Here is a 72,089-nt window from a genome sequence, read left to right as displayed (position 1 = left end):
TATTCACATGAGGAGACAGTGCGTAAGACCAGATTTGGGTCTGTCTGGCAAGAGCATGTGGTTATGTCGGACGTATGTCTCAAACGCAGTTTTTCAGACTACTTATCCCAGTTTCCTTTTTTATGTTTGGTCTCCTCTATAGAGTGGTTCTGGGTGGAAGTCTTCTGCTTCCGTTTTAAAAGAGTGACTAATCAGTCGGGACTCGTGTTACTCATTTCACTCAATATTTGTAATCTCATGGTAAGATTAAAAAAAAGCTGTGTAGGCAGAAGACATTCAGGACCTATTTAATATTCTGTTTTAAAGATGGGTCATTGTAAGAGTATGGGCATAGTCTCCCTACATTCACCTTATAAGTGAAACAGTAGAGAACGTAAATAAGGAAAGCAGGAGATGTAGTCATGTTATTTATATCTAAAGCTACAGAAAAGGAAACAGGGAAGAAAAAAATTCACTTTTCTGGTTGTAATTATCTAAGGAGCAATAAAGTAAAAGCAGAAAACACATTTGAAAAGGTGCCCCCCAAAGGAAAGGTAAAAATACATTGTGAACTGTCATGCAGGGTCAGTCTGTCTGAAGCTGCCAAAAATCTATGTGCATTGGCTATTCAAACTCTTTACAAATCTCTTAGAAAAATCCAGTCAAACCCAGGCCAAGTACCTTTGACAGCTTCATAAAACTTACCAATTCAGATCCACATGAGGCTGGACTAATAACCTTCTGAGTTCAGCTTTCCTGTCCCAGGCTGGACATAGTTAAACTGCCCTGTAACACTATCTTTTAGCTTGGGGCTATGTGAAATGCAGAAATTCTAACAATCTGATAATAAAACTCAAAATTAGTCTCTTAGTCTTCACTCACATGAAATTGTGCTCAGGTTTATTTTACATCTTCTCCTTAACAAGCTTTTTTTTTTTTTTTTTTGATCCTGGTTGTTCTAGTACCTACAGCATATTTACTAAATCCCATACAAATTCTTTTCTTCTGACTTCTGTTCTTGACGCTTAGCTTATCAGTGGCCAAAACAGGTGTAAGTACTTTCTACTTTTTCATTCATGGATATGAATGATTACATGTTCTGCCTTCCTTGCAATGATTTGCAAGAACTAGGGCTGTGACTCCATTCCCTCACTATGCCCCAGACTGAAGGCAGGAAGAAAGGTTTCTACCTGGTTTGCAGAAGAGGTGTTCAATGCTTGTAAAAGGCAGAGCATAGCACTGGAGCCTTCCAGTGTCTAAAGCAGATAGAAATAGGACAAAACCTTTTACTGTACTGACCAAGAAAGGCAAATTGAGACTCTCTAAGTTAGAAAAAAACTGATTTCTTTTTAAGCTACTAATAAAGCTTATATTAGCTTATAACTTAAAAAAATATCTCCCCTTTAAGTGAATAAAGTCACAGCCCATGTTCACACCCTACTACTCTAAATTTTTCTTGAATATAACATTACTGTTCTGTCTGTCAAACATCTATTTACAATAACAAGGTTGGCAGGTTTGTTTTTTTCTGCTATTAAGAGAATGAATTATTTTTGTGAATGCTCAGGAAAAGACTGCTGGATTATTAAGATCACACGTATAGCCTCTGGAAGGTTTATTTTACAATCTCAGTAGGGACAACAGAAATTAAACTGAGCAAGAAACAACTATTCCTTTCCTCACTTTACAGGTGTCAAAAAAGATAAATGGTTCAATTCAGTTGCCCAGTCATACTGATATAATGCCACCAGACATCCCCTTATGTATCACCTGATCTTCATTCATCATCACCTCCGAAGACCACAGAGCTCCCACAGGTCCTGTGTCATATTTGCCAGTGCTGCCTAGACTTTCCAGATACCCTGCTATATCTCATATGGGTGTAGACACCTATGCCCAGGCAACTGATGTGAACCCAGAAAGACTACGTTTTGCTCTAACTCACATAAAAAATCCATGGCAGGCCCAGAAATTATACCCAGTTCACTTAAGTGTCATCCCATAACCACAGGACCCTTGATACGGCTGTCCATAAACATATTCAAATAGATCACCACTTTTTGGTGGTGGGAAACTCTTTTTTTTATACACCCTTCAACACCATAAAAACTCCTGCTCTATCTTCCAATCACTCTGACATGATTTGTCAGCTATTTTTGACCCTAACATTTGATCTACTTCCTTCTCCTGTTTATGTCATGTACTGTTCTCACTGCTGTAGCAGTAAATACTGCTGATACAGGACCAACATACAGATTAAGATCCACTGAAACACTAAGCTGCATATCAGCCAATCTGATATTCTAGTGTCATACATGCAGTGTGCTCTTTGGAAGTGAAATTATGACTAGCTGATACAATGACACTTTATCTATAGCACAATACTTATGAACCAAATAAAAACAGAAAAAATGTATTTGAATTCAAAATATACAAATTGGAATTCCTCTAATTGTTTTTGAGGTGACAAGCTGATCTGCTTTCCTCTTTCATGTCACCATAAGGCTGTATTTTCACCAGTTCCAAATGTCTTTAATCTGCTTTGATATTTAGTCAGGTGCATGGTTGCATCCAGTGAACTGATAGGAGATTGAACTGAACAGGTTGCAGAATACTACTGATTGGTGTCTTTAAGTCAAAGGAGAAGGAACAGAAAGTGCAGACAACTCTGTGACAAAGCAAAAAAAAAAAAGGCAGAAATATAAAGGAGGAATAAAACTCACATGTCAGAGAGCACATTACCAGATTGTGGAGGCTTTCTAATGGTAAAAAGTGCCAGTTATGATTCAAACCACATCTTACAAAGGCCAAGTAACACTTCTGCTCAAAACTGGAACTAGACAAATATATGATGGTGTGTTGCAAAGGTTGGCAAGCATTTATCTGTAGAGGTTTCTATAAATAGGCTCATGTCATTTTCCTTTAATTATGTTAATACTAAATGTTAAATAATTCCCAAACAGTCAATAAAGTTTAGGGCTACACAGAGCATTTGACAAAATCTCTATGAAAACAGGATAGGATCTCAGATGATATTGAAGTCTCATGTGTGACAGTGGGACCCACAAAGCCTAGCCAATTTGAGACTACTACTATATGTACAATCTACGACCCTGTTTGTGCAAGAATCTCCACTTTTGGATACTTGTTTCTTCATAAAACTTCAAAGATATTGTGATTTAGGGAGAAACTTGATCAAAAATCAACTGATTTTAACTTTTGCAAGTCCAAGGCCCAAAGAATATAGCATCATCTAGCATTTTGTTGTAGGTTTGGGTTTGGTTTTTGGTTTTTTTTTTTAGTTTTGGTGGGTTTTTTAAGCCTGTAGCAGTCACACTAGGAGTGTCCCATGTTATCACATCAACAGTTGTTCCAGGAATTCAACTACCTTTTTGCATTGCAAATGTAGCCTGGTATATGTTGGGACTTAAGATCACTATGACCCAGAACATAATGCCCCAGACTCTTTGCTATGATTGCCTTAATATTTCACTTAAGTTCTACTCAAGAATATAAGAGATGTTTATTCTCTCTCTTTCAGTTATGTAATACACACATCTATATAAATCATTGTTAACAGCTAACCAGAACTCTATGTTAAATAAAATACATGAATTGCTTATGGCTATCCAGCACTTACTGCCCCTCCTCCAGTTCTCTAGTGCTCAAACTAACTCCTGTTATTCCCAGACCTTAAGGACCCAGGACCTTGGAAAGAAGAAAGAAATCACACCTTTACTTATGTAAGTGTGCTAACAGCAGTAACTACCACTATACCTGATAGTACTGAGTCAAAGCCTGTGTCCCAGGTTTTATGACAACAGAGGCAGCCAAACTGAGCAAATTTACCTCTGCTCTCACAGATGTTTGCAACTTCCTCATGCTCATGCTTTGAGCTAAAACAACATGACCATATCAGTATAGCAATGAACTGAACAAAAAAGCACGTCATCTCTGCACTCATTCTGACTTCTGAAATTCTTTACTGTCTGCAAGTACTTAGTGATCTTATCCTCTGTAATCAGGAAAGCTTATTAATGTAGTGGGTCTCAAAGGGTGTTGTTCTACCTTTTCTGTGCAAAACAGCTTCCAAGTACTTTCACATTCTACTCAAGGACAAACCTGCTATTATTTGGTGTTCCTTGTGGGGGTGTCTGCATGGCCACCCTTGGCATAGCATGTTAAAAGAAGAATGTTTGCATGGTATTTGTTCAAAATTGATCATGAGAGAAAAACAACCATTAGCCAGGATCAGCAGTAACTAGGGAATTACAAAGAGACTTTTGAAACAAAGGAGTCATCCTGAAAAAAAAGCATGAAAATTTGTTACTGGGAGGAAAGAGACCTCCGAGTGTAAACAGCAGCAATCAAAACCTGGTTGACACTGACATCACTCCACTGACACCATGATGTCTGCCACAAGACCAGACAGATCCTCCCTGTTGGTGTCACAAGCAGCCTGCACCCAGCTGTGGCAGTGACAGTGCAGGGTGAAGCAGCAGGGACCCACACCTGGCTGTCTTATGTGACCTTATTAGTTTTCTCACTAGCACATAGAGGTGAAGCTGGAGCACCCAAAACTCCAACAACAGCTGTGTGCAAATAGGGAAACCCACATCTTAGAAGGGGGATGTGTGCTTGTAATTCACAAGTGTGTGTTGTTAAGTGAATAAAAATTTCAAAAATTTTAAAAAAGAAGACAAGAAAGACTTTTCCCAGAACAACTGATAGGAAACACAGCTAGGTAATTGAAAACATCAAGCAGAGAAGGGGCATGAGGATGAACGTTGCAGGTCTATGGTGAGCCTGATGTGAGAGTCCATTGACTGAGCTGGATCTTGGATAACAAACCAGAAGTTTTATCTCAACTTAAAAATTATGTTGACTTTTCTCATTAAATAGGTGCAATTCTATAAAGTATTGGATTTTAATTAGAATTTTCTAATTAAAATCTACACTGAAAAATTTCAAGTCTGTCTATTAAGAATGATGAATAAGCTTCCTAATGCAACTCTAGCAGTGCCACTGATTTCTTAGAGACAAATGACTTCCTTTTATCTGCTTCTGAAATAAGATCAGTGCTTCTCAGTGTCAAGATGAGCTCTTACTTGTCACTAATTTGTATTTATAGAGCATCCTCCAGTTCTCTGAATGCTGCATAAAACTTCCTTGTCTGCCCCCTGCCAAAACCATTCTGCAATAAGCTGTCCACACAGCAGAGATCCTAAAGGCAGTTGGGCTTATGTAGAAGGAAGTAGAGAAGGGAATGTGAATCAGCGAGATACTGCTATGCAGATGGCTCTGTATAAGTGACAGATTTTCAAGTTTATTCCAAAGAATCATGGCTTTGGGTTTGTCCTAAATCTCAGGTATGACCCCCCAGAACATCTTGTTGGTTATTGTAACTGAAAGGAAATCAGTTGTCTTTTGAAAAAGGCTGATAAACATTGCATAGACAGCGGAAAACCACTCATTCTGAAGTGGTTTCCTTTTGCCAACCCCTAGGGATAGCAGCTGCAGATACAGTGGTGGCCACAACAGCTTTGGGTGTTTTTGAGAGTCAAGCATCATGGTTCATATCACATGGAAAAGGAGAGAGGAATGCCTTACAGCTTTGGTATTAACTCTACAACAAATAGGTCTGCGCAGACTGGGTTTTCTGTATCACTCCTGGAGCCAATGTATAGTAACAAGTAGATCTCACTACCACCCTCAAAAAACGCATAAGTTTAAAACCGAGCCATTTCTTTCTAAGGGACACTATTGATCTTTCTTTGGTATTTTAATGGAAAACTTCTGTGAATGTGAGGAAATTTCAAACTTAACTCTGCTGCCAAATTTAGGGAGAAAATGACTATAACAGCGTCTTCCTCATCTCACTAAAGTCTATTGACCTGAGAAAGTATGGGGTTTGGACTCATTCCACAGCACAGCTGCAGGTTGTAGGGGAAAAGTACCCTCTCATTCTTTTATTCCTTTATTTTTTCTTTCTTACCAGCTCCTTTGTTTCAGTGACCTATTACCATTTTCTCACCCACAGCCCTTCTGTATCCTGCCATTTTCTTGATGTTCAGATGCAGTAATAACATGATCGAAAGGCTGATCTGAATGGTCTCTCTAGCACTGACAGAGGTGCTTCATAGACAGAAGAAGATGAAAAGCAAGAGTTGATGAACACAGGGGAAGATATACCCAGATAAACTATAGGTCCAGGGTGACACATACATAAAAAAAATATTTTTTAGGAACTTTATTTTCTTCTTTGTCTTAGCATTAGCCCTCACTTCGTTTCTTGAAAATGCAAGAAACATAATCAGTACTGAGTTAAGTCTTGTGGTTGTGTGTCTTCAGAGAAGAAATCCCTAAAGAGATTCTTTTAGATTGCAAGTACTCTTACTTCTTTATGAATAAAAGATATAACAAAAGTTAGGCAAAAAGGAAACAGGTGTGAGTATGAGCCAGTGAAAGCAAGAAAGTAAAATTCACAGAAATTACATTTGTAGAAATAGTAGAATAGTCTGAAAACCTGTCTGGTTTTGAACTGAGCCTATCAACTGATAATAGATCAGATAAACAGCAACCTCATTCAATAATACAACCATAAGCTTTGTAAACTACATATTCTATGTGTTGTAATGTTTTGAGGTCTGTGATAGTCTCTTGAGTTGAGAGATCACATTTTTCCAACTGTTTTGCTCTGTGACTGGAAACCACATGGAGCCTTGGTTGCTGTTATACTGCAGCTCCCTAATATTTGGAATGTTCCATAGCAACACACAGTGACAATAAACCAAATGACAAGTGAAAGCAGTGCTGGCTATTCAATGAACATAAGAGGAATCAAAAAGAAAGAGGTCAGCTTGTAAAAAACAAATCTCAATACAATAGGAGACAAAAGCTAGTTAAAAAAAAAAAAAGAGAACAATATGCAAACACTATTCTGAACTTCAAATGACGCAAGTAAATGCTGTTAGGTCTCTCTCCTTTTTTTTTTTGACCTGACTTTAGAGGTTGATTTACATGAAATATGAGAATACGGTAAGGATGTATTAAATACTCATCAAGGTTCATTGTAGCTGTTCAGTATATTCTGCTCATACCATCCTTGATAGCCAAAGTTAGGGTGGCCATGTCAAGCAGGATGTTATTTTACACTTCTTTCCCACCAGTAGTAATAAGACATCCTTATTTTGTCATTTTCAAAGCAGAAATATTTGTTTATGTGAGGGAGAACCTGCCACATTGAAGATCCTTAGCAAAATGTAATCGAGCAAAATCATTACAATGGGAAAATTTTCCCATGGGAAAGAAGCCATAAAAAAATTATTCATAGCCAGAATCATCTGAAAAATAAGTGGCATGACATGGCAATTCATTCGAAGAAGACAAGCATAAAGTAGGAAAAATCCTGCCATTTTCCAGTAGTAGAGAAATTTTATCAATAATCTTCTGCTATTTATCCATGTCCCTCTGGTGCAGGTGAAGAGTGTTACTTATTATTCTGCTCAGAAGTTACCTTTCTTATTTGCTGAATTGTTGTCTTTACTTATTTTGGTCCTAGGTGCCAGTCTTTATATTAAAAAGCCCAGGATGCCTTTGTTCTACAGTCTTTTGCCTTTTATGAGAGGAAAAAAAATCTCCATTGTAAATTTGTTATTGAGTTTCCCCCTTCTGAACAACAGTAATGGGAGGAAGAAAGTGACAACTAAAAAGAAAGAAAAAGCTTCCAAGCTGAGGGAAGTGTCTCTTGCCATTACAATTAAAGAGGAGGCTTTTGCATGAATCAGTCTAGCTCCACTGACTTTAATTCAAACTGCATTATTACCTGGCTTGATTTTTTCATTAAGAGTAAATAGTTGGGGGGGGGGCTATTCTGCAGTTTTCAGAAAAACAAATACAAGTATTAGCATTTGAAAGGCATTAACAAACATGAGAAAGTCATACCTGAAATTCTAATTCTTCTTCACTTATTGTGGATATTCCTACATTAACTGGGTTTATGATAAAACTGAAGGGTATAACCGGATTCTAAATAGTTCTAAGAAAATCACACCTGTGCTTCTACACAGAATAATAATCTATTACATTACTATTTTATTTTCTATTTGTAACACCAACATTAGGTTTGTTGCTTCTGTATATCAGTGAAAAAAGCATGTTCCAATACCTTGCTTGCATGTTAAACATGACAGCCAAGGTTTAAATGAAAACCAAGAATAAACTGTGTTTGAGAGCACTTGGAAGTTGCAAAGCTGCTTTTAAGTAATGCTAATAATAAAATACATGTAAAGGTCTACAAATGTTTCCTGACAGCTATGTTTTCATTAGATCTGGTGCAAACATTCTGATGTTATATATAATGTATGGAAAGAAAAGAGCCATTCTACAATTACATTTAAAGGGATAGTAGAGATAATGTAAAGTTATATAAACACATACGTGTCCCCACATACATGTTTTTACAAGTATCTTACACTTTTAAGGCAGAAAAGCTTAAAAATAAGTATTTTATGCTTCCTTTCAGCAATTGCCTAGGCAGTGCCAACAATAGAAAAGCTATCTTTGTAAAGGAGTTGTTATCCTGTGGTTTCCAGGCCCCATTTCTCAGGCTGAGAAACATATAGAAGAACCTATATCAGGCTTTGATGACTGCTTTCAGAGTAACTCAGAGCAGCATAAAAAAGCTCAGCAGTTAATAGAAAAACTATTATTGTCATGAAACTCAGCGGGTTCCGTTTCCTGCTGCTCATATGAAACCTTCCCTCCAGATTTGGTTATCTTGGTTTGCACACTGAATTTTCCCGTGTTCATCTTCAAATTCATTTCAAAATTAAAGGGAAATGGTCTTATATATATTAAAACTCACCTGGTTTACAGAACTGCAGTACTGACATGTACAGCGTATAGTCAATGGGGAATTCCAGACCTATCAGTGTATTGCCCACATTGCAGAAATGGCAGTTTTAATCATCTATGGAAGTCACAGAAACAAGGCTGAAATAATTAGTTTTCACCACTGGTGGGGAACTGGTGGGACATGGTAGTTACTTTGTGTTTTAATAATGACATATATTAGGAAAACCATTCTGAGGGTGTGATAACTACTCTTTTCAACAAATAATATATTCAGTACTCATATCAGCCAAGGTCAGTAGGCTTCCAGATACATAATTAGTGAGGAACTGTACAGTGGTTTTGAATGACAAGGGCCCATCTATGTCCTGGAATTTAGATGTGGACTAATTTCCCACACACTTTAGAGAGGAGACAGATACTTGGGGACCCAAAGAGGCAGATACACATTTTAGTAAAACCATGGGCACCTACATAAACTCTGTTCCTAACTCTGCAAGGAGAAGGTATGTGAAGGATTAGGCCGTTCTTAATCAAACTCATACACCAAAGACTTTGCTAAGCATTCAGACTGGCCCCATGAATGATGCATGCCTGAAACAGGGGCCAAGCACAAACACTGGTGACGTGGGTGAATATATTCAGGAATATTTGTCTTGTCAAACATAAAACCACTTGTTTGTTACAAATAACTTGTTTTAACAAAAAAGTATATGATCAAAGAAGAGTTCAGTTTTCAAAGAAATATAGTAGTCTTGCATTGTAATAATGCCTTTGCTGATATTCTTCCCAGGAATGATATGCTAAACAGTGGTAGCTGTATTTCCCCAAATGCACACAGATGCCAGCAGTTCACAAGTAGCAGTCGCTCTAGGAAAAACATTTCATAGAATCATAAAATGATTTGGGTTGGAAGGGACCTTTAAAGGTCATCTAGTCCAACCCTCCTGCAATGAGCAGGGACATCTTCCAGTAGACCAGGTTGCTCAAAGCCCCGTCCAACCTGGCCTTGAACACTGCCAGGGAGGGGGCAGCCACAGCTTCTCTGGGCAAACAGTTTGAGTGCCTCACCATCCTTATCATAGAAAATTTCCTCCTTATGTCTAGTCTGAATCTACCCTCTTTCAGTTTAAAACCATTATCCTTTGTCCTATTGCTACAGGCCCTACTAAATAGTCTGTCCCCATCTTTCTTATAAGCCCCCTTTAAGTACTGGAAAGCTGCTATAAGGTCTCCCCAGAGCCTTCTCTCTAGGCTAAACAACCCCAACTCTCTCAGCCTGTCCTCACAGGGGAGGTGATCCAGCCCCTGATTGTCCTCGTGGCCTCCTCTGGACCCACTTGAGCAGGTCCATGTCCTTCTGATATTGGGGGCCCCAGAGCTGGATGCAGGACTGCAGGGGGGTTCTCATGAGAGCAGAGTAGAGGGGGAGAATCCCCTCCCTCAACTTGCTGGACACAGTCCTCCTGATGCAGCCCAGGATATGACTGGCTTTCTGGGCTACGAGTGCACATTTGCTGGCTCATGTCCAGCATTTCATCCACCAGTACCCCCAACTCCTTCTCTGAGGGGCTGCTCTCAATCCTTTCATGCCCCAGCCTGTAATGATACCAGGGGTTGCCCTAACCCATGTGCAGCACCTTGCACTTGGCCTTGTTGAACCTCATGAGCTTCATGTGGGCTCAATTCTCAGGCTTGTCCAAGTCCCTCTGGATGGCCTCCCTTCCCTCCAATGTGTCAACTGCACTACTCAGATTGGTATCATCTGCAAACTTTTTGAGGATGCACTCAATCCCATCATCTATGTTGCTGATGAAGATATTAAATAGTACTGGTCCCAGCACAGAGCCCTGTGGGAGACCATTCATCATTGATCTCTATCTGAACATTGAGCCATTCCCGTGCAATTTATTACAGGCTGCTTCTTCATTCAACTAAACTGACACTAATTGCCCTGCTAGCAAGTCAAAACGCTTCCCCAGACTAAATTAGAACTTCCTAGCATTTTCATTGCCCAGGGTTAGCTTCATCTTCCTCAAGCATCAGGAGACTCTCCGAATCCTCAGATCCCTCTCCTTCTTATTTCATCCTTCTCCCTTTCAGAGCTTCCTTTGCAGCTCCTATGCATGCAGGAGCAACTCTTCAAATGCTAGTAGCATATCAGCTCCTTCCTAGCCAGCCCAAGCTCTGCAGGCTAGAGTGAGCAAACTCATAAGGCACTGCAGTAGCTTTTGTTTCACTATGCGATTAGCAGCAGGACTGTCTTTGCCTCAGAGCTCAAATTGATTGAGGAAGGCAGCATGGTTGGCAGGAAACAACCTTCTTGAGCATCTGAGAAATTCAGCTGTACTACCAGGATATGTCAGGTGCAAGTCATATGGAAGGACAGGGAGGTAGACTAACAGGATGGATGGGGTCTGTCCCTGTGGTACAGCTTGTAAAGTGCCAAATTCACATATAAAACAGTAAGTATGAGAAAAATCGAGTCTTTCTGTTGCACACATTCTAATACTTCATCATTCAAAGTAGACAGTAGGTGAGATTCAAAGTAAATGACAGGAAATGGAACTAAACTCTCTTTCCTTGGTTCATCACAAGCAGAGCTGGTTCTAAGAGAACATCACAGAAAACATCTAGCTTTTTTTATATTTTTAAATTGAGACTACATAGCTATCTTTAATTTTCCCATTTCTCGAAGTAACTTTCTGCTACTTCACCTATATACTAGGCAAGTATTTTCAGAGGAAGATAGAGGAAATCCTAATTTGAATGATGCACTTTAGGTATGGAGTTCTCATTCAAAAAAAAAATCAAGTTGGAAGCCTGTATTAATTTCCACAATTACCATTCTTTCCTGAGTAGGACTCTTCTAACTGGATTAGACTTCTATAGTGTGACTTTCATTCATTAGTCAGAAATAAGATCTGAGGACAAATCAGGTTGTAAAGGAACTGAGGAGGTTTCTATTTCAACCCCCTGCTCTAAGCAGGATCAGCTATCAGTTTAGACGAGGCTGCTCAGGGCTTTATACAGTCTGGTCTGGAAAATATTCAAGGATGGAGATGACCCAGCCCCTCAGGCAGTCTGCTCCACTGTCTGATTGCCCTTAAGAGGGAAAAAGATCCATAAACTGCTCTTGCGACAACTTGCACCCATTGTCTCTCATCATTCTACCACACACTGTTGTGAGAGCCTGGTTTCATATTCTTGGTAACTCCCCTATAAGGATGCTTTCCAGCAGCATCCCTACACACCTGGATGTTTCTAAATGACTCCTTTATAGCCTGTCCTTCCACCCCCTGTATGCTGCTTTTTTGAATCTGAGCTCTGTTGTGAGTTCCCTGCTTAGGCAAGATAGTATTCTGATACATCTGCTTGTCTTCCCAAGTGTCAGGACAGACTCTTCTTGTGTCTGGAGTGGTTTCCAGTAACAAGGCAATTTTTGGATGAACTAATCCCTGTGAGAATTCTTTTGGTCAAAGTAAAAGCTGTCTCTGAACCTGCACTGATGTGATAATTCAGCTAGGAAATTTATAACACCACATATAAAATAGAGACTTGAAACTGTTTGTAATTCTCCAGAAAAGTCTTTATCAGCATAACTGACTTAATGCTTCAGTAATATTTTTCCTGTTTAAAAGTGCCTAAAAACATTTTTAAAATGAAAACCAAGAGTTTTAGCTTGCTCTCTGTGTTCAATCAACCTGTTTGTTATCTTGAAAGTGAAGGATACAGAATTTTACTATACTGGTAAGAAAGAAAAATCATCTGATTTTTCTCGATCAAGATTCAGGTGAAGCTGAAGCCTGCAAATTTCAAAAGCTATACTTGTATTGTGCTCACATATCACTTTTTCATACTGGCAGCGAAAACACTCAGCAAACTGTGCTTCACACCCCACTACCTCAGACCCTGTTCTCATACTTTTTTGCTTAATAACACACAAGAAACAATTCACTGGTTCAGTGCATCAGTGTGCTACTGCATAAAAATGTGATTAGGTAATCAGAAACGTGTGCGTTTCCCAGATGGTGCGTGATGAACACATTTCCTGCACTACCAAACATCAGACACAGGAAGCATCACCATCAGCACCCAAAAGTCACTGTACTGCATTTTTTTCTTTTTTTTTTTTAATAAATCCAGGTGTCAGTATGGCTGAGAACCAAAAGTCCCCATATTTCACAGAAATAAAACAGTTAATTTATTTCAGATGGAAAGCCCCAGAATGAAAAGGATCTGATTTCTGATAAACCGTATAAACTTACTACACTCTAATTAAGAAATGATCATAAGAGAAAGGGGAGTTACTGACTATGCTGTCTCAGACTGAAATGTGCTTCAGTATTAAGAGGAAATATACATAATAATCCCTTGCACTGACTCTATGCTATAAACATGATTGTTAATGCTAACAACATTTATCATAAAATATTGTTAATATTTTCCTGTAAAGTTAAATCATAAATGTTTGAAAAGATGCCATAGAGAAAATAGTAACTGTAATAACAACTCAGCAATGTTTTTTATTGGAGAATTCCAAGAGCTAACAGTGTTTTACAACAGCCACATGAAGTAGCCAGAGAAGCTAGTAACATGACTAAAGCCACACAAGCTGGGAGCTCAGGGCAAGAGGTTGAGACATACAAAGGAAAAACCTGTCTTAATCTATTTACAGAGCTAGTTGGCATACCAGAATGGATGTAGGGAATGGACCATATTTTAATCTTCACATGATCCATAAAAACAGGGTCCACTTCACTTGCAGGCTCTCCACAGCAACTTCAAGAGCTCCTGCCAGGTCTCCCCTTGACTGTCATTATAAAAAAACTCCACAAAGTCCTCTACAGAAGCTAGGGGAACCCCTAAAAAAATCCCCTAAAAGTATTCTGCAGATACTTCAGAAGTAGACAGGGCAATTTTGGACACAACTGGCAGTTTGCAGGAGTGTTTCTGTGAATCCATTTTACACTGAGGAAGTGAAAGACCTAAAACAGAATTCAGGAAAGCTCTGGTCACTTCTTGTCCTGAGTGTCTGGCTCTGTCGATGCATCAGCTGAAACACTGAGCTAAGTATGTTCCTTACTCATTTTATGCTGCCCACAGAACAAATGCAACCAGACTTTTTCAAGGGTTAGATGATGACCCAGAGTTTAACTTGTAGCATTCCTTGCTCTAGGTTGGCATCAGACTTTAGATATTTTTCAAATATAAAAGTTCTCTTGCATTTTGAGAAGTTTGATGCTGTTCAGCCCCGGTCATGCCTTACTGGTTGCAAAAATAAAACTACCATTGAATGAATTAGGAATAAAACCTAACATTGGGAACATCTGAAAGCTCAAATCAAAGAAATATCTCTCAAAAAAAGCCAATTCTCAATCAGATCAGTCCAACGCCAAGAATGAGACCGCTAAAACCAGTAGCAAGATTTTAACCTCAGTGGCTTCAGGATTTAATTCCAGAAAATATTTGCTTGTAACAGAAATTAGATCTAAAAGAAAATTAACAATGGATACCATCGTTCCAGACCAACTACATGATATTAGAGAAAATTTTAGGGTTTAAAAATATTATCCTTGCAGCTCAAAAGCACCCCTCCTTTTTTTTGGTAAAATGAACACTGTTTCCTCTCACATAGAAACTAGTTTCTATTTCCTTTAAGTGTCTCTTTTGCTTGACAGATGGATTATCAGTAGTTTACCTCTTTAGGTCATGTAAAAGACAGAAGTATTTCAGAGAAATCACTTGTTTTCATCATTAAGTTAAAGCTCAGCTGTGTGACCAGCAAGTGAATATTCTGCAATGGGGCATCATTTCTTGACAGCACTCGAGCTCAGCCTTCCAGCCCAGCACAAATTTGGCCAGCTAACTCCAGAGAAGTGTATGAATAACAATATGAGTACAGTAAAGCTAAAAATTGGCCATACATGTAAGCTAACATCTTGCCTAAGCCAAACCATAACATTCAGAAACAAAACTGGACTGAAATGGAGACTGAACGAGGGTAAGGCCAGTCAAGAGCAACCAGAAAGAAACCTAAAAGCAGAAGTCTGAAGGAGAGCCTGGAAATCATTTACACCAGCAAGTGGGACTTAGAGAGTTCATGGCACTTCTTACCCTCTTCGCTTTAACTAAACTTGCCCAGTGTTGTAATTTTGGAAATTCTCTCACATTTCTTCTCTCTTGCACTCTACCAAGGAGTCACCGGAAGAATGGAAAACAGTGCATGGAAACATGTTGAATATTAGCAAGCATTTGCAAGTTTCTTCTGTGCCCATTAAGAAGTTAGATGAATTACTCATCACAAACCTACAAGAGGTCTGGAAAACAGTAAAAACCAGCTGGTGACAGACAGCCGTGCTACTGTTGCTGCAAAAAAATGCTCCTCTGTCCTTTAATTGGACAGAGTCAAATGAGGTGATGCCAACGTCAGGACAGAGAGTTCTGTGTCAAATGATGGGGTTATTGTAATAAGCCCTAAAACTTTAAGGCTCAAAATATACTTTTTGCAATTTCCTGTAATAATAATAGAAGAAAATGAGACTAATTATTAAACAAGAAAGTATTTCAAGCAGCAATTAGCCATCATGCTCTGCATGAAATAGAGTGAAGTAAGTAAACAAAGTAAACAAGTAAACTAAGTAAACTAAGTAAACTAAGTAAACTAAGTAACTAAGTAACTAAGTAAACTAAGTAAAGTTTACAAGTAAACTAAGACAGTCGGTGATGAAAGAGACAGGTCTGTTGCCAACCATTTCATGATGAAACTGAAGAAAACTCCAACAAATTAGGAGGACAGAAGTTATGTGAAAAGCTTTCTACTGGGTCAGGACATAACTATTCTTCATGGTACCATGTTATATCCCACCAGAGTCTGGACTACACTTCTGTCCACAGGAAACAAGGATAGTGAACCTGAATATGGATGCATGAGTAAGATTTTTAAGCATTATATTTTTAAAGTTATGTTAAGAATAAGTAGCACTTTTGACACTACAAATGTCAAGTTGGCATATTCAGAACAATAAAGTCATGCAAGCTGGTTGGGGACCAACATCTAGTCCACCTGTGGGATCTAGTCTGACTCCTGCTCAAAGCAGGATCTTCTACAATAACCATATTCATAGTTAGCAAAATATTTTTCATTTAGATGTTTTCCTGTGGTCTACAGAAACAGAAGATAAGTAACAAAAAAATTATTGTCAGACATATTAATTCTTATAGTTTCTCTTTTTCCTCTCATTTCAGTTGTACACATACCTAAGTCTTGTACTTTTCCCATTCATGAAATCAGATAACTTGCATTGGGCTCAAAAAATAAAATCTTAAAGATGAGTAGGCTTGCACAGAAAGAATGAATCAGAGTCAGTGAAATATTCCATCAAGAGAAAAAAGGATGCCTTGAAGATCAGAGGAAGAAAGTAATTGTCCACAGTGGAAAAATAAAGAGTGAATAATGATCAAACTCCCATGTTGAGATATCTGCTACTGAGTGCAGTAGGCTTTGGTTTGCAGAGTTTGAGCAAGGCTTACAGGAGAATACGAGGATACTTGTTGCTTTACATTGTCCTTACAATCCCTATGACCCTAAAATAGAAGTTTAGGTGCCACACTTCTTCCTACATACACATCATCCATCACTTCTCCAAATCAGATACTCATAACTCCAAGACTTCTTTCTATGTTTGCCAGTCTTAGATGAATCTTTACACAAGTTGACAAATAGACCTGACTTAGAGAGAAACAGAGAGGCAGCACTGATTTTCTTTGCATGGGGATAAAGAGCTGCAGCAGTGGTCCAGAGACTGGGGCTTACTGATTTGGAAAACTGGAGAAGACTCTCAGATTATACCTTAAAAGGTCAGGACATAACATTAGTAAACTAAGAGCATTATGAATTCAGAATATGAGAACAGCAGAAAATCAGCTAATGCCAGGTGGTCTGCTTGGTAACCACAACTTTTTATTCCTTTACAGTACAGTACTCCACCAATTCCTCCTTCCCTTTTGACTGCCTTCAAGTTCAGCATCACCAGGACCCTAAAAAGCAAAGGCTGCTACCTACCCCAGAGACCAGTGGTGTAATACCTTCCAAGGGGCTACATATAATCTTTCCACAAGCAGGCATTTTTCTTAACTGTACTTTACCTCCCACCTATTTTAAACTTCCTCCAACCTATAGCAAATGCAGCCAAAAAACCCTCTTGCATTTGCTCCTGTTAGTATGTGTTACCATCAAAATATTCTTGAGAGCATTCAGTGCAACATTATCAAGAAAAGTAATATTGTCTCTTATTGATCTCCCAAAAATGAATGTCAAAACTAGAATAGGCTGTACAGAGATGAAGTTGGAAAAGACTTCAGACTTACAGAATTTTGTCAGATATAAGCCAATTAATGCAATGTGCCAGAAACAAGCTTGTGGCCTTTGCAGAGGCCTCATTTCAGAATCCTTTAAAGACAGCAAGGCCAAAACTCATAGTGAAATAATTTTATTTCACCCGACATACTACACTGTTATTGAATACTAACATAACTTCTCTCCTCTATCAAATAAAATACCTGGAAAAAAATTCAAATATTGTGCAACGGCAGCATTACCTTGATGTAAGTGACAAGAATACTATTTTATTACTCAGGAGAATATTTATTGAAAGAAGGTGAAATACAAAGTCCATGCTGTAGCATGTGATAATTCCTTCCTAGCAGAATGTCTGAAAGAACACTTGTAACGTGCATTGGTATGTTTAATAAATCACAAAGGTAAAGATAATAACTTCATTTTAAATGGAGAACAGACTTTCCTTGTCTGGTCCTGCATTGATAATACGCACAAACAAGCAAAGAATCCTGTTCTTCAGGGGACCAACTCTATCTAGTCCCTCTTAGACTCACAGAACCTATCTGGTGGCCTACTTATACCTGCTTGCAATTATAAGTTCAAGACATTGCCCCCACCTTTTAGCCTGAGGATACAAAGTACAGAGAGATATGACAGGGAATAGGGATTTTCCCTTGGTGTAACTTTTATCTGTTGCCTATCACACTTTTATTGCACCCTTCTGAGAAGAGTTTGGATGCAGCATCTCTGTAACCTTCCCAGTAATTCACTTAAGACAGCTACTAACTGAAGAAACACAATGAGACACTGAGGAGGTTGATCATAAAAAACCAGCATGCTAGGTATGAAAGCAAATATGGTATTGATAACATCTCTTCCTTCCTTTCTAGCCTTTTTAGGGGGGTTTAGAGCAGTTAGTAAATACCTCTGCGTTAGAGGTCAGTGTTTACCTGATAGCATGGAGATAAATGTTTTCTGCAGTACAACCTATGCAGACATATTTATGTCACTGCTAATATTCAGAGGATCAGTAGCCTCCTGTGGTTAAAACCACCCTGATGCAAACTGTCCTTGTGTGCACATCTGTCTGCAGTCAGCTTTCAGTCTCCCCGAGTCCTTTGTACCACACTCCACTACAAAACTGTATATATGTGAGCAAGTGCAGCACTGTACAAATAATTCGTGAGCTATTTATAAGTAATCAAAGTTGCATGCAGTATTTAATAAAACAAAATCTTTGAAACTTCCCCGAAAAAAACCTCACCAACAAATAAGCAGAAACTGGCATGTTCAGTGACCAGATTAAGTACTCAAACCTCTAAATCATCAACTCGGATAATTAAAAGGTAATGCTTAACTCTTCATCTTGCTTTGTATCCATGGTTTCTTCTTTGCAGTGGAACTCAAGTATGTACAAAGAACGCACACCTCCTTCAAGCACATTGTAATGTTCACATTGTCTTTACAAACAACAGCTTTTTAACATTAATCAATCTTCATACATGCCAAATCACTTAAAATTATGGAGGCATTCCTGAAAAACGGCAGTGTGCTTCCAAATAATCTGTCTTGGAAAAACTAAACCAAATTAAATAAGTTTTTGCTGCTTCAAACCCCTTTCCTATGAAAATCACTTTTAAACATTTTCACAGCACATGCATCTGAAGAAATTAGATGTCTCTAATATAGTATTCTAGTTTGAAGAGCAACTGGTGACTTGCACATAGCTTGTTTCATATGCAACTTTAATACTGGCATATCTTAAAGTACTTTTTTCTAATACTCCATTGAGCCCATCTGTCAATTGAAATTTCAGAACACAGGCATGTAGCAGGTGAATTTTGTCAAGATAAAACTGAAGTATTTGTAGCCCATTTGATAAAACCAGTAAGTATTTCTGATTTGAAAATACCAGTCAGAAAGGGACAAGAATTCAAAGTTCTAGAGGGGATTTTTTTTTTTTTTGGTAACACAGACATACACAGACACACAAAACAAACCCAAAGTAATTCAGTCTCATCCGGTTTAACCTCAACCACGAGACACCGCTGTCTGTTTTCTTTCTCAAAAGACTCACGTCACTGTGCACTGAAAAAAGGGAACTTCCACAGTTTGTGGTGAGGATACATGATAAACAGATCTGTTCACACCAACTAGCAGGGCTGCCTGCGTCAATAAAAGGCAGTAGCAGAGTCGGTGAACTGACATTTGGTGCTTGGAGGATTATAGCTGCAAAAGTCGCTTCACGTTAAAGTTAACTAAAATGCCAGGATTTTTTTTCCCCCACAACAACATGGCTGAATTAAATGGAAAAGAAGACTGCAAGCTTGCAGAAGGCAAAATCCATAAAAAGAAGCAAAAGGCTTTGTAAGTATATACATTAGAGTTTATACTAAGATGTATTAGAAGTGAAAACAGCACTAGAATCTTGGAGATTAAGAATTAGCACAATGTTTCAGCCCAAACGACTGCAAAGCCTGCTCAAAGCCCAGGACTATAGCATCATTAAAAATGGCTTGAGCTGATGCATACCAATTAATTGATTCCCTTAAGTAATCAGGAGTAGATTTTGGATACAATGGGAGTCTTTTCAAATAAATTACTTGGATATAACTTCCCAGACTTCAGTCATAGGATGGAGATATCTGCCTCTGTTTAAAAGTTTTAAGAAATTTAAGTAGAATTGAAATGAAACTGCAATTTTAATGGATTACAAAAATGTCTGTTCATTGGTTTCAGTGGTGCAGATCTGAAAAATTATTTGAAGTGCATGGTACCACATATCGAATCTGGGATCAAGACTTCTACCTCCAGAAATGTCCTGTAAGTACAGAGATACCCTATAACAAAATATAACTATAGCTAGATTACTATATAGTAAAATTCTATTAATTTCTAAACAACAAATTTTATAATAAGGCCTAGAATTTGCAAATACAAAAGAGGTGAACATTAGGAAGTAGAAACTATTCCTGGAGTTAAGGCTTTTTTCTTACTGATGTGCTATGTTTGCATCAGTGAGGGAGAAGGCACATCAGTTAAATCTGTTTTCTTCAGAGGGACACTGTATCCACTCTCTAAAGATTTGCAAGACATGATGCTTCACACTTAAGTGAAGAGCAGGGTATTACCGTTCTTATTTCAGGAATATGGAAACAGAAGCACAGATACAAAATTATTTGATCAGAGCTACAGTAAAAACTTATCTTTCTGGGAACAGAATTCAGTATAACATCATAGTTCTTTAGTTTCCTATCTCTCTGATTATTTTTCTCAGTGTGGGCTTGCCTCCAGAGTCTCAGATTATAAGGAAGCCATAAATTTAATACATACCTGGTACATAGTCCTAGAATAGAATAGTACGTTATCAAATTTGTCTCCTTTAAACATGCAAACAAATATTTCTTATTCTTGTCTTAGGCTTTCTGCAGAGGAAGTAATACAGTGGTCCCATTCTTTGGAAAAGCTCTTGGCCAGCCAAAGTAAGTCTATTACTTCAGTATTATTTTGTTCTTATTCTGAGGACAAAATTTTTCTTATCTCACCAAACAGGCAAAGCTGTAGCATTCTGCAAACACTAACAGAGAATGACCAGTTGGATTTCAGTTATCTACAGTTCCCATGTAACGTGGCTACTGTACAGCTTTGCTTCCAAGTTTGGTTCCTTCCATTTCCTACGCCCAGTATAGCAAATAAACCCCAAATAGCTCAATTCAGTGCTTTTTGATTGGGCTTCTGTCCTTGCATAACACATCAGTTTAATCTGGAATTTTCTCTGTACCCTGTGACAATCCATTTAGGGAGGACTAGAATTGATGTATTTTGGTACACAGGGTCTAGATCCAAAACCACTGAATGTAATTAGGAAGACTATCACCCTTAATATTAAAAGTATCTGTAGTAAGCTGAAGAAGGGAAGAACAGTGTATTTTGGCAAGATTTTATAACAGAGATTTGAATACAACTCCTGCTATTTATTTTATCCTCCCTGGTCACAAATATCATACTATAAATGATGACTGTGTTGGCTTTAGGTGGTCAAGGTATCTTTCGGGAGTTCCTGAAGTCAGAGTTCAGCGAGGAAAACATTGAGTTCTGGTTGGCTTGTGAAGATTACAAGAAAACCAAGTCTGATCACTTACATGGCAAAGCAGAGAGGATTTATGAGGAGTTTGTTCAGTCAGATGCTATTAAACAGGTATGTACAAAGTTAATCTGTGTGGTGTTACAGTACAAGGATTCTGGAAAATCAGATGATAGAAGTGTAGCTTCACCAAGATGCACATACATTCATTTACTGATATAGGATGAAGACACAGACACATGTTTTTAAGAGTGTACTTGCATCATTACTGTCTTCAGCCATGAGATTATCAGATCTCACCAGTAGTCACATGATACAGGCCAGTACTTGGGAGCACCACATAGCAGAGCAGCTCAGCAGAGGCACCAGTATCTCAGCACATGATGCTGTTCTCTGAGTCAGCCCAGTTTGAATTACTGCTGGTGTTTGGAGTCAGATACTTAGAGAGCACTTTGCTAGTACAAGAGCCATGAAGTATTTCCTGTCTTTTAAAATATGTGGATATTCAGAGTAATTAAAAGTGGTGTATGTTAATCATATTTCAAACTGGAGACTCTCATTCTGTGCAAGATTTCTCCTATTGTTTTAATTGGAGGTTTAATTGGAGGTTGTTCTACTTAGTCCATTGTTGAGTTGTATTACTTCTGACTCCATAAGAAACTGCATTTCTATAATGAGTAGCATTTTTTGTGCATAACTGGGATATAAGCATTAAAATTCCCTCATTTTACAGTTCTGACATTGAACTGAATTCTAAGGCTGTGAATTTATTGACAAAACAAAGTGATAGATATAGAAAGACAGTACATTTCTAAGATGTCAATGGCATTTGTTTTTCACTTTCCAGATCAATATTGACTATCAGATGAGGGAAGCAACAGCCAAAAAGGCTCAAGATCCAACTCACACAAGTTTTGATGAGGCCCAGAAAACTGTGTACATCCTCATGGAAAGAGATTCATATCCCAGATTTTTGAAATCCAAAGCCTACTTGAACCTTTTGAACCAGCTTCAAACCAGCACTTCAAAATGAAGTGTTTGAGGCAGTGAAGAACCAAGTAGAGTCTGTGGCAAATATGCTGTGGAGAGATCCTTCAGAGTGGCTGGATCTTCGCAAGGAGAACCCCTGCCTTGGGAGGAGGGGTACAAGGGAGATGCAAATACAACCAAGAGAACGCAGGATAAAAGTAGGCAAGACTGTTACAAGGGTGAAAGCAGTGCAAGAAGAAAATCCTCTCCTCCCATACACCATGGAGTCAAGACAGGATATGGATACTATTTATTGTTTGAACTACACTGTGAACATTGAACCAAGTCTTAGATCCCAAAGAAATGCTGATTATTAAGAAGTGCAAGACTAGCAAGCTGAGTGTTGGGAAAAGATTGTCCAGTTCAGAAGAAAAATAAAGATGACTGACAGTTTTGTGCATAACAAAAAAATGCCCAGACAAGACTGATTAATGGCTTTTTTTTTTCATGTGAAGTGTTAATTAGTGTGAGTGCAGATCAGCTTCATGATGCTATTGTGCTATGTAAATATATTATAAATTGACATGTCTTAAAATTGATATATTTTAAATTATATAAGATTTATATAAGCTGTACTTTTTACTAAGTTTGTATTCGACAGGCAGGTATGTAGCACCTTTTCTGTTTAATTTATTGCAAAATAATAAGCAACTCTTCAATCAAATCTACTTAAAAATAAAGTTTTATGGTCATTTTACATCTTATTTTAAGTGATTTTTTTCATCGTAATTACCAAAATACTGATACACATGGTTCCCTTCTGTCCCACTATGCCATGACTTTTTCCCAATACCACCTTTTCTCTTTTTTTATCCATTTTACACAACCATAACCTTAGTTATCTGGACTAGGTGATCCTGATCTACACAGACACATCTTCACAATCCCCAAGGAGAAAAGACGACAAAAAAAAAAAAAAAAAAAAAAAAAAATTATGCTCCCTCAGCTACCAGCACTCGTTAAATCTCAAATATAGAAAAGATTTAATCACTGATCCCACAGTTCAATCTACTTCAATACTGAGGATGTGTTGAGCGCAGGCTATCACCCACACATGCATATGTAGAGAGAAGAGGCAGTAACTGGTGAGATTGACTAGCAGTCACATTCCTTATTATATTAGTACTAGTCAATCTAACCTTGGCAAGATCCAGACTCTAATTTACAATACCAACAATAGCATCAAAGGTCATTTAATTTCATGGCAAATGTTGTGTTAAATTTTCTCTCAAATATGCAGTGAGTAGCCTATACCACAGTGGGTAGTGACGAGAACTAGAGTAATAGAGGAAAAATTGCATAATTATGAACTGTGTAACTACGAACACAGGCACTACCAAATCTGAAGTGTTTAAGACCTTGTGACATTAGAGTTCATAATGAAAATAAAGGGTGCCCTGGTCTTAATGAGTTACGATCATGAGACGCAGCTATCACACGGGTGGCAAGACAAGATTTTATCTCACCCTTGCAGATTTTCCAGTTTCCAAAATAACATGATCTTAGTCAGGCGTACTCCATTATTCCGTACCAAATGGAGAAGCTGTAAACCCACAGACGTCACCTCATGGGGATAGCAGACCATGTGCATACTGCCACCCTTTGGGGACCTTGGGACCTCCAAGAGAGGACAAAATCTTCAGCATTTACAAGCAAAACTCTGCTGTCATGAACACAGCTAAGTGGCAGTTGCTGCCAACTTCCTCCATCACCTACTGCTGTAGCTGGAAGCCACCGCAAATCACATCTTCCTACTTTCAAAGCCAGTAAACACAGAACAAAAGAATCTGGTCTTGCAGTATGATTTTCGTTCTGTTAAATGTGTATACCTGAGGGAGTCGCTGATTGCAAAACCTGACTGCTTCTGAAACAATGTCGTCTCCAGTTGGCTCCTACATGAATTAATTTTCCAGGATCAGTAGGAATTAATCTAATTCCTGTGAAGTAGGAATAATAACTATGCCTCCCAAACCAGGGGCATACTCAGGACACAGTTAATATAGACTAAACGTCACTGTTTGCATAGCTTCAACCTCACAGAAGACAGAAGAACTTCAAAATATATCAGCTACCCTCTAAACAGACTCTACCTTCAAGTAACATTATTCTTTTGACTGTAAATCCCTTAAATTAGTATGGTCCCAGTCTTCATTTACTCCCCCTGCAGTTTCACAATTTGTCCATGATTTAGCCAAACACCTGTAAGAAATTTCTGACTAAAATCATATTCATACTATGGCTAGTTAGGATTTTATTTTTTTTTTTAATGGCTTGTTGCTGCCAGGGAAGACTGTTCATCAGAAGCAATTTTGTCTACTGTTGGGGAGACTGCTGGTTAGGGTAGTGGGTGGACATGTGTTTCCAACTCAACGTAGGTCTCAGAGTCACGTATAATGAAAATGAGAAGGAAGACTCTGGAGTCTTGCCATGGTTTTGGGTGCTGCAGCAGCCACTGCTCACTTCAAGAGCTGGCCATTATCACTGCCTGTGCCCACTGCCCTGGGATTTTGCATGGGCCAGAGTCAAACTTTTCCCTAAAGGCACCACAGCTGCTCAGATATTCACAGACGCTGTCTGGCACCCTGCACCCTGACCTCCTGCAAAGAGTCACTGGGTCCACCCTAACAGGAGAGGGTGAAAATAGTGACACTATAGCATGCTGGTTAGAGCCCTATAAAAATAAGCTAAACCTATACAAAGAAGAGACTAATACAGCTCTCAGGGAGCACACCAACCACTTGTATTACGTGGAGTTAGTACAGACCAGAATATCTGAGGAGGGAAGGAGGGACTTTTCACTCTTTTCAATAAGTATCTCTCCCTGGTTCATGATTTGGTACAGTGTGAGAATGAGAAAAAAAGAAACTTTTCCGCTCCTTACACCCCAACCTTGGTACATTTCTAAATCTTTCACCTTATTTCCAGTAGGAACCTGAAAACAACTACAAAGGTCAATCACCCAGGTTGTTAATTTCAGAGATATTCCAGCCCGCTCCAGTGTCCCTGGCAACATGAGCGTGTTTCAACAAGCAATAAACAGCATAGCAGAAGTTTAGAGCTGTCTCTGGGATGCTGTTGTAATCCTAGCATTATAGATCTGTTGCTATAGCAGGGCTATACAAAACTGCTTGTTTAAACAAGGTCCAGATCTGGAAGTATTTTATGGCAATTTATAGTGCCATCCATATTAATCTATTTTATAAAAGGAAGAAGCTATAAGTAATAGTTCAATGGTAAAACTGAAATAATTTTAATAGTATTTTAAGACACTTAACAATATTTATTTACATGCTTTAACATATTCCAAAGAGAGGCATTCTTACTATTTCTTCAACATCTATTTCAAAATACAGTATACAATGCTTATTTTGGAGTGGTTTTTTTTTTTTAATATTGCATAAATGGAGGTTCTCTGGACTCAAGAAATCACTAGAACATACAGGGTTAAGGACTCAGTATTTTCTGTGGCTCTTGGTTCATTTACAAGGTACATGCACCATATGAAGTTCATTTGTGATTCCCTACTCATCCTCTCCCCCACCCATGCACAGAAATAGCCTCAGTATTGCAAACTGGTTTCACAGCTGTGGGTTGTGCCCTGCCCTGCATGGCAGACTTTTCCAAAACAGGACATGTTACACATCAAATGCAGAAAGCGTGCCTCCCTGGAAACTTCCCATACTCAAAGGAGAAACTTGTGAATGCAAGCTCTATATACTATCTTGTAAGTGAATTAGTAGGCAATTGGGGGTAACTGTCCTTTTTGAATATATGCTAGACTGAGTTAATTATTGTTTAACTGCTAAAGCTTTCCAGAGCAATCATGCTGATTGTGATCCAACACTTATTAAAATATTAATTTTATATGTCAAACAGCTTCATTTTTTTAAAAACTAGATTTAGTTTTCTGTTTTTGGAAAAAATATACTGTAAGAGAATGGAAATTTGCTGTTCCATCCACGGTCTCTAAGAAAAACGGTCAAATCAGACTGGTCATCACCTACATATCAGTATAGGAAAACAGGATGCAGTACATGAAGAAGCTTTAAGATTTGACAGTAGTGACTCAGTCTTTTCTTTAGGTGTTCTACCTTACCCCTGAAAAAAAGATTTTCAGTGTTTGTGTTTCAGTATAAAAATCAATCATTGTACCATTTCCAGGTATACTTTTGACGTGAATTAACTTCTCCCTGCTGTAGAGAGGTTTTTTTATAGGAAGACTCAAGAGTTCATCAGATCCTGAAAGTGAATTTAGAAGACTAACTTTAACCTCTCCAATTTGGAAAACCTCTAAAGGTATTCCCTGAAATAGATAATTTTAATATTATCCCAAATAGAACTAAAAATATGGTATAACATGGTATCATTCTCTCCGATACATTGAAAAGGCCATCCATGGAAGGCTGTTAGTAGAGACATCCTATCATTATGCACAGTGAAGCAGGAAGGAAATTAAAGCTGAGATGGTGACAAATATTGCAGATACATCACCTTAGACCCCTAAATGCCACCCATCCCTGCCCACACTCTGAAGTAACAGGCTTTCCAGATGTCATCTCCCTTATAGTTGTGAAATGAGTTGGAAAACAAAAATAGATGACAATAGATGGAAAAAGTAGATGCTCTCATCTTCCATTCAGAGACATGGGTTGATTGTATCAGAGAGTGTACTGTCTAGAAGTGAAGCTTTTGAAAATAAGTCTTTAGTCATTAAACCTGGCCAGAAATTGCAAAACAAGTTCTTGCTTAATCTTCATTGAATGATTTAAATTTATTGTGGATGCTCAGAAGCAAAGTCAGAGAGGAGTTAAAGTTATCCCCTGGCTTTGTTTGGATAAATATAGCCTCAAAGGTTCTAGTCATAAAACAGAGATTTACATCAACCGAGAACTGATTTATTTATTTTGGAAATAAACTCATTCCCCCTCATTTCTCAAAACAGCCCTAGAAAATACTCTCTTGAAAGACCCTAAAGATCATCAACATTTAAATTCTACTGAGTACTTCCCGTCAATTTCTTCAAACAGCCTAAGCACCACACAACCTTAAAGCACTTCTCTAAACTACTTCAGTGACCAGATTTCACATGGTCCCTTTACTAATAAAATTAAAAATAGCTTGAGTAAAAAATGAAATGCAGAAATGTAAACCTTTCAGGATCACTTTAGACTCATGTGTGGAGAGAAACAGAGCAGAGTAGCAGTGCTTCTGTTCAGTTTGTTATGCAGCCAAAGCACTAAAGTAACAGTACAACTGCCTACAAACTTGACATCACTTGAGTCACAGGGGGTTTCGGGTTTTTTTCAAGTTACTGTGGTCAGAGGACTTCTGCTATTAGAAGACAACCTTTAAAAATAAAACAAACACTTCTTGCATAATAGCAGTAATTTAGTAACCCATTAATTTCATACTACTTAATGAAAGTCTGTATTATATTTACTGTAGCAAATGATTTGTCAATGATGAAGGTCAAGAAACCTGCTTTAAAGATAGAGACTTGCTGTTGAGCAGAATTTGACCAGCCACAAGTTTGAGCAAGACAACATGCTTGTTCATGCCAGTCTGAGGAAATAGTGAACATACTCAGGGCGTTCAAACAAATTCCGAAGTTTAACCAGGGACTGTTCATGTGCTGGAACAAACATCTGGAGGATTGGGGTCCCTAGACTAACATGGTCAAATATGCTGACCAACTTGGACCAAACTGTAATCAAAACCTTTACACTAAACAAACTACTGCAAGATGAACAACTGGCACCTTCAAAATGAGTACACTTGCAGGAAGTGTAAGTAAGTAGCCTTGTTTACTGCTGAGCTTTTCTGCAAGTGTGTATGCAGAATCTGACAGAGAGCTAAGGGCACACAGTACTTCATACCCAAACCACAGTACCCACCTCTCTGAAGCCTGATTAAATGGAAGGGTTGAAAGTTCATGTAAAAACTAGTCTAAGCTTCCAGTCACATGATTTCCTTTTCTACTTCAATGGTTGCAGAATATCAGGCTCACACAATGACATCACAGCTTTTAGGAAGAAAAAGGGAAGAGAAAGGTCATCACGTACACCTGAGGTAAGGTTTTCAGAAGTGCTATCTAGACTTCAGTCTGTTTTCACTGAGCAGATGATTGTTTGCAGAGACCAGTCACAATGTAAAATTTGTCCAACCTTACCAATAAAACGTGAAGCCATGAATATAGAAACCATTCAAGTTCTTCAAGTCGGTGACTACTAGCAGGCCATGCCTACTTCTACCCAGAAACAGAAACCTTCATCATCTGTATAGCTGCAGTTTCTTGCCTGTTGCAGCCTACATTAAGGAGCTGAACCTGTGAACACCGTTCATTGTTGCCCTGTGAGAAGATCTTTGCTGCACACCTAACCTAACTTTTCTTGAGGCTATTTTCAATTATATAGTAAGAAAGTTCCCAATAGAACCTGATCAAAGCCACCAAGTAAGATGCATCCAGAGAAACAGGACTGTCTCTGGAAGCATCAATGGCTGTACTAAGTGAAAAGCAAGAATGTTGATCCATTATTTCTATACTACACCCACTCAAACAGCAGTGATGATAAGAAGCACCTAGACCAGAGTATTCACTTTGTTAACAAAGGTCTCTTCAGATTTCACTGTTTTTCCTGTGCTTGGCCCTAGATCTCCAGGCACATTCTCAGTGCTCCTGTTTAACATGCCCTTGTAAGACACTGCAATAGGAATGTGAGTACCAGGCAAGCCCCAGCAAGCAGCGTTCCTACATTCATGAACACCAGTATGTGGGTGTGTAGTGCAGGAGAAAGGGTAGCAGTGTGCAAGCAAGGGAGTATGTGGGTAGATGGAAAGAATGGGTACAACACAAAGAATAAGACAGACAGTACCTCCATGTTCACTAGTGTGAAACAGATGTAGGTGGGTGAGATGTTTATTGAGCATTAAAATAGAAACACAAATAGGAAAGAACAAATATAAGGGCAAGATAAAAAACAAAGTTAAGGCATGAGAATTAACAAAGATGCTACTAGGTAAGTGGACACATGAAAACAAAAGTAAATACAAGATACTGAGCAAGAACTCATCTGAGAGCATTAGCCTCACTGATAAAAAACTGTTGCAATCAAGGCAGTCAACATATATTACCTAAACTAGCTGGCAATTGATAATTAATCCCTAGAAAAAGAATAGGCCAGAACAACTGACAAATTCAGCTGCTCTGATATGATATAGCCATATTCTCCATTTTGATACTTTGGCTTTTCAATTTTCCTCATAATTTTCTTTCTGGAAAAACACATCCAGCTCAACTGCTGAATGAACCAAGCAATAATTGACTCCTACATAGCACATGCCCTCATGACACTGAAGTTTTTCTGTGTCCATATGCTCGGCAGCACAAGGAATTCAAAGTAACAAGGCCATATCAGAAACCATGTTAACCAGCCCATCCAACATATGCCTCAGTTACCTGCTTGTCTCAGTATGACCTCACCTCTCTGGGCAAGGAGTCTCTTTCAGGCTAGGTAAGATCCTTGATTACAATGAAACTGCAGAGTTTCCCCAGAGCCCACATTCCCCCTCATGGGACCACAGTTTGAGCTGATGCACACAGAAGTTGTACATTCTCCTGCAGACTGATACCAGATGACATCTAGTGGAATATCTATGTAATAAGAGGAAGGGTGTGATTTAGGTTCAATCACATTAATGACTACACCTTCCACTCTTATGTGCTTTAAATATTCTGGAAAAGGAAGTAGAAAGGTAACATTCTGGGTATCAAGCTATGAAACAATGGTAGTGGAAAGCAACTGACTCAGAGAAAAAGTTGTAAAACCATATTTAAGCTACCTGTAGAGAGTAAGAAGATAGGTCCTCATAGTGGCATGGTGATGGCAGGCAGGAACATATCCTTAGCCCTTCAGAGTCCCTCAGTCTTTGAGGGCTTCCCAGCCAGCCAGATTCTCTGGTTTTACAGTTCCTCTGCACTGATCCAAGGACAGATCTGCTGGCAAGTCAACCACTCAATGCAGTCCTGACTTGCGGAGAAATCACTCTATAACTGTGGAGTTATAAAGTAGGTATGTTTATTCAGCGCTGGGCGCACGGGGGATCGCTCCACCACAAACATGCGCATCATTTGCAGCTCCCGTCCGGCTTATATGCTATAAAGTAGTGCATATTCATAAAACGCCTATACATATACATAGTCTACCCTCTCCTCCCCTCGCTTCTCATGGTAATCAGGTCTCCTCCTCTCACGCCTGCGCAATGAGCTCTTGAAGTTCTGGGCCGGGGTCATAAAGATGAAGTACCTCTTCTTCCTAGCTGATGAACTTTTCACCCTGTCGCTCTGCGCACCCTCAGTTGTTCTCTGGCTTCTGTCCAGATTGCCAGGCCAGTTTGTGGGGTAATTTGTTGCTGATACCCACAACTTCAATGACCAGAGGAGGCTTCTCTTTGAGCTAGGAGATAGTAGCCTAGCAACGTTATCAGCACCTGGTATGTCTTTGCGAACAGCCCCATAGCCTCCTTTTGTCTTTGCGAAAGTTTCCCAGTCTTGTACCATCCATCTAAGATTGTTTAGATTCCCCATCTCAGTCCTAAGTGCCTGAAAATACCCATTAAATTTCACATGGTGCTTTAGAGTATGGTCAAGTATACAACAAAACTGCAGACATGAAATAAGCAACAAATCCTACACTTAAATATTATTCCACAGTACGAGTCAAGAGAAGGTTTGGAGAAGTTATTTTCTTCAGCTTAATAGCAAAAACAAGCTTATGGAAAAAAAACCAAACAAGTTTATTTCAATTTTAAACATTATTACAACATTTTTATAGTCTGTAATATGTAAAAGAAAATATTTCAACACAAAGTCACTGGTTACTGATCCTCAGTCATCGCACAATTTAGATTTACAAAGAAATCTCATAATATGGTGTCCTGATCATGAACATCAGTTGATGATAGAAAAAAGCCCTATATAGTTCATTATCATTCATTTTAATACTAAGATTTTAGATTAAATATCCTTTATTGCCAATGAAATTTATTGCAAAAATATACGTAAGCTTGTATATGTACATATGTGTGCATACAAGGTTTTTATATGTAAATCAAATAGTTAAAACACTGACTAATATCACCATTGGAGTCTATCAACATAACTGGAATTTTCACTGTGTAACTTTTCCAGAATCACATTTATTCATATGGGGCTTTTTTTTAAAAAAAAAAAAAAAAAATTAAACAGTTTTACAAGTAAGATCTTTATAGCCATTTTTTTTTTTTTGTTAAGTTCAGGCCAAAGTTACTTCCCTCAGATGTTTTTAGTATGTAACTGCCTGTATGTGCAGGCATTACAAGTACTATTTTTGAGGAGGCATGTGAGAAAGTTGGGTTGTCTCACTACTGTGATTGTATGAATAATCAACCCAGGTTACATTACACAGATGTTTGCTCCTGCCCATTCCTATTATAGAAAGAGAGAAAAATACTCTAAAATCCTGTGTGAAGGTATGAAGAACACAAAATAAGATTTAATGAAATATCAACCCATAGAAAATAAATCACATTGTGATATTTGTCCCTCCCTTTCCATCAGCACAGGCTAGGTCCCATGGTGAGTTCCTTACAGGCTAGCTCTTACGCTGCCCTGCTCAGACAACAGGTTGTGCTGTAGGTGTGCTCACCACACATTTCCTCCCTAGCAGAATCAGTACTGTTGGAAAATGGATGCACATACTTCTACACTGGGCCTGTACACCAGTAGGGTGAGCTGCAATAAAATAAATGAGTGTGCTATATTATTGTAGGCTGGAACTTCAGTTTAAGTTCAAATACTACACAGTTTATGCTTTCCCTAGGAGGCATTGTAAGAGAAAAAGAAAGATGGGTCATAACAGAGAGATCAGATTGAAAGAAACATTGCACACCACACACAGCTGGGCTGTCAGATAGGGCAGGGAGAAGACCAAGCTTTCCCTCTGGACACAGTTGGTGCTTTGTAGACACTGGCAAATCCCCAGAGACCACAACTCTCAACTACCCCCAGAAAGGACAGAAAGCCCTCTAGAAACATTCCCCCTCCCCTCCCTTTCTGTTTTATAACAAATAGTTGAGCTAGTGCTTAGTCCCAGTATTACTACAAACAAGTCCACCACTGGCACAAACAGAGCAACTTCAGTGATATTGAATGCACAGCTGCTTTGAAAAGATATTCTTTTCAAAGAGAAATGTAGATAGCTTGCGTCTCGGTTTAAAATGAGGCCATAAGCTGGGCAACAGCTGTGAGAAAAATTACAAAGGACCTCATACAAGTTTAAGGCAAGTTCTGCTCTGACATCGCTCAGATGGTGTGCAATACGAAGTTGAGAAGTTAGAAGCACGTAACAGCGTCACACTAATAGGTCAGAGCAGAAAATAAAGACACTCTTATGGCAATTCAAAGTACTTCATACGCTCTCTGTAAGGAGGTGAAATTTGGGTTTAGTGCAAGGGTACTTTTGCCTTTCATCTCATTTCAACATGGACTTTAGATTTCATGTAAAGAACTTTGATGAAGGGATGGAAAATATAAATCACAAAATTTGGACAATACATGCAAGATTTCAGTAAAGTAAAATGCAGCTTCATTTCATTAGAACTGATCAGTGGAGATGTCAAGATAATTTCAGAGCAAACAGCCTCTATCAGTGGTGCATTAGAGTCCAACTGAACTTTTTCTGATAGAAACCACAGCCACTGTTTGCCTATGGTATGTATAAGAAAGGAGTCAGACACTCACACGAGCAGCATAGACACAACCAAAGGGTGATAAGGACCCTCTACACTAAAAGAAAATAATGAAGCAAAAGAAGTCAAGGAATTTGGAAAATTATCCCTACAAATACAACTACTAAATGAAACTTTTCAACCAAGGGAAACAATCCAAGAAGAGTTTATGTGAGTACAAGGTTTTGTACTTCGAAATATTAACAGGAAAGTAGAGCACAGGCAGGGAAACACCTCTTTCTCTAGGCATGTAAAGTTATCTCAGCATAGCAAAAGTATTCATTTTATAAATGTTTCTGATGTAACCCTATTTATAGATTAATATTTTGTGTAATACTCTTAGTACAAAGTAAGCTGATGACATTATAGAAGGCAGTTAATCAGAAATTTTATACAGCAGTTTCCTCTGAAGAAACCTGTACTGTGTACTAAAACCTGTGACATTAGGTAGTTTGCAGATTCACTAGCACAGCATAAGGGTGCTGAAAAATGTTGTAGTTTGGAAAATAAAGAAATCTTGTTCTTTGACCTACCAAAGCAGTTTTTCTGATATTTTTCCAATATAAAATATAATAACACTTAAACAATCACTTCCACATCAGTACTGCTTATATGTTTTACAGACGTTAATAACTTTAGGACAGATTAATTTATTATCAGACAGGCAATTGCTTCTCTTAAAGTGCTGTAACCATGTGACTTTCTTTTTGATTACAAGACCTGCAGGAAGCACAGATCCTACATGTTCAAGAACTTATGGTCTTGTTGCAATAAAGCCTTATAATAACAAAAAGGATACTATATGTTATTCATATGTACCAGGTGAAGACAGCTCCCATGATCCCAATCTATGTAGCTGAACACTGCAAAGCTGTATTAAGTAAAGATGTGGATGGGCTACCATTTACAGTAGAAAAAAGGACACTAATACAGGTAAAGGCTCAGCTCACGCTCATGAAGACTAGCCAATTCAAAACTGACACAAATTGACCAAGGGCATGTTGTAGCTTTGTGTCCTATTCCTGTCCTATTTTAGGAGTAAGACTATTGCCAGCAATATTAGACTAAGGAAGCATAGACTATGCTTCAATGGAAAGAAGACATTCCAGAGAAGCACTGAAAAAGATAAAATCAGCATGCTCTGTTCCTTGGTTCATTAGGAAATGTTTCTAATATTAAAAGAAGAGAGAATCACAAAGCCCTGGATGTATGCACCCAACAAGCCCTGAGGAATACTATTTGCTTAAAGCCTCTAACTCAAATTTAAATGGCTCCCCAGAACTGTTACATTTCCTTATACAAATGTGAGTTTATGCAGCAGCCACCCAAAGAGAAAAAATACTGATTGACACTTTGAATTTAGATGGAAATAGCTGAACTAGATTACTTAATAATGTTTCATCTAATATTTTTTGAGCATTTCTGTGTAGCAGGCAACCTACATAACCTTCTTCAGGTTTCAATAAAGCCACAAAGGCTGTATTTTGTTTATATTTCTGTGAATAGAAGACAAAAAATTGCAACATGAAAAGACCCAAAATAGAGGGCATTGGGTAAAATAGTCTAAAATAAGGTGATGAGCAATAACCATATGCCTGGATTTAAATGCATAAATACCTTAAATATGGAATATTGTGCAGTTTTAAAACATTGCTTTTAGGCAGGGGGTGAGATGAGTAAATACTAGTGAAATGAATAGGCAAGTGTAGGGTAAGTCCTACAGAAGCAAAGCAAAGAGCATAGTTCAGACACCACCACAAAAGTCGGAAACGGGCAACGGCCACTGGCAATCCTACAGGGTCGGAATCTTACTGCAGGAGTCGCAGTATAGCGGTCAGGCAGAGTTGTGAAATGTCAACATCCTGCCAGAAATCTACTGGGTAAGACTCTTGTATAATGAAAAATTGGATATAGATGCCAGGGGAACAAGGAAAATAAGACTAAATGCAAATGCGATCATTTCACAGGTTCAGAATGCTGGGAGATAATCCTTGTTCTGTGTTTTATTACATGTTTCAGATTGAAGAAATTTGTTGTAGAAGTAATATGCACCAGTCAAACCCAAACCTAAAAAACCCTGTGAGTTTAAATAAATAATGTCTAGAACTATTGTTTTGATTTCAGGCAGGTATATACAAGCTTATCCACTGTACCATGCGAACTTTGCAAAGAATTTGGCATCTCTTGAAAGCCAAAGGAGAAGAAATAAAAATACTTCAGGTTACAAGATTTTTTAAATTTTGTTTTTCAAACAAACATATTCTTGACTGTCTTATTCCTAAAAAAATTACACCCTTTTGTTACTGATTTTATTATCAACTGAAATTAAATTGTGTTTGATTTTAATATAAGTATAGAATTAAGAGATATTTTAGTAAAAATCATTTTACATTTATTGTATTTTGAATCTAGCAACCAACTGCTACTCTAAAATTCCCTGTCCAGCCCCATACCAAGGCCAAAGGGATTGGTCATAATTGTCTAGTAGGAATGGTTAGAACCTAGGTAACAAAACACAAGGTGATTTGTAAACGGATTTATAATACATGTATAGGACTAGGAGAATGCAAGTAGTTGTCAAGGTCCAGGATTAATGGGAACTGAGGGAAGTGACCATAACAGCTTGCAAGTACCTGCCAAGAAAACTGTGTCCTTAAGCAAAAGGTAATTCCGGCAGGGGGAGATCGCGACCACCAACTCATGGACCACCTACTCACATTACACCCCGGACCCATTTCTAGACATTTCTAACCTTTACTGCGCAGAATCGGAAATAGGAGAATATGTTAATGATTTCTTAGAAACGGTATGTTTATGTATGAATAATTAATATGTATGAGTAAGTTCTATATAAGGTGTATAATTCTGGTGCCTGGTGCCAACGTGTTGTTGGCAAGAACACTCCCCTACACATCTCAAGTTTTATTCCGGATTTTCGGTAACACTTTCTTACTGATATCTTCTCTACACAAAAACAAGTTTAATACCAAATTTTATTGACTTTGAGATACCTGCTGGACAAATATCAGTGTTAATCTCAAACACAGCGTTGTTCAGTTTGCATTGAGCTCTAATCCCAGATCCAGGTCACCCTGATCTTTCAGGGAAAGGATTCCTGGTTTCTTTTGGTCTTAGGTCAGGCTCAAACTTGTAATCTCTTTTCACAATTGGAGAAGAAAAGAGGGAGAATTATTAGCACTTCTATTTTTCCCCTAACAGATATCCATTGGAATACCTGATTATATTTTTTGTTTTTTAAGTTCTTGCATGTTACAAAAACATATTTTGGTCTAATCCTTCAGTCATGACTCATAGTTGAAGATTAGATGCATAAAATAAGAATACTGCTAGAACTGGTAGCATTGTTATATGGAGACCAAATTATAACTGGAATTTGGAATTTAAGATAGCCAGAACTGAGTACAGCTGGTTTAACACTCACATGTTCTCCATGTTTAGGAGAATGAGTCCAAATACTTGCTGGCTTTGCAAGATATTCAGAGCAGAAGAAAATGGAATCAGTTTTAAGTAACAGTAGGATTCTTATGTTCTGCAATACATGCAGCTGTCTGAGTATGAGACACAAAAATCTCAAAATTCACAGGGTTTTTTTTTAAGTTTTCTTTGCAAATTTAAGATCATGCAAGAGTGCAACAGCTTCACAACTGCTCCAGCTGACCACTTTCACATAGCCCATTCCTTTGCAGTACATGAAGTATAAAACTGGCTTTTCTCTAGTGGAAGGAAAGCATATCCCAGTGGGAACTTCTTTTATATTAAATAGGCATAGGTTTAAACTAATTCATGGATTAAGTCCAGATTTCGGACTGTGAAGAATCTTTAAACCCAATATTTTGGGCCAGTCCCTTAAAAGAATTTAGACTGTTGGCAAAGGTTGAATACACATGTGGTGGATAAGAGACAAGGCCAAGCACTTCCTGCAAGTCATCTGCCACCAACCTCAGTGGAAGCCAACCATAGCTAGAACTTTGGTCAGTTTGTCACACTGGGGTGAGGAAAGGCTTCCATCCAACATGCCTGCCAAGTGGTATCAGATCATACATGGTCTTGATTTACTGATTAGAGAAAAACATGTCCTCCACAGCAATGCTGAGGTGTGTCTGACAACTCCTGGAGCTGCCATTTGGATGAGGTTAAGTGGCAGAAATCCAGACAGCATTTCAAAGAGACTCCCAGAGGAGAAATTCTCTCCCATACAGCAGTGGCCAGGGAAGCCCCTTACTCTGGAAATAGTACAGTAACTGAATGATAGCTCCCCCCAGACACTACAACCGCATTTTGCAATTTAAACTTTGGAGTCCCAGCTATAAAGCCTTATTCTTGGAAAATACTAAGATTTTTTTGAGTGCAATATATGTTCTTCAGCCAATTCAATCATGTTGCAAATCAGTACAGCAAGAAGTTTACTGTCATCGCAGCAGTAGCATTAGGACAGATCCTAATAACCCATGGTCACATTTTCCTTACCACCTTTCATGTTTTCCCGATTTTAAAGGAAAGTAAAAAGGTTTTCCTCTGTGTCAGCTGCCACACCAGGCAGCATTCTTTCTGCTTCAACAGATTAATGCTAAAGACAAATAATCAGAAATGGAAATAAGATGGCTCTACTGATGATGCTCAGACAGACAAGATTGTCACTTGTTCTATATACAAGTGCAATTGCTGACAGAGGTGAAAAATTATCTGTGTCAGTAACAGTGAATGTGACTCAGAAGCAGCTCTTAAGGAACAATGCATTCAAAGGACTAGAGATCCTCACCCCCCATAACCACACGCCTCATGAGTTTATAGAGAGGAGGCCAGTAGCTCACAAGAAGGAAAAAAATACAATCTTTTACTGGCAAGAGTTACTAGAAAGTTATTGACGCCATAATTTGATTGTGGTACCATTTCTATTACTATGTATTCCCCTGATCAATTCAGACTGATGAGGAAAGCCTGACAGAATAATCAGTGAGTCACAGCGTGTACTCTTTCAGAGAAAGAGAGAATTATACCAAGTTAAAAATAAACCAGTGGTCACCAATTAAAGCTACAAAGCTACTAATGGCTGTTGTGCAGCAGAAAATTATGAAGCATCATGCAGCACCCATACCAAAGCCAATTTAGCTTTTAATTAAAAAAAAAAAAAAAAAGTTCTGTAATACTGATAGCTGTTGTGAAAATTGTAGCTTGTATGAAAACAAAATACTTAATGGGAAGGGATCTTCTCCCAGGTTAGGCTGACGCATTATGGAAAGCACCCACTGGAATGCATCCCTTGTGTTTTCTTCTACTAATATAAGCAAAACCATTTTTTCCAAGTTACCAGCATTGATGTCCTATAAAAATCAGTTGGTGTAAATTATAAAGGCAGATAACACTGTGTTAAACTGAGTCAGGATACAACCTGACACCCTGTTAATCAGGGTGGTGGTAGCAGTCTGGTAGAATGGTGGCTGCGTTCCCCCCGAAGCGGTGATCCTGTATAAAGAAGGTCTGGTCTTCCTCAGAAAAGTCCAGTGGTGGCTAAGTAGTTCCTGTCCTCTGGAAATCCAGTGGAAAAGAGAGCGTCTCTGGTATTCAGAATCTCAGGTTATATCCAGGATGGAATGCTGGTTTTCTCCCTCTGGGTGGAGCATCTCACAATGGGGTAATGAGTCATGCTGCATGGCATTGATGGGCCGTTAACAGAAAGATAGTCTGGAGGGGGGGGAGGCAAGGAAACACTGCCCCAACTGATTTCTACAGCTCATGAGCATGGTAGTAGAATACACTGCAACCCAGGACAGTCACATACAGAGTTACGTCACAGCACAAACCTATAAAATGATTTTTAAGGACTGGCATTATTTTCAAACTACAGACAAATTATAAAGATCAAGAAGATTACAGACGTAATTTGTAACAACTAAAGATTTTAATGGCAAAATCTTTCTTTAACAGCAACCAACATAGTACGTAACAGTTTGCAGGGAAAGCACAGGGAGAAAGTGCATAAGAGAAGACATTTAAGAGAGACAAAATTACAAGCATGCCTGCTGCTTGTGCTATAATCACCATTACTGCCAGATGACAGGCAGTGCTCAGTGTCTTTAGAAACTTGAAAGCCCAGAGTGCTGCACCACCAGAAAAGCTTGCTTTAAATAAAACGCTTGTAGCTTCCAGCAGCATTCAGATATTACCCTTCTTGAAATACCTCATTCACTGCACTTAAGTGGCACCATTTGTTGGTTTTGAATTCATTTAAATGTTTAATGACATTGGAAAATGCAAAGGCATACTCATAAGAAAACCCAGAAACTCTAAAGCCAATGGATTTGCAGCTCTTTATGAAAGGTAGGCAGAGTATTTCCCTATCTTAGGTTTTACTCGAAAATACATCTTCCAACTGCAAGCACCATTCCTGCTCAAGTGCTACACCCAGTGAAGCCTCATAAACGTTCTCCTGGCTAGAGGCATTTCAGCAACTCGATCACCTACTCCTGTACAAAGCATTTCTAATGACATGACAAAAGGCAGCCTCAGGAATTTAATCTTTGCCAAAATCCCACTGATTGCTGCTGTTGAACTCCACTGCCAGGTGTTGCAAAGACATCCTCACGTGCAGAACACCTTATTTGCTGAAGTAAATGCTTTACTTCACTCAATTACAGTGGCAAGGAAAAGAATATTTTCTGTCTTTGCTGATTGCTTTTCCCCAAAATTCTTACACCAAGAAAAGAAGGTCTGTAATAGGTAGCAAACCGTCTGTTCATCAAATCCAGTAGGAAGACAATAGAAAAGCAAACGGTCATACGAACTATTGTATGTTGTGTAATACTAACAGCAAATGTTTAATTGAATTAAACATTATAAGTGTATATGGTGACAGGAAGAAAAGGGGGGTGAACAACAAGAGAAGAAGCATCTGCACAAAGAGGTGTGAAGAGTTGCAGATGCCCAATTAAGCCAACAAGGGAGTATTCAGGACCATAAATCTCCTTATTCAAGGAGACTGCTGGGCCTAGGCTGATAAGGACACTGCAGATTTAGTGGATCAGCACATTCCAGGCCAAGGGTGAAAAGTACACTGTGAGGAGGACTTAGGGCCTTCATCCCAGACGACCACCGCCCATAATTTAGAGACCCTTACCCGTATTTTTGACCGCTCCTGCGCAAGCGTAAAAGACTGATAAGCTAATTACCATACGAAGCGGGAGTAGGCAGGATTAGGTAATGTATATGTATAGGCGTTTAATGAATATGCAATGCTTTGTAGTATAAAATTAAGACAAAATTCCTTGAGAGGTGCGGGCCGTTGTTGGAGCAGGAGACTCCCCAGCCACCCAGCGCCGTTTTGCTTGTTGCCGCTTGCTAAATAAAACTCTGACTCAGGCAAATTTAAGAAGTCAGTTTATAACAAGGTCTTATTATCATTATCTTTTTTACTCATGACTGAGTAAAAAAATACTTATATGTCTTCTGCACAAAACTAAATCTGGAATTTAAAAATACTTGTCAGTCTTTGGACATGTTTGATAATGTTCACAGAGACCAGGAAGAATGAAGTTTTCAGTGCTCTGTCTCTGCGTAGTGAAACGCCACTTAGGTTAAAGGGAGCTCTGCATGTTCAGGAAAATGCAGTGTTGGAAGTGTAGGGCTCTGGGGTGAGTTAGTGTGTTTAATTCCCTACTTTGACAAAATGTAATAATATTACAGGTGTACAATCAAGAATTATACTGCCTTGTAAACGTCTCTATTGCCTTCAAAGGACTCTAAAAGTAATGCATATTACATGGTATATAAATAGGGCTTCTGAAATTTTTACAGATGGCCTATGATCTACAAGACCTACTTGAAGATAGAGCACAGTGATGAAAACACAGAATTTTGCCTTGCTTGTGAAGCCTATAAGAAGATCACATCACAGAGGAAGAGGATTTCTGTGGCCAGGAAACTTTTTACAAGTTACATTCAACCCCAAGCTCCCAATGAGGCGACATACAATAACATGAACTTGTTATTTACTCTCATAGCAGTGCCTGATGTGTAATGTAGCTTACAAAAAGCATCAACAAATGTTATATTAAAGGGAGTGAAAACTGTTGCTATTCATCCTCCCCAAACTCTCTTGCACACAGAATTTTAATACTTGCCTTCAAATCTTGTCTATGGGCAAATCTTTCAACTAAATCTGCCAAGGATACAAGCAAAAGGCACAATTAGATTAAGAACCAAGTATTTGGATCCATACTATTCTTTTTAGTATCTGATCCAGGGGCCATTGATACCACTTCAATAGATTTCAGATTAGGCCATTGCTACATGGATATAAATATTACTCTGGTCTTTGCAAGAGTAAATATAAATGAACAAAGTAAAAACTACCCACTGCTGCTGCCTTTTAAATAAGGGCTAAAAGAAAGTTATGTAATAAACTATTGTAACTAATTTGCTAAGTTAAGCAAGGTGGGTGCTGTAATAAACTATTGTAACTAATTTGCTAGGTTAGGCAAGGAGGGTAGGTACACTTGAATGATCTGTAAATGTTAATTAAATGTAAAGTGGGCCATTCAGATTGGAAAATGTAACCTGTCTCAGAAACCCCACCCAGAGCTGACATGTAACTGCTGTTTGAAGAAAAGCCCGCCAAAAGGATGAGATCATGAGGCTTTTAAAAGATCCAATAGGAGAAACGCGCGCCAAGAGACCAAGGCTTCGAGACTTTCAAAAGACCTGATGGGGGGGGACATGCACCCCAGCAACCCAAATGACCCAATGGAAAAGAGCAGGACAACTGTCTGACGGGAGGAGATTGGTTAAAGACGATGGCACAAGAGTATAAAACCGCTGCTTTTTGGAACTCGGGGTGCGTGTGGCAGAATTGAGGCTCTCCATGCACCCAGCGCCGCTTTGCCTATTGCTTCCCACCCTAGATCAATTGAACCCAAATAAATATATATATTTTTATAAAAATTGCCTTTGTCTGATTATAACAGTTCAAAGACAGAGTAATTATTTTCTACTTCCAGCAGCATAAGATTTAGGGAAAACAATGCAGATCTGTGTGTAAAGTGTTTGTGAGTGATTTGCCTTTTTTTTTTTTTTTTTTTTTTTTTTTTTTTTTTTCCCTGAAAAGTGGCTATACAAAAAAGTCATTCCTGCTTGGCCAGGCATGCTTTATGACCTTTAACTATTCCTGTTTATTATTCTCCTTGCAAAAGTAAGCTAATACTGGCTTTTACTGCCACTGTCTCTGGCAGACTGACATAACAGAAAAATCAGGCTAGATTGTTTTCTGGTTTACACATAACAATAAAACCAATTCAGCTGGATTCCCAAATGTTGGCTGAGAGCAGTTGCTGCTTTAAATGACTAAACCACTCCCACTAATCCAAAATTTGAGGAAATTTGAAAGTTTCCTCTGTTGGTTTTAAATGTCAATTGGCAAGACAATGCATTTTTCTGTCTTTTTCTGATTTATTTTACTTTTAGCATGTGCAGCTGTAGGAAACTCAGCAAGACATTTGCATTTCCAAAAGAGAAGAGTCAGTATTGCCAACCACAAATTCATTAATCAAAGTAAGAGCTTAAATCCGGACAGTTAAAAATAAACTGTGTAATTTTTTTTCTAAAATACTATGTATTTGAATCTTGTTATTGGCTGTCTAGTTTCTAGATCTTCAGCACACAATGATTTCATGTTCTCCTGATATTCACTATTAACCAAAGAACTCTACAAAGATAGATGCTCATAAAGATTTTAAACAGTTTATATTCAGATTTCAACACCATTTAAAAAGGTGCTCCTGGATCCCAACCAATGAAAGACATCAACACTCCTCTCAACATTAACAAAGTCAAAATAAAAAAAAAACCAAAAACCCACCAAAAAACCAATGTAATTCATCATGAGCTAATGGATTATCAAAGTTCCCATTTTATCTTATATACTTTCCTATCACCTTTCTGTTCTTACACACTCACGGAGCTTCAATTTATCTGCTACAAACCCTGGATTGCAGCAGAAGATTGAGAGGTTGATATATGGGCTCAGTTTTAGCTTATCTCAGCGATCATAATTTTAGCATTGGTTTTCACAGGTACTGTGCACCTCCAGTCACTTGGATGCATTTGAAATCAAAAGCCAGGCTTCCTCCTCGGGGATCTAATCATAACTCTAGGAACAATTCTTAGCAAAAGAAAATGGACTTGGACGTCAGCACCTTTCAGCTATTCCTTCCACCACAGCCACTCCATACAAGCCGTGTCTGCAGGACTTCTTCCACTGCCTAAACCATACATATGTTCTTATTCTTTCTAGAATTAGCAAGCAAATCATACATATACCACTTAACGTCCCTAAGGTTTGAAGTCGTGGGCCCATATATAACGATAGAATTAAAGATATAAAGAACAGGCATTCAGTACAGGTGTCCTAAATTCAATCTTCCTTACCATTCCTTTGCATTTATTCAGTGATACTTCAGTAATGTTGCTTTCTGTTTCAGGTTAACATTGACAGTCCTGTGAGGAAAGCAATTATAAGGACTATTCAAGAGCCACAGTCCTGTTTTGATGAAGCACAGAGCATAATTTACATGCACATGGAAAGAGATTCTTATCCACGATTTCTTCAATCAAAGTTCTCTCAAAAACTCGAACCCAGCCTTTAAACTGATGGCAATAATTCAAGGGTAAATTAAAGAGAAATACTGAAAATTTAGAATAGTTTCTTCTGGCATGCCAAGTGTGTAAGATTTAAAGTAGGAGAAATTAGGCAGTAGACATATTATTAGTAATCTGCTCAACTGTTCTGTTGATGTTAGAATTGATAAGGCACTATCTTCCCCCTTCCTTTTCTTTTTTCACAGAAGAGTTTTGGTTTCATTTTCCTCTCCCCTCAATAAAACCCTAAAACCTAGCAAAAGCTATATATAAAAATTTCAGCCAAAAAAGATAGCTTAAGGTTCTAGTCTCTTATTGATATTTTAAAACTCGATTAGCATATTTCCAGTATTCTTGTTTTGAGAGATCTAAAATTAAAAAAATGGTTTTGCTACTAGGAAATAATTATTTATTTGGCTATACATAACACAGAAGAAAAAAAAAATCTGCACTGCTACATTTACTTTTTTTTGTTGTTTTATTCTTATAATCTTTCAAAGTAAAAGAAGATAAGTTTCAAAGTACAGCTGTTTGCTTAAGATATGAAGTGTGGTATTCATATGGTGTGGAGTCGATTTTATGCTGAATTATGATGTACAACATATGCTAAGAAGGTACTTGGTCTACAGTATACTATAATACTACCAATGATTCCTGAATTTATCTCCAATGACAAAACTCATTAATATTTTATTTATTTTTCTGGGTATGGACACAAAAATATATTGCTTTCCCTTCAGGCACAAATAGATACAAGTGGACCTGACATTTGAACCTCATAATTTAACACAAATAGGTGTCTTTCTCTCTCATATATAAACTGTACAAGACAACTTGCTGATTCATTGATCAAGTACCGAGGTACTCTAGGTTTACATTCAAAAACCAGTCTGATTTTCCAAATCTCATTAAAACTGGAATCTCTTAATTCTTTTAATGGACCTCAACAGAGACACAAAAAGCCACAGGAAATCAGGGAACTCTCTAGCATCCTCTCAAGCTGCATTATTCCGAGGAATACAAAGAACAAGTCATTCTAACAGCAGCCCCATGAACTCTGATAGTATCACTGTTCCTCTAGAATGATTTCACAGGAGAAATGAAGTATTCATTCATTTGGATACATTTATTTGACACAATTACTTCATTGTTACTTCATGTTGCCGGTTCCTGATTTTGTTTTTTACCTCAAGCTGTAACTTGGCTGCCTAGTTTAAAAAGTCAATTTTTGTGACGATGTAATCATTGTCTCACCTGTCAGGAAAGCCTAGTCTTTCTATGGGAGGCTCACAACAGTCCATCGCGCCACTCCCTTAACCACGGTAAATTTTTGTTCTCACTGAGAACCTCCCCTATTTTCTCAGTGTGAATGTCTAAGCCTTTTCCTTATGAGGCAAGCATGAAAACACAGGTCAGTGCAGACAGTGAACAGACAATTTAGTTTCACTTCTGTGGCATCTGTCTTGTAGTGAGGAGAAACTAGAGTTGTTCTTTTAAGATGTTCCTCTGGCCAGTGTAAGAAGGTATACATGAATATATTTCAAGGTAAGGTATCAATCACTCCTAAAATAATTAATCATTGTTTAGGGCCTCTGAGTAGTGGTATTATTGTGGTGCACAATAGAGGTTACATTTGGGAAGAGGGACAGTGACTTACTGATGACAGATAAGTATGTTTATCAACAACTATGAAATGCATAATATGATGTCTAACTTTGTATGAAGTTATATTGGTAAATTGTAACTGTGTATGTGTTCTAATGCCAGCACGTTACAATATATTATAAATGGTCATATTGTAATTTATCAGTTATCTAAGGCTCCACAAATTCTTTTTATCCATGATTTTTATGAAATTCTCAAGCTAGAATTTATGTACATGTCTAAAGCAGAATACAAAGCAAGTCTGAGCATAATCTACACTAGTACAGAAAGTTTTAAGATAACTGATAACTTCAGTGTTGTAAGAAAAGAGATTGTTAGTATAGGAGATAATCCTCTCCTTTTGCACTGATATCATGTAAAAGGATTATCATATGAATGTGTGAATATTCAGTTCACAAACCCACTCTCAGCAAGCATGGACTTCATAGGAAATCCTGATAGGGATAGTATAGCTTTAGCTGCTGTTAACTTCTGATGTACGTACAGTGCATTAGACTTTGGCTTGATCTTGCAGATGCCACAGCCTCACAGCAAAGAAAAACTGTAGGAATTATTAAAAAGCAGTTTCTGCAGTGAAGTGGATCTGTGAGAAAAGCCAACCTGGGCAGGGGGAAAAAAAAACCCAAGCAAAGGACTACACTATGAAAAGCCTTCCTCTTCCTGTTAGAATTAGTAATTCAGAAGACCTAGACATTGGTCTCTGAGTTGGAGAGGCTTGTAATGACCAAGGATAATAATTCTTCATAACCAAACAGGCTTAGCATGCAGGCATCTGAAGTGGTTACACAAAGAGACTGGTCACATACATTTTGATAGAAACTTTCTCCCTACAGAAAGGGGATTATCCAGAAGGAGAGAAAGGAAAAAAAAAATAAATCTTCCATAGAGAATGCTCAGAGAAATCAGAGAAACTCACACTTTTTTATGGCATGAAATGTTTAGTGTTTATTTTGCTAACAGGTCATGAGTCTAGCAACTCTTATGGCTAGGGAGCTTATTAAATTGTACTTCCTTCTAGACAACTTCCTAAAAGATTGGTTGGGGTTTTTTTGATTGTTTTCATTAAGTTGAAAGAAAAGGGGGTCCTTTTCCTAAAATTTATTTTTCCTTCGTGTTGCCAGACACATGACAATAACACTGTATTTCATCAGATCACATGATTCATAAAACAGTAACTAATGTCAGCAGCAATAACAAGTCACTGCTTTTAACATTTTCATTAACAGCACTTGAACAAGCTCAGGTATACTTTCCACTGGCAGACAACACTAAAAGGCATTTGCTCACATTAATCATTCAAAGCTCCTGTTAAGATAGATAAGAAACTTTAAAATAGCTAAATTGGCAGAATTCTCTCTCATTCTTCCCTCGTATACTTAACACAAATAAAAAAAAATTAAACCCCCAAAACAATGGAAATTCTCCAAACACATTAAATTTGGCAAGTTAGAAATGTAGATTAATAAAACCACTATAGCAATTAACTGTATCCAGTCTTGGAAACTGTTGGCCTATTGAGTCTCCCTAAAGAGAAAACCACCCACACTGGACAGATGGTCTAGGGGGTTTCTGTTTTATTTGGTGGTTGGTTTTTTAAAAATAATAATAATTTTTTAAAAGAGCTGACAATTAGATCATTTTTACTTTGTAAATATGAGCTGTATGGGCCTTGATAAAAGTGATGAAATTCATACTCTATTGTTATATTGCTGTTCTCATGAGTTTTACATCCACTCTTGGTGTCTAGGCGATGATAGGTGTAGAATAACTAATACAGATTGCATATCACATCTAAAAAACAAACTGAAATCTGCTTATAATTAGAGTCAAACCAAAACTGTAAGAATAGCATAGCCTAATCTTTTCTGTACAGATTGGTGGTAACTGAGAATATATAATGTCTCTTCATTGTACAACCAAAAGCCTTCAAAGAATACATTGTTAGGAGGCTTTTCTCTCAAGTTCTCTAAATTATTTCATGCTCCCATATTAACTCTAGATGTTTCTGCTTTTAAATCCCAAGAAATAAGCTATATGTAGTCTCACTCTAAGCACAGCAGTGAATACCCAGAACTTGGTACTGTAGACAACTGATTTAAACAATATGAACAGAGATGTTTATCACCAATTACAGGGCAGATGAGGATGTTTAGGAACCTATAACCTCAGAGGAAAGGGAAATGACTGCAGCAATTCTAAGTATTGCCAAATACACAGTACTGTTGCAATCACAGGTCCCTGAAGAAACTAATGTTTGGTTTAATGTTCACTAAACACAGAGGAAAGAGCACATTGGAAGAAGCCTTCCAAAAAGAACATTTTGCTGCACGTGCCAATTAGTTATACTACGCGGCTACAGAAAATAGCCTTTTCTGGGCAAAGACTGCATCCTAACACAGGTTGCCTATAGCCTCCTACAGTGAAGCTTCACAGAAGTGGTAGCCTCTCTTGGTAGAATTACCCATTACTAGTTTGTCAGTAGCACTGAGTAACTGCACAGCTTTGAGATGCTTTGATTCCAAATCTTAAATTTCAGACTAAAAAGTTTTAGAAAAATAAAAAAAACCTTTTAAAAATTAAAATTTAAAATAGAAGTTCCAGTTCAGGGTCTGGCTAGAATACACAAAGGATTTTTTTTTGTTTTTTTTTTTACATAAAAAAACCCAACAGGTGCAACAATGTATAAAGATAGACAAAAACACAAGAGGAGCAAATTACATATTAGGGAAGCAAATTATGTAGCCAAACACTTTTAGATATTATACATCATAGGTGCACAGATTCCAAGAACTATGAATTCTTGTCACACCAGCAATAAGAGATAAGCCACTGCAGCCCGATTGTACAATTGGTTATTTAGACAGGAATGTAAATTAGTAAGAGCATGATAGCATCTTATTATGGATTCCAGGCATATCCTTATAGAAACAGTGACATGGAATGAGACATCTTGAAGTATGTTGCAAATGGTCAGCATTGAGTACATCTACATTCTCTCTTGACCCAGTTGCATAAACAGTTTCTAGTAGGTAGCGCCCTTGGACTATCCAAGACTTCCCCTGGGGCTGGTAAATCTGACCCAGGTAGGTGGACATACTGCCCATTCCCTGCTGCAGTGACAAATGGATGCCACAGGGTATCCTAGAGCATCTCAGTAGGGCTAGATGCCTGTGTTTACACAACTGAATCAAGTCTGTTTTCTTAACTATATTAGCTTAAAGGTTTCACATTTGCTAGCTTTTCTTACCCACCCTTGGCATCTTAAACCACTTAGTGAAAAGCTGGTTTATCTGTAATTTATATTCCTTCCTAAATTACTACGACAATTATCTCAAGAGCACCATGCTTATATGTAAACTTTTGTTTCCTGTACCTCAGAATTTGCTCAACTCAAAGTACAGTGCAACTATCCAGGGACTAAGAGCAGGTCCTTACTTCAAGGACATGCACCACACAGAATGGGAAATGGGGTAGGGTCCACCCTGAGAAGTTCATGCAAGTGGGGGGTTTTAACTGTGGCAAACCGCCATGGATGGGCTACAGAGCACCTTCACAACCCTAGCTCTTCAATGCCATGTCCTGTCTCTGGGTTTCTGCATCAAGTGCACAGATCTGAGAATAAGGGGAAAAACCTGAGGATTTACAGCATGAAGGCAGGTTACAGTTCCTCTTTTGCAACTCCGTCCCCGTGCAAGTCATTTTTACAGGACCCCCATAAATCCATAGCCTGCAGTTCTCGGTGGGAAACAAGTCAGCAAGCATGAAATCACAGCAAAGTCTTTATATGGGCATTGCCTTTTCGTCCAGCTGCAAAGAGCAGAAGCTTAGTAATGGTGATCAGAGTGCACTCTGCTAGGCTGGTAACAAGGCCTAAGGTAGAGTGTGAAACCACAGCTGAAAGATTACATTTTGTAAACATCAGAAGTGCCAGTAATCAGAAATGACAAACTGTCACTGTATTTGCCAAGTCCTGAAGGAACATGGCATTCACCTAATGACATATTTAAATTGTTACCTCTGTTTTGTGTCCTGGCTTGCCTATCTCACTAGTCTCAGATTGGTAAGTTAAAAGTTTCCCAGAACATCCATCAGCTAGGGCTGTTGCTATATACAGCACCAGCCAAGGCAAATAGTAATCACCTCAGTAACAAAAGGTGAGTAAATTAAGAACAAGATTTCTTTTTCCTAGAGAAATGGTTACATACTCTATTTCATGGAGTTATTTCCTTCCTACCATGACATGATCTGCTTTGCCCTTGCTTAGAGAAAAAGAATACAGGACTGTAACTTTACTTGCATAAACACACAGTGAAAGAAATTTGCAGTCAAAGTTCTAAAAGCAGTTTTCAGACATTTGCAATAATAAAGATTTATCATTTACAGCACATGATCCAGTCAGTTATTTATGAGTCATTCAGTACCATGGCAGATTACATCACTTCTAAAAAGTGGGAACCATCAATATTTTCTATTAATTACTCTCTACCAATGAAAACATAGTTAGCTTTTAGTCTCATAATTCAAGTCCACAGTTAATTAAAAAAAAATTCAAAAGGAAGAAATACCGACAAACTTCTAGCCTGTGAATCATTGTCCATGTTGCTCCTTCACTTATAATTTTGTCTGCTGATGAAATAATCTTATAAAAATGAAAGTGGACTTTAATATTTTTGATCTATATATAAAGTATACTTTATTCAGTTCAGATACCAATACAAAAATTACTTGGCTATTCCTCATCATCTTCACTCTTTCAGTACTTTTCATTTTAACTGTATTTTTGCAACAGTTTCTATTTGTGGTCAGCCTGTTCTTGTTTTCTTGTTTTCTAAAACATAATTTTCTTTGTGTATTTATCCCACTAGCTCTCCAAATCCCTTTCCTTTCTATCTGTCTCCCATTTCTCTTTATATTCAATACTGAATTTTTTTAAAGCATATTTAACCTTCACATATTTTAGGATATTTTAAAGGGTTTGTTGTTTGTTTTAAATAATTCATGACTTACATCCTGTAAATGGCATTGGTTCTAAATTAACATCTACCACTTACAGCCCTTTTGGAAAAGTTCATACTCTCTCAGGAGTAACTTTGATGCTACTTTAAAGACCTCTCTCCACTCTATACATATTGAGCCTTCCAGCATGGTCTCCAGCACTACCACGGTCTGTCTTCATAATCAGACCACATAACATGTCCCAGCACAACACTAGTATGTCAGCATACAACAAAACCTTCCAAGAAATGCTTTTCCCAGACACGTTTTCTACAGTGCCACTCAAACCATGGCAAGGTAAAAATTTTTTTTGCTGACAGCAGTTCTTTGCTGCTCTGAGAGTGCCACCCATCTAGCCCACAAGTTGAGTGGGCCTGCAGATTGACTCAGAATTCTGGGCACATCAATTAGATTGATATGATGAATACCATGTTAACAAATACAATTACAGAATACAAACACAACAAAAGTTCCACAGAACAAATTAGTTAAACTTTCATTGCTGCCACATCAGCACAGCAGTTACTTGCTGGCAACATGATTAGTACTAAAAATAGGATAAAATTGCTCAGAGAATAAGCCTGTATTGTTTTTGCAATTGTAGTACACTGGATGAACAGTTCACTGATATATAAAACCAAATAGTTTTACATTGGTAAGTATTGAAGAGCAAGTGAAGTTCACATCTAGGGTCAATTATAAAAGTCATCTAAGTTTCTGTAAAAACCAGAACAGTTGCCAACACAAAATGTTCTGTCTAGCTATGCTTTTCTAATAAATTTTTAAAGGTATAGTATTATAAACACTTCCGGGAGCTTTTTTCAGCATGATCATAAATGAGATCAAATAGTAAAGATGAACCGTAGCAAACAAATTACCTTTCTAAGAGGTGAAAGTTTAAAAGAACATGCTAATCGTTTTGCCTCTAGCAGCTTACTCTGGACTTACTGATTATTGTGCAGTGCTAATAGTCTAAATAGTCCAGACAGATATTTTTCTACAGCTTTTGAAAGAATTCTAAATTCTGTATCTGTACTGGGTCTGCCAGATATTTTGGCTATAAAAATAGCTTTTCTACCCAGCATCTAACCATTTACAATTGGAGTCAGCTAGCTGGAATACATCTACAACATTTGTGGAAAGGTGTTAATCTTCGCCTGCACTTCACATCAGCAGAAGAAAGATCAGTTCCAGTGCCAAGAACCACCTGGCCCCACTAGCACAAGTTTATAACCATTACTGAGCAACTGGTTTGATAAAAACACATCTTATGACTCTGAGGCAGTTAGGCTTTGGTAGTGATGTAACTTGGAAGGATTTCTGTACAGAGAGAACTAGACTGTCATATATTTACATTATGTTAGTGCTGGTAGTCCTCATGGAAAGCTCCAGGGCATTAGTGCACACTGCTTTAGAAATCTCATGAAGGAGTAAGAGCACTGAAAAGCCAGCAGGTAAAAAAACTTAAGGAGACATAGGGCCATACAAGATTTCCTGGGGATACTACCCCAAATAAACCAAACAGCTAGAAGTCTGGAAGACCAGTTCACCCCCAGCCTGACCTCTTCCTCTGCACCTTCCTCCTTGGCCAGGGCCCACACCATTAGACAACTCACTCCCAGCCATAACAAGAGCTTGAGAAGAGTGCCTTGAGATATGCCAAGAGTAAGCTGCAGGATGATTTGATCTATTTCCATCAGCACAGGCTTTGCCTCACAGCAGCTGGGAATGGAAAACCACAACAGACTGGGGCACCTTCTTTACCTGCTACAACCACCCAGGTAAATATTGCCCACATAAAAAAGGGCAACCTAACCAGTGTTGTGTTTAGTGTAATCTATTAGTTGCAGGAGCGCTTTAGGTACTATTTCCATGCTGTTAATGACAATTGTTGTGTTCAAAGAAATAGGGTTAAAATTTAAAAGGCAATATGAATAAAGCTCAGCTATTTATTAAGATAGATTATTCTAAAATTTCAAACTAGAAACAGAATATCCACATTAACACATGAAGCCATATTAAATTACAGTTTCTATTTCAGTAAGACTGCATGATTTTATATTTTTATATTAGAAAAGTATTTTTAATATGCACAGCTTAACCCACAAAGCAGTTTTAATCATTTAGGTATACAGAGGCATTTAGAGAAGCAAACTGCACCAGTCAAACATCTAAACATAAATCAGAAAAGTAGTTTCCAACAGACTTCTCTCTTTCCATTTTATTTGAATTTTCTTCATTTAAAAACACAGTTAACATGTGACCAACAGGCTTCAGAAGGCAGAATGTTTTAATTAGGACACTGCTCCTGCAAGACCAGAAATAACAAGAGCTAAGAAGAGAAACAAAACTATAAAAAGATTCTAGCTTCCCATTTAATCTAACACAAAACTTTCTAAAACACCCACAAACAATTTAAAGTCTACCACATGTGGAGATCGGAAGCTTTCTTCTCCCTTCCAGCTTGTGCACAGTCCATTCATGCAAATGCACCAGCATACACTGGAACAGCAAGATCTAAGACTGATCATATTTAGCCCAGATGTGAATAATATTATTGAAGCAATCAAAAAATTATTTATGACCAGTGTTGTAAAGGGGGCAATTTGGATCCCATGGGAAGTACCAGTATAGAAACTCAATGCTCCTTTGGTTCTCAAAGAATTACAATGGCTTTTGGTCAGTTTTCCACTGCTCTATTTTTCTTTTCTTTGGAGCTCCACTCTTTTTTTTCCTTGGCCAAACAACTCTGTTGATAGATGTATAAAGCAGATGGGCCTGGACAGGCATAGCAGAATCTTATGTGATAAAGAAAATATGATCCTCAAACACATTCAGGAAACTAAATTTGTTAGTGTTTCTTGTCTAAAGAGTCCTATCAGGAAGCAATTGCATCATCGGATTTGTCATTTAAATTCAGCTGCTTACCATTAACCTTCTTTTTAATGTGAAGTGAAAGATTTGAAAATAATTTACATCAACAAATGATTAAAGTCTGTGACAATGAGTGATAAAGCTCACTGGAGCTAAAAGCACAAAGCGTACTTTGCTTTACTGCAGCATGAGAAATGAAATGGCAGATGCAACCACACTATCCAATGCCAGATTAATCCCAGAACAGATTCTCAGATAAGTGAAGAAACAAGTACAATGTCAAAGAGGGGATGTGCCTATACCAAGAACATCAATCAAAAACAAACAAGAAACAAACACAAAATGGTGCTTTAAAAGCAAAGGAACAAGTGAACAACTTTCATATGGAGTAATTTAAAGTACATTGTATTTTATTCCTATATCAGTCCTGCACTGGTCCTGGCCCACACTGATCAGGAAAGGGGATGAACAAGTTGCACCTGGACATGCATGAAGATCACAAAGGAATTTCTCTCTGGTACAGAAATGAGATTTCAAAGGTAGCTTCACAAAGAGAGCAGCATTTAGGGCAGAGATCAGGAAACACGCAAGTTAAACCCTTTACACATCTCCTTCTCAACCTCTCCAAAGCTGCATGGATTTCAACATGCAAAAAGATGAGTTATATCACTCAGTCACTTTCATATCAAAGTTCAGCTGGAACCACCCCTTCCAGTAGCATTGCTGTTCAGCCATAAGTGCCCAGAGAGAAGGGAAAGCCAGCAACTGGATACAGCCCATGATTTCTATCATGCAGCCATAGGTCTTATGCTCCCTCTGGTTTTAGTTCATGCTTTTAAAAGTAACAGTACTGTCAGGCATCAGTTTGAAAGTCCCTAAAAACATCTGAAAGGTCTCATCAGCTCCCAGCAAGAAAGTAATTTCCCAACACTGCTTAAAGCAGTACTACATTTGGCAACAGTTTCCAGGGAACACGTGGCTAACCTCACACACACAAAAACCCAACTGGATTCCAAAAATAAGTCAGTTGACCGACAGCATTAACAAAACTCCTAGTCTTTTTGGTGTAGAAAAAGATGTAGCTGGTTTAGATGAATAGTTATTTATTTCTTGAATCACTATTTCTTTATGTACTTGTTTCTACTCAATTTTCTTGTTCTCATCTTATTCTTTGTTACAGATTGACATTTAAAAATATGCAGATCTGACTTCCATGTTTAATTACAACTCCCTAATTTAGTTTTTAGATATGTAACCAGAATTTTTCATGGAAGACATTTTACTTCAAATATAATGGTATCTTTACAACCTGCTGCTGTAACCTTTTTTTCCTATTCCTTCTAGTAATATAACATGCTAAAGCAAGAAAACAATTCCATCTAATGACAGGTGCTGTCAAACCACTTCTAGAACTGCATATGACAATGTACAGAATGGGACTGCACAACTACTACTATCTTTGGAGAAGAAAAAAGACAAAACCGAAACTAAAAAAGCAACGAGTCTACACATTGCCTTTACTTTTCAAGTTCTTACCTGCATCAGCTCCTCCCTCCACCAGTACATTCTTGAGGATCCAGGGAAGGTTTTTGTTTTCTGTTTGGGTTCCCCCCCCACCAAGCATCTACCTTCATAAAAAGTCCTGAATAGCCCTGTTAATTCAAGTATACTTTATATTGGTTAGTTGCTGTGCATGCCCCTCTAGATTCTCAGCAAGACTAGTCACATGTCATGCCTTAATTTTCTTAATTTATTTTTCCCCCCTTAGAGACAAATCTGATATTTTACATAGTCGCCATGTTTAAATTTCAAGAGACATCACTTCCTGCAATCCAGTTTTGAAGAGCAATGCAGCTTTATTTACTATTACAAGTATGTAGCATATAAAAAGTCCTCAACATACTAAGATAGAGCTACTTCTGATTAGATAATAGAGTATTAATTGACAATCTTCAAAGAGTTAATAAGACCTGTTAGGTATTCCTAGAAAGACTGATTTATAATATGCCAAATGTATATACATACATTTTCTACAGTGACCACAGAAATATTTGTTAAGAACAGCATGGGGAATTATCTGCATTTCGTTATAATTACAGAATATTCTGCTTCATGCACAACTCTGTCACAATTAGAAGGTGAAGAAAATCAATATATAGCTAAGCTTACAAGAGACAAAGCAGACTTCTTTATAAGCCTATACCAGAAGTAGGTCTAATTTGGCACTATTGCTTCTTATCCTTATCTAAAGAGAAGATAAACCATACCCAGTCTTTTCTAGTCCTTTTGAGAATTAACTCCTAAAAGCAGAGTTGAAATTCTGATGCTAGAGAAACAATCTCCACATCTTTGCTGATGGTTTGTGCACCCATGTACTCTGCTATTCAGCCAGCTGCTGGGCTCAGGAGCTCATCTTTTCAGCATCAGCTGGAATTTGAAATGACCCAACATAGGTCCAACCCTGGAAGGACCAAGCCCCCTCGCAGAACAGCAACAAGGAGCTTCTGTTACTCACCTTAACCATGTTCTGTGTAGAATCAGATTTTCATCTTCTTATATACAAAGCTATCTCAGCAGAGACTAGAAAATCTGAGGCAGAAGACTTTAAATATTATAGGTTTGATTTTTTTTTTTTTTTAAACTGAAATGTCAGGATTGTGCAGGGCTCAGTTAGTGAACCAAGACAAAAAAGTTTGGAGCTACTCTTCAATTCTTAGACTTGCCTATCTTCCATTCATAGACTCACACTGAAGACTAAAATTTGTTAAATCTCAACAGGTTCCTCATAAGAATTCTTTCCCATAATTGATAAGGGACTCTTAAAAAGCTGCTTTTTCTGCCTCATTCCAAGTTAAGACTGGAAGACTGCCAAAAGCTACACTTGTCCTTGGTTTTGTCACAGTTTAGTCCACAAAAAGCAGTCTGAACAATCTGTTCACAGTGAAATCCGTATTGAGCTCTCCTTTGTGAAGATTATGGTTTGTTTAACAAGAGGAAGGCAACGTAGTTAATAGCTGACATTACTGAAACTGTAATGGGTGCATGCACATTGAAGAACACGCAGTAGCCAATCAAGCAGCTCATGTTGTTCTAGCATATTAATAAATATTCATTAAGATATGTCACTTGTGTTCCCTTTTAGTAATTCCTTACAAAGCTGCTGCCATCAGAAGTGTAGATTATTTCTGCCTTCCCACTACTGTAAACAATGCGGCTCTGTATAAGGTTTCTTCAGAGACTTCTAAATTCTGGAAAATTGCCAGTTATTACTCATAAAAAATGAATTAGTAATGAGATATAAGTGTAAAAGGAGGTAAAAACCTTTAAATTCAAACATGAACTAAAATAAGCTAAATAAGTCTGACTACTGTTGTGTCTAGACAGCATACTGATGGAATTTTATACAATTACAAATTGGAATTCTGCCCCTACATGAAGGATCAATACATTTCTTTGACTTTTGTTGGGATTCTAGAGGACTTTCTGCAAGACAATGGCTACGTGAGCAATCCTGCATGAGAACAAGAGTGATAAGAGCCTCAGCCAAGCAAGAATGCAATAAGGATGTGACCCTGAATGAGGGGGGAGAAACTCGATGAGACCAACAACCCCCGGAAGGGGTTGGGATAGAAGGGGAAGTTACACAAGGCACGTTTTATCCAATCATAAGAAGGTTTAAAGCGCGGGCTAAGTTAACTGTCCAATCTTGAGGACTTGTACTGCATGTTACTCACGTGTGCAGGAGAGCATTATAAAAGGGCTTTCTTTATTATAATAAACGGGCATTGCTTGATCACATTGGTCGTGCACGTGCTCAGCTCTCCCACAGACTTTCTAAAGAAATTTTTAAAATCATACATAAAATGTCAGTGTCAAAAAGAAATAACATCCCAAAGTGATGAGCATACTAAGTCAATTTCGGAAACATTGTGTGAAGGGAGGAATCTGGAAGTGAACTTTTCAAAATTCACATGCAAGTTGTCTAGATGCTTAGGGCCTTCTTTATATGAGCATTATCATTCTCATTAGGATCTCTTGCCAGGTGACTATTATGTGGATTTTTCTTCTGATTATTACTTTCATGACAGTTGTGCCTATTTCCTCCACCATGAAGATATACCAAGTTTCTGACACAGCTATTCCAGCCTTCTCATCTGGTCAGTGCTGCTGCAAACAGAGGCACACTTAGAGCAAAGGTGAATTCCCAACACCTCTGAGCACTCAAACCTCTGACTGGATGCTTTCCTAAGTGCTCTCATTACCAACTACAAAAAAGCTTGCTCCATCATTATATGGGAAAACATATTTAGTGTGTGGAATGAAACCTAAAATCCTGGCTTCTCTGCCATCCCATCCATTATTGCCAGTATAAAGGAGAAAAAAAGCACATTGAAATGGATTTCAAATTAGCCTTCAAATTTTGCTATCAGCTGATTATATACTGTATATAGAAGTTCAGCAGCTTTACAAGTTTGTTTACTGTTCAAAACTTCTACACAAGTCTATGATGCCTATGTATTTTGGATTATTAACTACCCACTTAGCCCTTCATTCAATATCAATAGATAATAGAGCTTTATAATTTGCTGCCTTGATGAGATAGGATGAAGGTACAGTTCTACAGATCAGAGCCAGCAACAGGTCTCTACACTTACAGCTTAGTTTCAACAGGAAATTAGCAAACAAACAAAAAAAAGGAAAAGCCAATTAATTGTCCTTCAGAAGGTCACTTCTCTTAGACATACAATAGTACACAGTCTCCTTAACATTAAGAAGACTCCAAAAAGACAGATGCAACCCTGAGGCTTGGCAAGGAGCCAGGAAGCACATTTCTTTACTGATAGTGGTCTTACAGATTTTCAGAAGTGATCCTTTCCTTCCCAAAGATTACATGTCTTCTGTAAAGCACACAAGCTTAGAACTAGCTAATCAAAAAATAACACCTTCCACAACCACAATTTTTTGGTTGTCATTTTGACAGGCATTTAAACTTCTCCTTAAAGGGTATACAAAACGAGGTTTTGTTCTGGCAACAGTCATTTCCACCAAACAATTCTCATCCAAGAAGTTCCCCCTCCATAACTTTTTGCATAATCAGTCACTCTCATGTTGTTCACAGGAAGTGGGAACAGAATACAAAACTAGCCAACAGCTTTGTAAAACTAAGAGCACTCCTTATGAATCTCTCCACCCATTGCTGGGATTTGTATCACTAAATATGGTGGACTTCTTTAGAAGAAAAATTATACATTTTAAACATAATGTACTATGCATCCAGAGTCACATAAATCTCATCTTCCATTTCTACCATCCTCACCCCTATATGTGTGCACAAACACTGCAGTTTTAGGGGAAGATTAAACTTTGCTGAACTGTATCAGTTTCCTGATGCAGGTGTCTGAAGAGAGTAATTTGTCTAATAAAGCTCTCCAGGGGTGCCTGATAGCACTCCTGAGAGATGTTCTGATACCACAGGCTTGGAAAATGACACATTTGACCAAAAATTTACCAGAAACAAAAAGGAGTAAAAAGTGTGCTGCGTCTGGTTTCAGCTGAAGTTTTAATGAGTAAGAGGAGTAGGTCTGCTGAGTAGGAATATGTCAGTGTTAGTTTGCAACTTCTCAGAATAAACTTTTATATAGCGTTCCAGGAATATTACCAAATAACTAGTGTACCAGGTGACTCAGTGTACTGGTGACATGGAGTAATAGTTAAATGAACCCAAGAAAGTCAGAGACTTCCATGTGCTCATGTTGCTGAAAAACTCAGACACCTAACACTTGGCAAATTAATAGAGCACTAAATGGTAATATATCCTCACAATAAATTAAAATGGTTGGACTAGATGATCACCAGGGTCCTTTCCAACCTAGATGATTCTGTGATTTTGTGAAAATTGCATAATGCTGGCTCAGCAATCTAAGAAAGAAAACGTGGCTATTACAAAGCAGATGTTTCAGTTAATTTTTTATAATACACTAGCTCCAAAGCTGTGGTCTATCAGAAAATAATCCAAGACCCAGACCTAGCTCAACACAGATCCAGTAGTATTAGCAACAGGTAAATAAGCTAGTGTTTACAAAGCAGAGTTTGTCTGTAGTCTCCAAAATCAGCTTTTTCAAAATCATGTAAAATACTCATTGCTCAGGACACTGGCAGTGGCTGAGGCTCTTACTGTGCCTAGTTTTAGCTGCATCATTTCTAGGGCTCACCGTGCACGATTGTTGATGAAAACATCTCCCATGTCATCCATGCTTGCTGACAGAGGTGAGCTCTGCAATCATGATGTCAGTGCCAGAAAGATTTCTCCTGTAGAGCACAAATTCTCCAGGTGATCTCACAAGATGCCATTCCAAATAGCCAAAAGTTTCATTAAGAAAGTGTTAATGAAGACTTAACTAGTGTTAATTGAGGCTGAGTGGAGGCTAGGAATGACACCCATCGGTTTTGGGTGCCCATTTGTGTTTCCGAGAGCCATACCACATGAGATAAGTAGATGCCAGCCTTTGCTGTACCTCATTTAAAGCCAGAAGTAGATGTCCTGAGTCCCTACAAATAGACAGCTTTAGGTTACGCTAGAGTGAGTTTCCACATCCTGCCAAAACGTGGTTGAAATGATGGTTTGATCAGCATCCCCAGCTGCTGTATGGAGGAAAAAGCTCCTATTAAATTTGATTACACAAAGTCGAGCAAAAGAGAGTTATACAGCCAGCCATGGCCACCCAGCAACCTGCTGCTTTAGACAGACCTCTGAAAACAAATGGAGAACATTGGGTTTGAGTCAGGTATCTCATACCCCACCTGAGTGTCCAGGCAATATGTTGTAAAGGTGTTTTTCTCTCAACTTTAAAAAATAATTTCACACAAAGCTGGGAAATCTTTGCCAGCAGCAATGGTTAGAGACCAAGTAAGGAAGGAAAAATGAGAAATCTGAAGTTCATCAGCTATATCTCTAACTGCCACATATCTCCAACTGATATTTGCCATAAGTAAAATGTTCCATTGCTTATCGTATGAATCTGCTAAATGGTTGTACGTTAAACTTCAACTCCTTTATGTCATCAGGTCTTTCCATGAAAATAAAAAGCAAGTGATGCCATAAGTGGGAAAAAAAGAGCACCATTACTACACAGATTTATCATACTCATTTAGAAAGTGATCCAACAGCACAGATCAGATCAGAGGTGTAATTGAAAAAAGTCTGTCCTGATGCTTAAGTGAACAAGTTTAAAGAAATAGACAGGCATGCTGAAGTACAAGTCTTCTGCCAGACACTTTGATGAGATGTAAAGATTGCCCTAGTTATTTCCTCAACATGTACAGCACACCACACCGGGCTTTCTCTTCCATCCGATATGGGCCAAACCCCTAATCAGAAGCAACTGACAGCAATGAATTTGCATCAGGAACAAACTCAGCATTTCCAGGCAGTCCTACATGGACTACAATACTTGGAACAGAAAATCCAACAGAAAAGTCAAATGGGCAACATGTACTTGCCACTATAATTGGAATCAGAGCGATCAAAATGACTACCTACTGTGCAAATAAAGGATCAAAGCAAACAGCATTGCTTCTGGTACCCAGGAGGTGATTTTTTTTTCTTTTTGTTTGTTTAAATAAAGTGTTCTGTTTATTCATTCTTCATCTTTCAGTAGAACCATGGATGTGCCCAGTCAATGAGGCATACTTCCTCCTAGTATACTTGGAAAGTGCACACCACATTTAGAGAACTACCTCTATCACAAACATTGATTCATTGGTGTCTTCAGAAGACCATCCATGTGATCTCTCTCAGGTTTTCTGTTTGGCATTCTTTTTGTCTCCTCCAAAGCTGGACTACAGGAGAAAGAGCATTTGATACCTGGCAAGATAAGAAAGCCTTGCTCAAAGGAAGATTACCAGAAACTGACAGCAGGCAAAACAAAAGGGAAGATTCTACAATAAAATGTAAAGCAATACATGAGTAACAACGTAAAATTACACCCCACGCTCCACCAACATTGCTACCTCAGGAAAAACTCATCTGTGGAAACTTTTGTCTGCTTTCCCCAGTGCAACAGACCCCACCAGCCCAACTGCCTCCACTCAGCTCACAGGCCTGAGCAGCAAAAGGCCACCCTGCTGACAGACATCCCACCTTACTTTCCCCTGCCTAGAAATATCCTCAGGATGGATAAGTGGTGGGAAAGCTAGGTCCTTTCCCACTATGCCAAAGCAACAATGTGTGTCCTCCGAGTACATGAAACCCATCGTAAAACTGAAATAAAGCAAGGGGTGGGGTCTTTTTTGATCTATTGATTTTTGGTCACATTTAAAGCCACATTTTCTTTCTGAAATCTGGGGAAAAAGGAAGTCTGAAAAAACAATTTTGAAGATATTTTAGAATAAGTTTTGTTTGAAAAGGTGAACAATCCCATCTCTCAAAAAGACAGAAATTCAGAGACATAATTTAGAGATGGATAAGTTTTAGCCACTTTGACCAGGACATGATACTAATGGTCACTAGCGTTCTAAATCCTTCTAGACTCCTTGGAGATTAAGTATATTTTGGTTTTATACTGTAAACAAAGAAATTAATGGCAATTCACGAGACAATTCACAAACACAAGACAGGATGGGAATATCAAGCCTGATCTCCAACATAACATTAAAGCCAACAGTTAGCTCCCCATTAGCCTGGTCCCAATCAGCAAAGCTGTACTGACTTCAGACCACATACAGATCTGGCCAGATTTAAAAGACACAAAAACCCCACACACCATACACACAAACACAACTTCTTGCAGTTTATCAACGTAGTTTTCTGTATTTCTATGCCAGAGGTAGAAAATGTTTTAGAACAGACTGTTCAAATTTGCTTGCAGATTTATAACTGGAACATTAATTCTCTATGACACTTATTTTTTTGCCCTGTTTTTCTTTTCAGATACTATCTCCTGTGACATAGTAGCAATATATCAAAAACTGTAATTATGCAAAACCTTAACTAATAAAGCAAGAGCCAAATTACTTCAAGAAAGGTTAGGAAGAAAGGGTAATTCATTAAGCCCAGGTAGGTTTCTGAGATGTAAAATAAATACTTAACATTCTTTTGTATACCTTTGCAATATCAAAAACTATTCTACACTGACTTTCTATAAAATTTTTCAAGAGAATATTTCAGATGGAAGTAAGGAAATGTGCTCTAACATTGTCACTGCATGTTTCCCGAAGAAAATCAGTCTCAGCATTTCCATTACTAAAAGCCCTCATACTGCTAAATATTATATCCCAATGACTCTTTTTTAAAAAAATCTTAGTTTGTAAAGGGATTTTAAAGCCCATTCACAGCCTAATTTTATGCAAGAAAACCTGTGACATAACCTGCTTGCTCTCTTTCTCCCCTCTCCCTCTTTATGGCTACAAAATGCAAACATTAAACAAGAAGGAGGAAAGAAAGAACACATAACTCATACAAATTTGCAGGTAGTGACTTATTTCAGTGGAATACCAACTTACTTGTGATGACCAAATTTGAAGATGATCAAGTCCAGAAAGCAGAGCTGCAAATGAAAGAAATGGGTGTATTAATGGCATTCTTCACAAAAGCAGATGCTTGCATAGCTATATTTGCAAAGTAGTGGCAGAAATAACAGATCACACAAGAAAATAACATTCTCATTTCCTTTTGATGCATTTAATGTTGTCAATAGCAAAACCATCCCTAATCCATTCTAAAGCACCTGTTGTATTTTACATGTTGGACATCACTTTATATAGACTATGATGCAATCAAAACATTATGGCTCTTAAATGAGACACTTTCAGGCTATGCATTGGATTTCTAAAGCAAATTAAATAAGAAAAGTGAAGTACCAACTTTTTGACTATTTTTTTCTATTATTATTTCTGACATGGTCATGTACCTGTCCAAGGAGCAGCTGCAGTGATATAAGGTATCTCATAGATAAACAGCCAGTGCAGGTCACTAAGTGCCAAAGAACACACAGGAAAAGCTTATGGGAACTACCAGAGCAGCTCTGGGCTCAGATTTAGCAGCATTGTTCTCTGATGAATATTCCTGGATGCAGGGCACACAGATAGCAGAAGACAACAAATGTAGAATTTGGCTAAAATTTTTTCCCATAAAAAGCACAAAACTGAGTTTAAAAGAGAGAAGAACGTAAAAGTACATACACATCTCTGTGTAGTGCTCAGAAATACTGCTAGTCAGACTCCAAGCATCAGCTCCATGAGCCCTGCTGAGCTTACTAGCTTTAAGTTACTGAGCAGTGAGTACATTCTGTCTCCTTGGTAGAAGTTCAGATCTATAGCTCTGCTCCCCAGGTTTATTTCTCAGCAGTTACAGGAAGTATTACAATGAAGTATTTACCAAAAGATAATACAAACACAGAATAGACAAGAGATATAATGTCTTCGGCATTCTCTGGCTGGACATACCTTAGCCTTGCATTGAACCAACAGATAGTCCTTAGAGCACTTTGCAAGCAGAAACAAGCTTGACTGGTGCATTACCAAAGCAGACACAAGCTCTTGCCTATACTACAAGATGCTCACAAGTTGTGTAGGAAAAACGACGAAGAAAGACTCCTGGCCTTGCAGGCAGATCTAGCACACCACTGAGCTCAAGGCAACTATGGTAATGTTACCATAGAATGGTTTGGGTTGGAAAGAACCATAAAGCTCATCCAGTCCCAACCCCCTGCCATGGGCAGGGACACCTTCCACTAGCCCAGGTTGCTCAAAGCTCCGTCCATCCTGGCCTTGAACACTGCCAGGGAGGGGGCAGCCACAGCTGCTCTGGGCAACCTGGGCCAGTGTCTCGCCACCCCCACAGTCAAGAATTTCTTCCTTAGATCTAATCTAAATCTACTTCCTTTCAATTTAAAAACTGTTACCCCTCATCCTATCCCTACAGCCCCTGATCAAGAGTCCCTCCCCAGCTTTCCCGTACCTCCTTTAAGAACTGGAAGGCCACTATAAGATTTCCCCAGAGCCTTCTCTTCTCCAAGCTGAACAACACCCAACTCTCTCAGCCTGTCCTCACAGGGGAGGTGCTCCAGCCCCCTGATCATCCTTGTGGCCTCCTCTGGACCTGCTCAAGCAGGTCCAGGTCCTCCTTTGTTTTGCCAATTATTAGGCCTAACATAAAAATGAACCAATAACCAAATTGTATTTGATAAAAAAGGGTCAGTACATGGGTGAGCGCTGGGGGTACAAACAAGTCAGATTATACATAATAGACATCAATCCCAGTCCCCCCAATAATGACACTGCACAACCAACAATGGGTGGAATAAATGGTGAAATGCAGTCTCCCATAGAAGGGACAGGAGACAACCAAGTCAACAAGACAAATACATAAGACCAAGGAAGCCACATACTGAATCTCTACACATCCCATGTTTACAAAAGCCAGACCTGACTGGAGCCCAGTTCCAGGGAGGTGGAAGGTCCTTCCCCAACAGGAAACTCCACAAAGCTCATCCACCTCACAGACAGGCACTGCAACTGGTCCCAGCTTTTATCCCCAAGTGGGACACCTGACCTTTGTTTACTTAATGCAGACACCTGGGGCTCATTTACCCCATGGGTCTCCCTGCACGGCCGGCTGCACCCTGGAGGGAAGCTTAAAGGGAAACTCACCCCCCCTTTGTGAAGAGCTGTGGGAATCACCCATATGTCAATCTTAATTTGGGGCTTGGGGTTGAAAACCCAGCATTTTATCCTTATATTGGGGGCCCCAGAGCTGGACACAGGACTCCAAGCAGGGGTTGAGGAGGGCAGAGTAGAGGGAGAGAATCCCCTCCCTTGACCCGCTGGCCACACTTCTCCTGATGCAGCACAGGACATGGCTGGCTTTCTAGGCTACGTGTGCACGTTGCTGGCTCATAGTCATGTTTTGCATCCACTGATACACCCAAGTCCTTCTCCACAGTGCTGCTCTCAATCCACTCCTCACCCAGCCTGTGTTTGTTCTTGGGATTGCCCCAACCCATGTGCAGGACCTTGCTCTTGGCCTTGTTGAACTTAATGAGTTCTGCACAGGCCTAGCTCTCCAGCCTGTCCAGGTCCCTCTGAATGGCACATCCCTTCCCTCCAGCATATTGACCGCACCATGCAGCTTGGTGTTGTCAGCAAATTTGATGAGGTTACACGCAATCCCACTGTCCATGTCCTCAACAAAGATGCTAAATGGCACCAGTCCCAACACCAACCCCTGAGGAACGCCACTCATCACTGCTCTCCATTTGGACATCGAGTCATTGACTGCAACTCTTTGAGTGTGACCAGCCAGCCAGCTCCTTATCCACTGAGTGGTTCATCCATCAGATCCATGCCTCTCCAATGTAGAGACAAGGATGTCATGCAGAACAGCATCAGATGCTTTCCACAAATCCAGGTAAATGACATCAGTTGCTTTTTCCTTACCAACAACTCAGCATATAGACAGACCAAGATGATGTCTGCCTGCAAACAGCAGTATAAACTTCTGAGAAGCAATATTTCTAGGCACTGTAATACCTAGAATGACATCATCATAGCACTCATTTACTCGGCTGCTCTGAACCATATCCCTTTAATGGGCTGACCAGAGCTTACAGTCTTTGTTTTAAAATACAGCTACCACCAGTGGTAAGGGCGGTGACTTTGACCCAGGATGATGAAAACTCAGGTTCTGGTATTTCCCTGAAGTGGTTCAAGCCCACACTGCAGGGAACCTCTGATAAAATATGAATGATTATTCAGTTGATTATTTACTTAACATTTTTTAAAACATGTTATTACTCATCATATTTACTTAAATCTGTGGTACTAGAATCCTACTGAACTCACTTAACAGTTGTATATCCAGCCATTTGTATCAGAGGAGCTTGTTATAGAAATGTTCTATCCTCAGCTGCTCAGATGAGTTGGTGCAAGTATCCTGTCAGTGAATTAAAAGGGTAATTCAGCATAGCTTTTACTTCTTAAATAATTCAGCTATGTATTTTACATATGTACCTTAAACAAACTAAACTCTTCACATTAAAATTTACAAAACACCTCCCACCATCCCTTCCTTCTGAAATATATGCCCTCCCTCCACTCAAAACCGCAGGAAACTTTAGCATCTCTCTATAACAGCAATTAGCTGCTCAATTAGCAGTTACTACATCACCTGTTTACCATTTATGACAACCACAAACCAATAGGGATTCAAGATTATAATCAGCAGCAGCTGCTAAATGAGCTGTTAAACCCTAACTGCAGTGGGTAGGAACTGCTACTTGTTCCAAGTTAGGTTACCTTTACTCAAATTACCTATATAGCTAATTTTAGATGTGAATATCTCCCTCCAAACCTATGGTATATTTTTCCTGGTATTTCTTCTCTATAGTGTTCTCTAAAATGTAATTTATCTAGTTTGAAGCACTACATTTCATTTGCAAGTGCACATCCTTGTCATGCAAAGAAAACATAGCATTAGACTTGAATTTGCAAAACCCCTTTAGATAACACCGTAATTAAAGAACTAGAGAAACCCGAAATAGCCATTCCATTAAGGATCATTAATAAAAAGAGAACTTCCTGCTTGCAGTGTATATCCCCAGGAGGACAGTTATCTGATACTCTTTTTAAGCAAGTGAGCAATTGTCATCTCTAGGCTGCTCTTGTGCTGATCACTATTGGCAAAAGTAGAAAAGCATTAGAGTCTTCCAAATAATTCAGCAGAAATTTCCAGTAATGAAGGACCAGCAGAGAGCCCTAGGACAAATTCCTTCTGAGCTCTGAGGAAACAGATTAAAATGTGATGATCTGAGCCTGTCCTTTCTTTCTTAATAGAAGGTGCATCACAGGACAGCTATCATAGTTACCCTCTGGAAAAGTTGGCAAGTAGCAATGGCTAATATGCTGCACTTAGGAAATCTGTGCCAAACTTCTCCAAAATCAGGTGCCAAAAATCAGATTCTTGTCTGTGTTTATGCACATAGTTGCAGGACCTGCATTTGATTAGCTCCCATTAACTTTGGTTTAGAAGCCTGAATCACAACCGCACAAGGCTTTAATTAGATATTCGGTCACTCTGACCTTTCTTAAATTCCAGCCATTTATTTGCATGCTTATACACAAAGCTGGAAGCTTAGATCTGGAGGGCAGAGTGAAAAATGTAATCCTCCCCAAACTAATAAGGGATAACTAACCTCACAAGTTAGCATAAGAAATCATTTCAGCAGGAGAAGCCCATTGCTGAAAGACCATTGTGCACCATGCTATGTTAGTAATGACCTGGAATTAAGTGATTTTAAAGAGCTGCTGTGGTTTTCTCATTACATGTGACCGCTACAACATGTCTCATCGAAGAATAGTATAGTTTTGCCAAAAAATGGTGTATTCATTTTCAGTAATAATGGCACCTCCTCAATATCAATTTAAGTAAGAGGATGGAACAAAAAGCGCATCTGATGCCTATGCAAATATTTTCTCTCCAAAGCCAATTAGTCCTTAAAAAACACCTTGTTGACTAAATTCTGGCATCAGGCTAGGAAACAGTCTGAACTTACAACAAAACATGAGATAAGACCGTTTTTCATAAATTTTATTGTTCAGTACATTCAGTTTGTACTGCAGCTTTTTCAGATTTATTGCAGTTTCAGCTCAGCTCAATGTATTGTATGCAGAGGAACTATCACATACAGTGTGAATTTTCCAAGGCATACAAGATGAGCAAGCAGAATTTTGTACACCTTTTCCTGCTTATCTTTTACGTAAGTTAATGTTAATCCAATCTTCGGTAGTATTTGGTGCAATTTACAAATATTGCACCTATTCCTTAATTTCCTTTTCACTACCAATGGAAGAAAAAATGTTCCAGCCGAGAGAAAAAATAAATTGCTTTGCAAGAGCACACTAATCTGTACAGCACTCCATTTACAATGTACTATGTAGCAAATCCCAGCTGTAAGCATAAGCATGGTAAAACTAACGAATTCATCCTCAGAGGAACTTTTAAATTGCCAGATTCAACAGTCCAAAACTTGCCTCCCATTTCCTATTCCCCTCTAAACATATACATTCTTGAAGTCATGGCACCCTGGAAGTCATGTGATACCCAGTGTCTTTCCTGAACTACTTAGTATCTCTTTTCCTTTTTCTCCCTCCCACATTTCTCTACTACCATTCTGGTGTTTTGCAGTTATTTTCTCAAACTGAATTATCTCAAATTTTTAACTTTACCCTATTAGAGGAAGGGACAGTTTGTATCCAGCTATCCTATTTTTTGAGATTTCCTTTCCTATTGCAGGAATGATTCTGCTGATACTCCACAGCATAAACTAGCAACTTTAGTTTATCTTGATATGATATGCTGCAAATCTTGATGGGGGCTCAGGTGCTGGCAGCTGAGTTCTCCCTGGAGCAGGCAGACAGCTGAAGCCACAAACTGCTGAAGCCATCCACAGCATGAAGTCCCTGTTCTTCAGCTAAATTTCATGGACTTTATTCACAGACATGACTACAGGACTGCAGTAGTTCCATGTTTTTGTCATGAGTTTGCAAGTAAAGCTAGACATGTTAACATTCATGATAGAGGAAGTCACTCAACCATGACTGTGTTTTTTTATGGAAGCCTTTCAGCCTCATTACTATGAATTGAGGATTAAATAAAAATTTTAGTCAATAATGTAAAATACTATTTTATGCAACGTAAGATTTATCAGTTAAGTTTACCTGGAAATATGTCAAATGTTTATACAGTGATTAGTAAGGTTTAGCCAGGAAATCACAAACAGGAAAAAAAGTGTATGGGTTAAACAAGTCCTTTGACTCATTCTCCAAAAGTTAAAAGAGTAAGCACATTTCTTTTCTGGCTATACAAACAATATAATTGCAATTAGACAAGTAGAGGGTTGTAATAAGATGGTCTCTCCAGAATAAGTTCATTACAGTCATCAAAAATATCTGTGAACAGGTAGCATTCAGTGGCTCAATACCTCTATGGCAAAGACCATTCATTAAGGCTCTCTATTCAATCCACAAGCATTAAGGTAAGGTTAATATTTATTGACAAATAAGAGTAACCTCCCTGAAGATATTTCAGCAGGAGAGTCGCCCCTCCAGCGCAGGCCTGGCAATGGAGCCTGTACCCGTGTCGTACACCATGCACTCTGATTTGAATTCCCATGAGGGAATGAATTGCACTTCTTGCTGCCCAAAACACACGTTCTTATCCTTCCTTGTGTTTGTCTGGAGATATTTTTAAATGGCTAAAGCTGGAATATTTTTACTGGTACGAATTTTTCCTTCTCTGGTGACCACCCAGCAGTGCAGGCCTTCCCCCGCTGGCGCCATGGAAGGAGCCATGGAGGCAGTGGGGCTGGTGGCCTGCATGGGGGAACAAGCTGGGGCCACGGTGGGGCCCTGTTCTCTTCAACTGTCCCTGTCCCATGAGGGAAGCAAGCTGGGAGGGCTGGGATGGCCAGGGGTCAGCTTCAGCCTCTCAGTCTACCTCCATGGCCTCAGACATGAGTGGAACGTAGGCAGCTGTGTCTGCATGCAGGAAGGCAGAGCCCCAGCCAGCCCTGCCCGGGACGGTGGCAACATGCCAGGGGTTGTTCTCCCAGAAATAGCAAAGCCCACCTAGTTCCTCAATACGCTTTTGTTTGTCATTAGGTGTACAAGCAATTTTCACCCTAGACAATGCTAAACTGTGAATATTTACTCTCATCAAGGCAGAAGAAGAATTTCTACCACATTCACACTTGCCAGCCTCCTCCAATACAGAAGAGCACCTCCGGCCTGCAAACCATCACGTCCTTTTCTTGGTTTTGTTTTTTTTTTTTTAAATCAGTTTCCTTGCTGGTCAGTTCCTTGAATCTGGCTTATTGCTGTTTCTCTGAATGCGGCCCAAGAATGTCTCTTTCTTCCCTTGCCTGCCTGATACTTCTAAATTTCTGAGCTCACATACCAAAATCAAAGAATTTTTTTTTTTTTCTCTTGAAACAGCCACCATCATGTACTTCATGTCCAAGAAGCCTTTCCTGGGTTTTGGGAAGGAAAACTTCTCTGGCACTGAGCCTAGATTTGTGTGAAGAAAACAAGCCAATGCCTCCTAATAATTCTTCATTTGCTTCCCCTGTTTACAGATAAACTATACAGTTGTTAAGTGGGATCATCTAATTCTTCTCGTGAACATGATGATTTTGCACAAAAGTGTATTAACTTACCATCTTAAATAACTATCCAAAAAAATAAACTAAGCTAAACAATGCATTTAGTCTTCAAAAATGTTCCAGTATTAGAGAGCTGTTATTTAAACAATATCCCATTGAAAGATACTTTTATAAAGACTTTTAAAAACTGTCCAGTTATGAGAAGAGATGAGATTCAGGACACAGAGTGTCTCCTAAAAGTACTATATAATTATTAGGGAAATGGAAGACAAACGTTTTGGAAACGAGACAACAGATACCCTTTTTTGAGAACTGGAAGCCCAGTTCTTGAGACTGGCTCCTGTTAGAAGGTCCTTCTAGGCTCCTTGAGCAACTTTAGCACTAATATATAATAATTCTTAGTAGCAAAGCTCTACGGTAAAATAGGTTTGGTTGTTAGCTATCCTACACAATGAGAAGAAAATAACACAACAGAAATAATACATTTCTGAATTTTCAGCATCCCCGTGACATCTATTTACAGCAAACCCACCAAAACTCCAATGTTTATACTACCAAAGCCAAACCAAAATATATAGTCAGTAGAAACCAAATTATATAGCGCTGTTTACATTCTCATAGGCAGTGAAAACTTTCTTTGTGGGAATGTATGCGAATAGTTGTTGAGATTATTTACCTTCTGAGGCACCTCTTTCCTTTTTAAAATCAGTAAGCAAAATTTTTAGAGGACTGAGCCTATTGTTACAGCTTTCACACACACACATACCCCACCAAATTGGGATTTCCACAAAATACTGGGCAGCAAAACTCAAGTTGTTCATTTACCAATCTATTTCCAGTAAAAAAAAAATCTAGATAAGGAGTTGATCTTATTCCTGTTACAACAATTCTCTCATTGCTAGATAGAGCCTATAGAGGCAAGAGTACATCTATTGCAAGGTTAGAGAAGGAATATTTTTCAGGATATTATTAGAATATATTTGGTGAAAAGAAAGGTAGATCAACACTCCTGTTATTCTTTGCTTCTTTCCCAGCAAACTTGCAAGAAGAACCTGTGCTGGGAAAGGAGCTCTGGCAGCCATAATTTCTCTGCTTTTTAAAATCTACCTCGGGTCCTGAGAAAGTTGATTCTTTTGATATTGCATTGCAAGAGACAGGATCATTTAATACAGGCAGCCTTCAGATCCTTTAAATATCATACTAGGAAGTTTGTTTTCCACTTTTTCAATATGAGTTTGGATTATTTTAACATCTTCCTGTAGTGAAACTGCTTATCTCTCTTTTAATTTTGGAATGCATATAACCAAAATAATGCTAACACATTCTTCGAAGTACTTTCTAAAAATGTAAGATGTGCTTGCCTCTTGGAGCTTGTGCCTCTCCTGTCCCTTCCCAGGGACCAAAGGTATGTGAGAACTTCAGAACTAAAATCTTCACTGCACAAGTGGATTGCGTATATTTTTAACAGACAACCCCAAAACAAACTTCCTGTGCCCTGTGTATAATAATACATACCAGTAATAAAACTGAGCCGCTGTCACTGTAACTTGACCACAGCAGGCCTCATTGCAACCACAAACCCTGTGCCATTGACAAGTTGTGATGTTAAAGCACCTGTTTTTTGAAATGTACCTGCAATCTTGACTGTAGCATTCAGCTCATTAAGACAGCCCATATAATATGTATACAAAAACATTCA

The 72,089-nt window shown here is 38.5% G+C and overlaps 2 protein-coding genes across 2 annotated transcripts; both read left to right on the top strand.

Annotated features, from left to right (window-relative positions):
- Positions 1-19,375: 19,375 nt before the first annotated feature.
- RGS1 (regulator of G protein signaling 1) lies at positions 19,376-22,961 on the top strand. The gene is made up of 5 exons (XM_026854148.1): positions 19,376-19,540; positions 19,913-19,996; positions 20,594-20,655; positions 21,208-21,371; positions 22,105-22,961. The coding sequence occupies exons 1-5, from the start codon at positions 19,437-19,439 to the stop codon at positions 22,288-22,290; spliced, it is 600 nt and encodes a 199-aa protein (XP_026709949.1). The 5' UTR covers positions 19,376-19,436; the 3' UTR covers positions 22,291-22,961.
- Positions 22,962-36,513: 13,552 nt separating this feature from the next.
- On the top strand, positions 36,514-43,708 carry RGS13 (regulator of G protein signaling 13). Its single transcript, XM_026853980.1, is given in 4 exon segments — positions 36,514-36,623; positions 37,471-37,491; positions 40,863-41,028; positions 43,544-43,708. Coding segments are annotated over 4 exon segments (462 nt in total).
- The last annotated feature ends 28,381 nt before the right edge of the window (positions 43,709-72,089 follow it).

This window comes from Athene cunicularia (assembly GCF_003259725.1).
Source record: "Athene cunicularia isolate RWA chromosome 8 unlocalized genomic scaffold, athCun1 chr8_part1, whole genome shotgun sequence".
NCBI classification, from domain to species: Eukaryota; Metazoa; Chordata; class Aves; order Strigiformes; family Strigidae; genus Athene; species Athene cunicularia.
Note: the sequence above shows the minus strand (reverse complement) of the source record. Positions and strands in the feature narration are given on the sequence as shown.

What these genes read in the sequence shown, in the direction of transcription:
- RGS1 (XM_026854148.1), top strand. Translation starts at nt 19,437, where the DNA reads ATGCCAGGATTTTTTTTCCCCCACAACAACATGGCTGAATTAAATGGA. An exon ending in AAAAAGAAGCAAAAGGCTTT is followed by an intron (nt 19,541 to 19,912) that starts GTAAGTATATAC and finishes CATTGGTTTCAG; the next exon opens with TGGTGCAGATCTGAAAAATT. An exon ending in TCTACCTCCAGAAATGTCCT is followed by an intron (nt 19,997 to 20,593) that starts GTAAGTACAGAG and finishes TTCTTGTCTTAG; the next exon opens with GCTTTCTGCAGAGGAAGTAA.